Source organism: Rana temporaria, chromosome 9 (genome assembly GCF_905171775.1).
Source record: "Rana temporaria chromosome 9, aRanTem1.1, whole genome shotgun sequence".
Lineage (NCBI taxonomy): Eukaryota > Metazoa > Chordata > Amphibia > Anura > Ranidae > Rana > Rana temporaria.
The window spans coordinates 75088618-75160706 of NC_053497.1; positions in this window are offsets into that span (position 1 = coordinate 75088618).

Here is a 72089-nt window from a genome sequence, read left to right on the forward strand (position 1 = left end):
GGCAGAATCAACGTCCTAAAAATGTCCATCCTACCCAGATTACTTTATCATTTTGAGACGCTACCGGTTGCTATACCGTCTTCCCAGCTGAAAGCGCTTCGTCAGAATTTCTTGAGGTTCATATGGGGTGGCGGGGCTCATCGTATAGCAAGCTTGTGGTATTTGCTCCTAGATATAGGGGTGGTTTGGGAGCTCCGGATATTGTTAAATATTATTATGCCTCACACTTGAGAGCGGTTGTTTCCTGGTCCTCCCTACACGCTCCGAATCAATGGGCCGCCATTGAGAGGGGGGTGTTATACCCGGCTCACCCTTGCTCATTGGTTTGGGGCGCCCCTGTATCCCTAGATCCCATTTTAAAACGTCAATGCACGGCCCCAATGGCTTTTACTCTAGCCATATGGCATACATGTCTCAAAAGTTTCTCCCTTGCCTCACCATGTCCTCCACTGGCGAATGTTTTGTTTAACCCAGCCATACCAGATTGTATCTCATTGGGAAGGATATCTCCATGGCTCGGCGCGCCTCTATTTCAACTCCGAAATGTAGTCCATCCTGTCACGCGAAGATTATATAGCTTTGATATTTTACATAAAAATTCGATATACCCAACCACCTTTTTTATTTTTACCTGCAGGTTAGACATTTTTTTCAATCCAAATCTTCTACCCTGACTCACGATAAACCAACAGCTTTTGAGTTTCTGTGTGCCCAGGGCCCTCACCAATTACACCTAATATCTTCTATTCATCGTATCCTCCATGAGTCGACCCCTCTTACTGAAACCACACACCTTTACATGAGAAAGTGGTCTCACTTGTTAGGTAAGCCTATAACGGTCCAAACCTGGGATAGGATTTGGTCTTCTATCTTTAAATCCTCTAAATGTGTGATTCATCGAGAAACGTCTATTAAAATTCTCATGTTTTGGTATAAAACCCCTGATGTCATTCACACATATGTCCCCTAAGTTCTACCGCAATGTTGGCGTTGTGGAAATGACATTGGCTCTCTGTTTCATATCTTCTGGAAATGTTCCCTGGTTCAACCCTTTTGGCAGGAGGTGAGGCTGCTGGCACAGGAGGTGATAGAAGTGTCCCTTCCATTTGATCCATTGATCTTTCTTTTGGGCCTCCCATTCCCGGGTCTAACCAAAAATGCTAACCGATTGGTCGTCTATATTTTATTGGCCGCCAGGAGGCTCATACCGTTGTGTTGGTTGTCTGGTGCTCCTCCTCCATGGTCCAGATTTCTTCACCTGGTTGCTGAAATTCGGAGGATGGAATATTTAACGGCCTCTGTTCACGATTCCATACCATAATTTGATAAAGTCTGGGAACCTTGGGATCACTCGAGACCCCTGTGCCGGTGTCCTCACCTTAGTATATCTTTCCCTCTTTCCCTGTATGTACCTCCAACGTATACCTGAGAGTTGTTTGTTTTATTTGATCTTGTAGAATTATGCAGATCACTCCTGTGTTCTGCGTCCTTGGACACTATGTACATGTCATTTACCTTCATGTTCTTCTTTGTATAATCTTTGTTTTTGTCGCTACTCTGTTGATCTTTTCAATACTCTGTACCTTATGATACAGTTATGTCTTACCTGTTTATATAACCCAATAAAAATACAATTTTGCAAAAAAAGGAAAAGGGTATTTAACCACTTAAGCCCGGACCATTTTGTTGCTAAAGGACCACCAATATAGCTTTCTTTTGGTGGTATTTGATAACCTCTGCGTTTTTTATTTTTTGCTCTATAAACAAAAATAGAGCGACAATTTTGAAAAAAAATGCAATCTTTTTTACTTTTTGCTATAATAAATATCCCCCAAAAATATATATAAAAAAAGTTTTTTTCCTCAGTTTACATATTCTTCTACATATTTTTGGTAATAAAAAAATTGCAATAAGCATTTGTTGATTGGTTTGCACAAAAGTTATAGCGTCTACAAAATAGGGGACTGTTTTATGACATTTTTATTAATAATTTGTTTTTTACTAGTAATTGCAGTGATTAGCGATTTTTATTGTGACTGCGACATTATGACGGACACTTTTGACACTATTTTGGGACCATTGTAATTTTTACAGCCATCAGTGATATAAAAATTGACTGTTTACTGTGAAAATTACTCAGGGAGTGATTCTTACTGTGTGAGGGTGTGACTTGGCGTGTGATGTCACTGATCGTCGTTCCCTATGACAGGAAACAGATGATCAGTGACACTCTCACTAGGAAGAACGGGGAAAGATTTGTTTACACTTGCCTCTCCCCGTTCTTCAGCTCTGTGACCTGATCGCGCAACACCGGTGGCGATTGGCTCCGTGGGTCCCGTGGGTGCGGTCACGGAGCTCATGAGTGGGTCAAGAGCACGACCCATGCCGATGTATATCGTCATTAGGCGGTCCTTAAGCGGTTAAGGGATAAAGTAGAATTCGGGATCAGACTAAAATATATTTTACAGTTAGGCTTATGGGGATAAGAGCTAGTATTATTATAGGGAAGTACTTGGAAGGTGTACGTGAGGGGATCATACCAACAAAAGCTAAGCAGTAAAAGAAGACAGAGGTTTGACTTCTAACTTTTTCCTACATTGTCCTTAAGTGCCCATATGTAAAATATTATAAGAAAAAATATGTATATCTGCAATAATAAAATATTTAGCCTTTAATTTAATGATTACTAGTATTAACAAATATTATTGTGACTTGTTTTATATTGGAGTATACTTAGTTTATAAACTCAAGCTACATTAACCCTTCCATTCAGATTCTATTCTTTTTTCAGTAGCATTCAGTGACACAACATGTAACTATGTTAATACAACAAATAAATATAGTATAAAATATATTATTTTACTATAATAAATGAAGACAGTATTTTGGAATTCATTTGTAACACATATGATAAGTAAATGAAGTCTCTAGGAATAAGCTAATTACAGATATAAATTTGTTGTGATTATTTTAATCTGAAGGCAGTTGTAGAAATGTCATCTAATAAAAAATAATAGTCTGAATATAGATTAAATAGTTCTTGAGATATAATTTGAATACAGTATGTTCTCCATTTTGATGATTTATTTAATTCATAGGAGCATTATTAATATAAATGTCATCTCCCCTAAGGGAGCAACCTTGGACTTAGTTGGGTGTGCTCCTATGTTTGCTGCCAGATGATCAGTCATAGTTACCTGTAGGGATGAGCCGAACATACCCGCGTTCGGTTTGCACCAGAACTTTCGAACGGACCGATCGTTCGCGCGAACATTTAGAACCCCATTGAAGTCTATGGGACTCGAACGTTCGAATTCAAAAGTGCTCATTTTAAAGACCAATATTCAAGTTATTGTTGGAAAACGTCTTTGAGAACCCGGGTCTTGCCCCAGGGAACATGTATCAATGGAAAAAAAAGTTTTAAAAACTGTAGTTTTTTCTGGAGCAGTGATTTTAATGATGCTTAAAGTGAAAAAAAAATCAAAAATTCCTTTAAATATCGTACCTGCTGGGTGTCTATAGTAGTGGCACGTGTTTAGAAATGTCCCTGCACAACATGAGATTACTCTCAGAAAAAAGTAATTTAATACTGCTTGCGGCTTTAAAGGGTCACTAAAGGAAAAAAAATGTTTTGCTGAAATGACTATTTACAGGGTATAGAGACATAAAAGTTAACTGATTCCTTTTAAAAATGATTAAAAATACATAAAAATCAATCATATAATGTGCCTCTAGTTTCACTTTTGTTTTTAAACTGGTTTCATATTTCTGTGAAGTAGAGAGAGACACAGAACAAAAACAAACAAATCCAGGGCAGTAAAATTAAAATTAATCTGATTGGTTCTGAGGAGTTTTAGACACACAGCTTGGACCACAGTGAAAAGCTGCCATGAGATTTTTCATAAGGAGCCAGACAAGCAGGAAGTGTGGAGATCAGAGCAGAATTACAGCTACTTCAAAGCAAAAATGAACAATGAGGACATGAAACCAGGACTGCAGTAAGGTAAAGGAAGCTATTTAGCTAAAAAAATATTTTCCTTTAGTGATCCTTTAACTGCTTGCCGACCGCGCACTGCCATTCTACGTCGGCAAGCTGGCTCTCCTGGGCGAGAGCACGTCATACTACGTCGGCTCTTTCAGCCGCCACTAGGGGTGCGCACGCGCCCCCCGCTCGCCCCCGACTCCCGTGCGTGTGCCCGGCGGGCGTGATTGCCGCCGGGCACACGAGATCGCTCGTTACAGAGCGGGGACCGGGAGCTGTGTGTGTAAACACACAGCTCCCGGTCCTGTCAGCGGGGGAAACGCTGATTTTCTGTTCATACAATGTATGAACACCGGATCAGTGTTTCCCCTAGTGAATCCACCCCCCCCCCCCCCCACAGTAAGAACACACAAGGGACATACTTAACCCCTTCCCCGCCCCCTAGTGTTAACCCCTTCACTGCCAGTGGCATTTTTATAGTAATCCAATAAATTTTTATAGCACTGATCGCTATAAAAATGCCAATGGTCCCAAAAATTTGTCAAAAGTGTCCGAAGTGTCCGCCATAATGTCGCAATACCGAAAAAAATCGCTGATCGCCGCCATTACTAGTAAAAAAAATATATTAATAAAAATGACATAAAAAATACCCCCTATTTTGTAAACGCTATAACTTTTGCGCAAACCAATCAATAAACGCTTATTGCGATTTTTTTTTACGAAAAATAGGTAGAAGAATACGTATCGGCCTAAACTGAGGAAAAAAAAGTTTTTTTATATATTTTTGGGGGACATTTATTATGGCAAAAAGTAAAAAATATAATTTTTTTTCAAAATTGTCGCTCTATTTTTGTTTATAGCGCAAAAAATAAAAACTGCAGAGGTGATCAAATACCACCAAAAGAAAGCTCTATTTGTGGGAAAAAAAGGACGCCAATTTTGTTTGGGAGCCACATCGCACGACCGCGCAATTGTCTGTTAAAGCGACACAGTCCCGAATCGCAAAAAGTACTCTGGTCTTTGGGCAGCAATATGGTCCGGGGGTTAAGTGGTTAATGTAATGTTTGGTCCCTGCAATATGGATAAAAATCATTGAAAAAAATAGCATGAGTTTCCCTGCCACCACTCATTACAAGACCCAGTGCCGATCCTGACCTCCCTGGGGCCCTAAGCAAAATGACATGGCACATTAAAAATGAGAAGCCCACGTGCAGTAACAGCAACTGCGTTTATGTGCAATTAAATAGCCCACATGCAGTAACAGCTAATGCGTTTATGGGCAAAAAAACAGCACACGTGCAGTAATAGTGGTGTGTATAGTGGTGTGTGCACTTTCATTTCATTAGCGCTGTGTTTTGTTCATTTTATTTTATGAAACTATTTTCTTCCTAATGGCACATTTAAAACAAAATATGAAACAATGTACATAATGTTTTTTTTCCCCATTATTTTAAGTTATAATTAAATTTGTGTCTGTCATATACAATACATTTCTTTATGGGTATGTAAACTTCTACATTGCTTTTGTTAGCTTTTTCACGTGTATTCAAGATTTTATTGGCCCTCTAATTATCAGGAAATGCAGAATTATAATATGTAAATGGCGGGACTAATTATTTAATCAGTGAGTTCGGAAGTAGGTTTGCATCTATTTAAGATTTTATTTGCCAGATTTCCTTATTAAAAAGCAAGAAAATAATTCAGCGACCAGTTTTAACAAATCCTCAATGGAGATTTCTATTTATCAACGGCTTTGTAACCAGACAGGTGTATATACGCAGGAAGCAGATTGTGAAACTGACATGGTCATGTTGCCATAGGGAGAAACTTGACATTAAATTAAATAGTTGGCTAAACAGATGTACACTGTCACCTTTACATTTAGGTGATGGCAAATGTTCTACGGAAAACTTTTAGCTTGAAGGTAGAAAAAAAACACTGTGCGCAGCACAGATAAACTTCATAACAAGGTCTGCCAAGGAATGATACTAAAATTATAGAACATTATGAATATTTGTGGAACATTATTATAATGTTTTTCATTATTTTTAAGACTTTTGTAGGTTTTCGTACAAGTCTGCAGAATATTAAAATGTAAATAAACTGCAAATTGACAAATGCAAACATTTATATGATTTTTTGTCCAGAACATTATTTACATAAACATTCATACATGTTACAAACTTTAAAACAGGAAATTAATCAGAAAAACAGGATGCATCTTTTTGCTTGTTTATTTTTTATTAACTACTTTAAACTAGCCTAATTTTATTTTATGACTTATGTTTAGGCAGATATAAAAACAAGCCAACTTCAATTAGGTACAGTATGTATTGAAAACCATTACATGCATTTTTTATTGAAAATCAATAAATTCATTTTTAAATGCAACTTGTAGGAACTTACATTTTCAGTCTCTTGCACGCCTCTGTGAGGGGGGAAACTGGGGTTGGTAGATGTCTAGAGATGAATGGGGAGAGTGGCAAGCATTTTCTTACTTCCCTCCAGGCTATGGCTGTATCATGCAGATGGAGGTTATGTTGCAGGTCTGAAAGTATGGATTTCCATTTGCAGTGTAGGAGAGCCACCAAAGTGTAGGGTGGGCCATTAATAATTCAATAGGGTAGTTTGGATAGTGTGAAGCTTGCGATATCCGGTCCAGACATATTCTGAGAAGACCGGCTAAATTAAATGCCCTGACATTGGGGAGACTGATACACCCTTCGCCCTTGGGAAGATATTGTTTTGTGCAATGCGTGGTCACTTTTTCTGCCAGATAAATTGTATAATGGCTCTATTCAAAAGCTGAATATCTCTGTACTTTAGGCGTAATGGTATAGTTTGAAGTGGATATAGTAGGTGGGCAAAACTGACCATTTTTACTGTATTACATCTCCCCAAAAGCAAAAGAGGCAGATCCATCTACTTTTTCAGTTCTTGAATAATTTTTGGGACTAAAGGGGGAATAGTTTAGGGTGTATAGCAGGGGTGCCCAACCAGTGGCCCGCAGAGCCCTCTGATGTGGCCCGCAACCTCCTGCACTGGGATGGAATAGAATACTGTTATAAAAGGTAAGTTTATTAATAAAATCACAGGTTATATACTGTATGTGTTCTGCAGTGGTTACAGGGCTGCTTTCAAACTGATCTGCAGGTGCAGAGCAGTGCATCTGTGGGTTACCAGCACTGATCGAGCTATAGACTTCTATTACCTACGAGTTTGGTGAGCTTTCTGAAAGTGCACCACACCTACAGGATATAATAGAAGTCTATGGCAAAGTGCAGCTAACCTGAAGAAAAGCCACAGGTGAAATGTGCTGCACCCGCAGTGTGGGTAAACAACAGTCCGGTTACAAACGCCTACCTCCAATCCGATCCACTAAAAAAAAAAAAGTGGGCTCTATGGAGTAGAGTGGGCTGCCAACCACCCGCTTTGCTTATTGTGGCCCGCGACCGGTTACCAAGTCGCTTAAGTGGCCCTCGCTCTTCAAAAGGTTGGGCACCCCTGGTGTATAGGGAAGAAGGCAATTTGCCTATCTTGATGCCTAAGTAGGTTATATGTCATTTGGCTACGGTGAAGGGTGAGTGGGAAGTCTAGAGGAGGTTTGGAGCCTTGCCTCATACCTTTTGTAGAGGTTAAATTCTTCAATGAGGAGACCTGCCCCCACCAGTCTGACCGCGGGAGATGTGTATATAGAGTTTACCAGATGATTGAAGGAATCAGTAAAGCCCATTTTAGTTAGAACCATTGAAAGCCAGTCAAAGCTGACATAAAGCTTTCTCTGTGTCCAGAGTGATAATAGCATGTAACATGCGCTCTGTTCGCCTGTTCTCTTCTGTTATGCATTTCACGCTGGAGCGCATTACGATGTCTGCGCGATGATGTCATTGTGCAGCGCCCTGTGCGTTCCACCGTTGAATGCGGAAGTGTGCCACATTATACAGCGCTTCATTCAAATTACTGTCAATGCACTTCAGCTGTCTGGTACCTGTTTCCTGCCTATAAAGGCATTCACCTGATACACAGACAGCGTTCTATTTTTGTCAGCCGTAGCTCAACCACACTACTCCTATTGGTGCCATCGCTCCCCATGCTGCAACACCGCTCCACGCTTCTACTACTCCTTTAGTGCTGTTACATCTACTGCAACACAGAGCCATTGCTGGGGACAACCTTGAGGCCTTCCTTGCTGAACACCTTACACCATGGAATTCCTGATTACTACACTGAAGCCTGCAAATGGGTAAGTAGCTGTTGTGTCACTTGTAGTGCCATAGGAAGATCTGCTGATTTATCCCTTTCAATACTACTGTTATTACTTATAATGCTTTGTGGATATCAACATACTAATTGGGATAAATTATTGTGTTAAGGACTGTTTGCTAAGGAATACCTTAAAGGGACATTTACATTTACATATAGGCCTATAGGAGCCCAGCTCACAGGGATCTTTTCCCTTTTTTGAAAGTTGTTTGATGACGGCTTGATTCCATGTGGGTAGGTAAGGGCCCCCTATCCATATGCCTGTATACAAATTAAAGAGGGAAGGCTTCACTATTTTTTGTAGAGTTTTGTACAATTCACCTGTAAACCTATCAGGGCTGAGGGTGAATAGTTGTGGAGATTTTAGACATAGATACAGTATACAGTAGGTGCATTTAAGGTCTCGAGTTGAACAGGAGAAACCGTCAGTAAGTTTAGTTTATCTACACATTTTTGTGAGACATTTTTATCAATGGGGTCAGGAGCATATAGGGGGTATAGTATTGTAACATAATTTTTTTAATCTTCTGTGACATGGTTTTAATGGTGCCTGAGGTGTCTCGTAGGGAAGTGATATGTGTGGAACAGTCTGGGCCTTTGCAGAGCCTTGCCAACAGCTTGCCCACTTTGTTGCTGTATTTGTGTAGCATTGCATCCATGTGAGCCTGTTTCGTCAGCTCTAAAGTGTCTGCCCATGTGTCAAAAGCTCTCTTGGCTGCCAGGCATTCGGCTCTGTTTTCAAGGTATTCTAGGGTGGAAAGAGAACACTGGGCCAATTCAGTATTCAGCGAGACCCGTTAGGAAACTTTGTAGAGAAAAAAACAGTAGGATAAATACAGGCCTAGTGGCTAGTCAAGGCCATTAAAAGTAATAACAGTTGTAGCATACATTTACCCGTGTGGTATTTGAGAAGAGCTCCATGTATCCAGAGTCAGCGATGGGTGGAACAGTTATTTGAGACAGAATATTTGAGGAGCTTGGGTGAGTCCTCCGTGGGCTTCATTGATTTAGAGGACGGGGGATCATGGAAGCCCTAGAGGGGGAATTTGAGTGTGATTCTGAATGTAGTGAACACAGGAAGACCTCAGCCTCTGATAGGTCATGAAAGGAGAGCTGGTCCCCCTTGAGCTCCTTGAGATGGAGAATGGCAGGAAAGAATAGAGTAAACTTTACTTGTTGCTGGTGAAGTCCTGTGCAAATGTGTTGAAAAGCTTTCCCTTTCTTTGAGACTTCAATGGAGTAGTCCACAACTGAAGGGATCTGAACTGCCTGTATTTTTTCAGAATAGCGGCTTTGTCTGCGTGGTTTAAATACTTGGCTAAGATTGGGTGGGGGGATGCGCAGTCAGTGGCATATGTCGCCATGTGATGAGCCAGTTCCACTATGCAAGGAACTGGTAGACCTAGTGCTTCTGGAATGCACCAGACGCAGAATTCTGTGAGAGTTGATGCTTGCAAGGATTCTGGGATACCCACAAATCGCAGATTACTCAACCTATTTTCCAAGTCCCCCAATTTCTGGATTATATATTGGTTAGTTTTATCAGGTGTCTGTTCCATGGCTTGTGTCTGGTATAGTTCATGTTCTATATTTGAGAGCCAACGCTCAACTTCAATTAGCCTGGATGCATGTTTACCTAGCTCTTTTTAAATTTGCATCATCCCTGCATTTACAGCCTTTTCTACTGAGGCTGCTATTGTGGGAGTTAGAAGCACAGCCACAGCTTGGGCAATGCAATCTGTGTTGCTGTCTCCCTGTTGCTGGGAGGGAGGAGCAGGGCTGGCACTAACCTCAATTTCGGGTGCCTCCACCATATTAGAGGAGAGGGCCGAGACCACGGTGTCTGGTACAGACTGGGCCATTTATCTCAAGGAAGCGGTCCATGAGTGTGGGGGAGACACCTGGAGGATTTGCGGGCAACAATGGAGGTCCGGGCAGCATTTTTATGCTGATTGTTGGGTGGTGCTGTGGGAGCTGTTATGGACAAAAGCTATGCCATACGGCGCCAGAACCGGAAGCACATTTTAGCTTTTAATAAAACTGCACAAAGCTTTATTTTTTAATTGAGATTACTTAGATGTAGTGACGCAGGGACTGATTCCTTTTAAAGATCCATACTGTGGTTAGCAATTGATCCTTCCTCAGCCTACCAGACATCAAGGCAGGCTAGGGTTTTCTTAAGAGAAAAGGGATTTTAGATCCAGTTGGATATTCTCTCCTATTATCAAGAAGCTTCAAACCAATAACTATGGATTTACTGCTAAAGTAGGTCCTTTCTGGGATGTTCAGTAGCAGTGTTGTTGTCTTTATAATAAAGTTTTATAAAGCTACGCTTTTAAAAAAAAATAATCATGTCATTTTGATTTAGTATATTAAAATATACAATTCCAAATATTATATATATAATATATATATATGTACACACACACACACATTTTGCCATGATGTTTTTCCTTTTAATATGTTTACAGCTTAGAATTCAAAGACTGTAGTTGGATCAGCAGTGTATCACAGTGAAGCTGTTTCCATGGATACAGACACAGTTAACCCAAGTGCATTTTTCAAACCAGACAGGTGCACTTTGAAAATAGTTTTGATTTTAAATAATAACCCAATAAAAATATGTTATTTTCTGAAAAAATGCCATGCTTTTATAAATGTGGCATTGTATTAGATTCTATTTTTACTTAAACGATGCTTTTTCCAAAAGCTTTGGTATAACATTTTTCATAAACACATTAACGTTGGTATTTTTCTGACCTCTTTTAACTGTTTAACCACTTACTTACTGGGCACTTAAACCCCCCTCCTGCCCAGACCAATTTTCAGCTTTCAGCGCTGAAGCATTTTGAATGACAATTGCGCGGTCATACAACGCTGTACACAAATGACATTTTTATCATTTTTTTTCACACAAATAGAGATTTCTTTTGGTAGTATTTAATTACTGCTAAACAAACAAGAAAACATGGAACATTTTGAAAAAAAAATCATGTTTCATAGTTTGCTATAAAATGTAGCAAACGTCATTTTTCTCCTTCGTTGATATGCACTGATGAGACGGCAGTGGTGGGTACTAATAGGCTGCACTGGTGGACACTGATAGGCACAGATAAGGCGGCACTGATGGCCACAGATAAGGCGTCACTGATGGGGACAGATAAGGCGGCACTGATGGGCACAGATAAGGTGGCACTGATGGCCACAGATAAGATGACACTGATGGGTGGCACTGATAGGTGACACTGATAGGTGTCACTGATGGGCACTGGTAGTGAACACTGATGGGCGGCACTGGTAGGTGACACTGATTTGTGACACTTATGGGTGGCACTGTGGACACTAATGGGTAGCGCTGGTGGGCACTGGTAGGCAGCACTGTTATTCACTGGCAGGTCGCACAGATGAGCAGGCAGCTACTCTCCTTCATCGGGACCGAAGTCCCTCTGATAGCCGCCAATAATGAGCTATTTTTTTCTCCTCGCTCTGTTATCAGCCGAGTCTCATTGACTCACTGATCACAGAGCATGCTGCACGTGCCCTGCAGGGCACACGCAGGCCGCTCGAGAATGGGAGGACGTCCATAGATGCCCTCCCGGAAAATTAGGTCTGCGCTGTAGCCGTCTTTCGGGTATAGGGCGGATCTGAAGTAGTTAAATGATGATTTTGTAATGTCGAATGAAAATGGTTTTGATCCATGTTATTAATAACAATAAATAAGCAGTTTAATTAAGTTCAGTATTTAAGTCAAGCATATGTATATTTCAGGTGTTAAATGGACTGGACAGTTCATAAATCTGCACCAAGTGTCCCATGTTAACTATTTGGAATCAATGACCTTTACGTTACCAATGATAAGCAAAAATCAGACATTCCTCTTGCTTTGCAGCTAAATAAAGCACAAGATGAAAACTGCCTAGCCCGAGGAATATTTTTTATCTGACTAGCCAAGGAGTATGAGGGTGATACTAGGAAAATGTTCCCCATCCCTGTGATTTAAGTACTTAAACAAGTAAGTTCTATGTGTTCCCATGTGGTTCTGTCCCAAAACAGTAGCACTTCCTTATTTGGTGTGTGGGAATTTTATTATCTTGCATTTCATGTGACAACTAACTCCTACTTACTTGCTGACAATTGATTGTATTGATTTTCTCAGCATTTTCTCTTAGTGGTAATCCAGTTCAGATGAATCAGTAAGGTCATCAATATTCACAGCATAGAATGATGTTCTGTTGAATGACAGAAGGGAGAAGATTAACTAAAACTAAAGCACACATAATCTGGTGCAGACGTGCATTGTAACCAACCAGCTTCTAACTTCAGCCTGTTCCATTAAGCTTTGACAATAAGACACCATTCACATTGGTGTGGCTTTTCATGTGATTTGACAGGTCCAAATTGCATGGCAAGTCACACCCTATTGTAGGAAATGGAACTGTTCAAATAAATGCAACGTCGACTTTGCGGTGTCACACCCATTTGAAAAAGAGGTTCCTGCAATATGTATGGTGATTTCAGGTGCCACTTGCATAGACATATGTGCATGAAGCCCCACAGATGTCAGCCAAGTCGCACATGAAGTAGCACTGACATGAAGCTTTAAAATTGTGTGATTTCAAGTGTGGCAAAAACCTAGAAACTGATTGGTTACTATGCACAGGTGCACTAGAGTCTCTGTGCTTCAGTTTTAGTAACATAAAGTTTGTATGGATTTACACTGTATTTATGGTGATAGCTAGTTTAGTTATCTGCTGTCCGTGGTCCTGAAATACTCATCCAATGTTGTATTTCCTTGGTTTTATCTAACACTGTTCATTTTAAAAAATGTTGTTCATCTACTTTTAGGATTAAAATATATTGCTCCAAGAGATACAGACCAAGCACACTAAGTGCACATACTGGTGGTGTCCATACAAAAAGAGGGCTACATTGATATTGACCTATACAAACTTCAGAATTTAACGCTTCAATATGAGACAAACTACCAATGACCAATGTTTATTCATCAGCGGTTCCCCAAGAAGTAATGCAAAAGTAAAGAGGTTACAGTATATGTAACTTACTTGCTACTCCAAAGTAATTAGTTGCTATAGTTCCATTTTGAACTGTTAATTTAGTGATCTCCTTGGACTGCTTACCAATGCACCATTGTTCAATAATTTGTAAACTTGAGGGGCGTGTCTAGTTGTTGAGGAAGATGGCAATGTTAGGGTTCCACTCTGCACCATCACAACAAGCCATAGCAGAAAGCAGGAGTGACGATCGCTCAGCAGTGGCAATTTGACCCCTCCTTCAGCACAAGAAACCTGGGGAATGTCTTGAAAAATAAAAGGTATTGGGGGGATACAGAGAAGACAAACAGTTTACTGGGCATTAAAGGCTCTACATCAACCAAATTGATTCCGACCATGCGTAGGATTTTTGTGTGTTGGAATTGCATACAGACGATCAGAATTTCTGACAAGAATTCTTGTTGTTGGAAAACTTGAGAACCAGCTCTCAAACATTTGTTGTTGGAAATTCCAACAGCAAATGTCCAATGGAGCATACACACGGTCGGAATATCCGACCAAAAGCTCACATCAAACATTTGTTGTCGGAAATTCCGACCGTGTGTACGCGACATAAGATTTTTTCAATTCGTTCAGTCATTTTTCATTTATATAGCAAAAAATAAAAACCCTAGTAATAATTGAATACAATCCAAAGAAAGCTCTGTCTGTCTAAAAAAAATATAAAAAAAAAGAATTTGGGTATAGCGTCACATGCAAGAGTAACTGTCATTCAAAATGTGACATTGCTGAAAACTGAGAATTGCCTTGGCAGGAAATTGGTGAAACAGTCTGGTCTTGAGGTGTTTTTTTTTTATAAATCTCTTTATTAATTTTCCATTTTCCATACAAAATACAAAAAAAAACATACATATACATACACATTTCACATTACAAGGCAACATACATATACATGCACATTTCACCTTTACAATAACCTTTATCTTATCTTCCTTAAACCTCCAAACAATTCAACTAACATTCATTTAATCTAACACAATTAGCTTTACATTCACTTCCTTCCCCTTTTTTTTATGGTGTGTTTAACCTCCCTCTTATACCCTATCTATCTTGATGCTGTCATAGGATTTTCTATCCAACTTGTCCATACCCTCTCATATTTCTCTCCATGTCCTCTATTGTAGTACGTCTCCCTGTATAATGGCAGATTGTCATTTACCAGATTTTTCCAGTGTGCTACCAAAGGGGCTTCTACCTTTCTCCAGTTTACAATTATTGTTTTCCTGGCATAAAACAATAGAAGGCCCACCTGTATTCTTCTTCCTGTCGGGTTGATCTCCTTCCCTACCAGTCCCAGTAGGCAGATCTCTGCCCTCTGTTCCAAGGTTATTGATGTTACTATAGGGAATATTCTCAGGACTTCGCTACAGAATGCCACTATCTTTGGGCATAACCAAAATATGTGCATAAAATTTCCTGGAATTTCTGCACATCTCCAGCAGTTCTGAGGGTTTGATGGAGAAATCTTATATTGCTTATATGGCGTATAATGACTATTATTTAAAATTGTATTAATTTGTCTCGAAGTGATACCAATATCTGAAATGGAGACCAAGGCCCGGATTCAGATAGAATGGCGTAACTATATGCGGGCGTAGCGTATCTCATATACGCTACGCCTCCATAACTTAGAGAGGCGAGTACCATATTCACAAAGAACTTGCGCCCTAAGTTACAGCGGCGTAGCGTAAATGGGCCGGCGTAAGCCCGCCTAATTCAAACTAGGCTGGTAGGGGGCATGTTGTATGGTAATGAATCGTGACCCCACGAAAATGACGCACCTAACAAATGGCGCATGCGCGTGCATGCTCAGTATCACGTCAAATTTTCTCCCTAAGTTACGCTGGCTCAATGTTTAGTTGATGTGAATGTAACCTACGCCCATCCACATTCACGGACGACTTACGCAAACAACGTAAAATACGACGCTGTTCCGACGTTTCCGACATCCATACCTAACATGACTTACCCCTGCTTTATGAGGGGTAAAGTTACGCTGGTCGAACGCCTTACGGAAACAGCGTATTTTAATACGCCGGGCACAAATACCTTCGTGAATCGGCGTATCTAGCTAATTTACATATTCAACGTGGAAATATACGGAAGCGCCCCTAGCAGCCGGCGTAAATATGCACCTAAGATACGACGGCGTAAGAGACTTACGTCAGTCGTATCTTAGACAAATTCTGGCGTATCTGATTCTTTGAATCAGGCGCCGAGATACGACGCCTCACATTCGGACTTACGACGGCGTATCTGGAGATACGCCGTCGTAAATCTTTTGTGAATCCGGGCCCTGGTCTTGAGGTGGTTTAAGAAGAAATGCATGGGGGATGTGGCAACCGTGCAGCTGCATGGAAGTGTGATCGAGCAGTTCCTCCAGACCAGCAGGGATTAACAACACTAGAGGTGACCCGCTGCATTCAAACTCCCTTGCAGACCCACTGATAAGCCAATGCGCATTGAGAGATGGCCCGCAAGAAGCAGGACACATCACAGCCTAAAAAGCTCCAGCATTTCTTCCTTCCCATGGAATGGCCACATGCCAAAGATGACGCCGGTGGCAGCTCACCGGATTCTTCCAGCAGCTCCTCACAGTCAGCACAGAGCCCTTCACAAGCCGGAACCCCCAAGGCATAACAGCCTAGATCACCTGCAGCCTCCACTCCAATGTCCTAGAGCCCCGCCAAGAGTAAGCCTAGACTGTCAGCTGGGGCATCTTCCCTGGAGGTAAGCAATGGCAATCTTTCACTGAATACCACCCGAGACCTGGCTGACACTATTAACTCCTTCCCTACCAATGACAAACCCATATCAGATACCACCTTAACATGCTAGTGTCCCTACGTACCTCTTTGCATTTGGATATGATGAAATGTGTGCAGAATTTTAAAACTGAGGTTCAAGAGCTTGGAGGGAGCGTAAACCATATAGAGCTGAAAATGAGTGAATTTGCCTCCGCTCATAATACACTTAGGCCCCATACACACCATAGAATCCATCCGCAGATAAATCCCAGCAAATGGGTTTCAGCGGATAGATCCTATGGTGTGTACACGCCAGCGGATCTTTATCCGTGGATAAATCTCCCCTGGGATGGATTTTCAGCAGATGAATATTTGCTGACATGCTCAACAAATCCATCTGCTGAAGTCCATCCCAACGGATGGATCCGCTCGTCTGTACAGACTCACCGGATCCATCCGTCCAAAGGGATTCCCCGCACGCGTCGTAATGATTTGACGCATGCGTGGAATTCCTTATATGACAGCGTCGCGCCCGTCGCCGCGTCATAATCGCGGCGACGGCACGACACGTCATCGCCAGAGGATTTCGGCGCGGATTTCAATGCGATGGTGTGTACACGCCATCGCATAGAAATCTGCTGAAATCCTCGAGAGGATTTATCCGCGGATACGGTCAGTGTAGCTTTTTATTTATTTTTCAATTTTTTCGCCGAAAAACAGCACTTTGAATGCAAATTTTGGGTGTCTTAGAAAAAAGCCAATAAACTCCAAAGCTCATTAACACTAAAAAACGCCCATGTGTGCATGGGCACATAGGCTAACATAGATTTCAGTTTATGGGCTTTAAAAAAAAAAAGCCAAAACGCCAATAAACTACAGTTCATCAGCTTCTGTGTGCATGGAGCCTTATTGATGCACACAATGAACAGAAAGATGAACTTGAAAATCTCAAGGCTAGGGATGAGCTTTACGTTCAAGTCCATAAAGAGTTTGGCTCGAACATTGGCTGTTCGCCCGTTCGACGAACAGCGAACAATTTGGGCTGTTTGCCGCAAATTCGAAAAGCCGCGGAACACCTTTTAAAAGTCTATGGGAGAAATCAAAATTTTAAAGGTATGCAAGTTATTGTCATAAAAAGTGTTTGGGGACCTGGGTCCTGCCCCAGGGGACATGTATCAATGCAAAAAAAAAGTTTTAAAAAAGGACATTTTTACTAATAAAAAAATGAAAAAAATAAAAATGCCATAAAAATTCCAGAAATCTTTACCATAATTTGTAGACGCTATAAATTTTGCGCAGACCAATCAATATACACTTCTTGTACAGTACAATAAAGGAAAAATCTGATCACAATTACCAAAGCCACTAAATTCCTTATCGATGAGTAGGGATGAGCTTCGAGTTCGAGTTGAACAACGAACAATTAGGGGTGTTCGCGGCAAATTCGAAAAGCCGCGGAACACCCTGTTAAAGTCTATGGGAGAAATCTAAAGTGTTAATTTTAAAGGCTAATATGCAATTTATTGTCCTAAAAAGATTTTGGGGACCTTGGTCCTGTCCCAGGAAACATGTATCAATGCAAAAAAAAGTTTTAAAAATGGACGTTTTTCCAGGAGCAGTGCATTTAATAATGCTAAAAGTGAAACAATAAAAGTGTAATATTACTTTAAATTTCGTACCTAGGGGGGGGTGTAAAGTCAGCATGTGAAAAAGCGCATGTTTCCCGTACTTAGAACTGTCCCTGCACAAAGTGTCATTTTTGAAAGAAAAAAAGCCATTTAAAACCGGCTTTGCGGCTCTAATGAATTGTCGGCTCTTTCAATTACAGAGATGATTCATTCATAAAGGGAAACAAAATGTGTGGGGGTCCCCCAAATTAAATTACCAGGCCCTTCAGGTCTGGAATGGATATTAAGGGGAACCCCGCCGTAAAAAAAAAAATGACGTAGGGTTCCCCGAAAATATCCATACCAGGCCCTTCAGGTCTGGTGTGGATTTTAAGGGGAGCTCCACCCCAAATTAAAAAAAATGGCATGGAGTCCCCCTAAAAATCCACACCAGACCCTTATCCGAGCACGTTAACCTGGCCGGCCGCAGAAAAGAGTGGGGGCGGAGTGCGGCCCCCCTCTCCTGAACCGCACCAGGCCACATGCCCTCAACATGGGGGGGCCTCATCCCCACAACCATTGCCCGGTGGTTGTGGGGGTCTGCGGGCGGGGGGCTTATCAGAATCTGGAAGACCCCTTTAACAAAGGGGACCCCCAGATCCTGCCCCCCCCCTATGTGAATTGGTAATGGGGTACACTGTACCTCTACCATTTCACGAAGGAAGTGTAAATAGTTTAAAAAAAAACACACAGGGCCAGATTCATCAATAGATACGCCGGCGGATCTCCTGATCCGCCGTTGTATCTGTGAGAGCCGGCAGTCAGATCTGTGAGATCCCACGGTCGGATCTATGCGATTGATTCATAAGAATCAGTTCCGCATAGATCTCCCTTAGATCCGACTGGTGTAAGTGACTTACACCAGTCGAATCTTAGGCTGTAATCTCCCGCCGGCCGCTAGGTGTCGTCGCTATTTTTTACCCGTCGCATATGCAAATGAGGAAAACCGCCGATTCATGTCCGTACGCCCGCCCGTCGCTCGTTTTCTACGTCGTTTGCATTCGGCTTTTTCCGGCGGATAGCTACCCCTGCTTCTATGAGGGGTAGCTAATGTTAAGTATGGCCGACGTTCCCGCGCCGAGTTTTACATTTTTTACGTCGTTTGCGTAACGCGATCGGGAATACCGATGGCCGCAATCGACGTACCAGCCGCAAACAATGACGTCCTAGCGACGTCATTTGGAGCATGCGCACTGGGCTTTTTCGCGGCCGCGCATGCACAGTTAAATCGGCGCGGGGACGCGCCTGATTTAAATTGTACACTCCCCCTAGCCGCGGAATTTGCATTCCGCCGGGGGGAGTTACGATCCAACTGTGCAGTTTGCGAGGTAAGTGCTTTATGAATCATGCACTTGCCTCGCTAAATTGCACCGGCGGATCGTAAACCAGGTAGATCTAGTGGATCTAAAGATCTGCAGAGCTACATGAATCCGGCCCACAGACACCGTAGAAAAAAATCCTTTATTAAAAAAAAAATCCAGCGATGTGAATCCACTGTCTCCTATCCAGCGATGGATGATCTCTCTCCAGCGATGGATGATCAGCGGTCCGGTCCAACGATGCAGAAGATCCATCCGTCCAGAGCGCAGCAGGGGAGCTCCACTCTCCACTGGACACAGCTCCAGCGCGTCATTCCGCTGGGCTGTGTCCAGCGGAGAGTGGTGCTCCCCTGCTGTGCTCTGGAGTCCAGAACGCAGCAGGGGAGCTCCACTGACGCGCTGGAGCTGTGACAATACTTATATAGGGGAAGCGCCGGCCACCCGTCACGTGACCCCGCCCCCTCTGACGCACCCTCGTACGTCACTGGGAAAGACCCTGAAAGACAGGGCTTTCCCAGTGACGTACGAGGGTGCGTCAGAGGGGGCGGGGTCACGTGACGGGTGGCCGGCACTTCCCCTATATAAGAAATGTCACAGCCCAGCGGAATGACGCGCTGGAGCTGTGACATTTCTTATATAGGGGAAGCGGCCACCCGTCACGTGACCCCGCCCCCTCTGACGCACCCTCGTACGTCACTGGGAAAGACCCTGAAAGACAGGGCTTTCCCAGTGACGTACGAGGGTGCGTCAGAGGGGGCGGGGTCACGTGACGGGTGGCCGGCGCTTCCCCTATATAAGTATTGTCACAGCTCCAGTGCGTCATTCCGCTGGGCTGTGTCCAGCGGAGAGTGGAGCTCCCCTGCTGTGCTCTGGACTCCAGAGCACAGCAGGGGAGCACCACTCTCCGCTGGACACAGCCCAGCGGAATGACGCGCTGGAGCTGTGTCCAGCGGAGAGTGGAGCTCCCCTGCTGCGCTCTGGACGGATGGATCTTCTGCATCGCTGGACCGGACCGGACCGCTGATCATCCATCGCTGGAGAGAGATCATCCATCGCTGGATAGGAGACAGTGGATTCACATCGCTGGATTTTTATTTATTTTTTTATTAATAAAGGATTTTTTTCTACGGTGTCTGTGTGTTTTTTTTTAACTATTTACACTTCCTTCGTGAAATGGTAGAGGTACAGTGTACCCCATTACCAATTCACATAGGGGGGGGCAGGATCTGGGGGTCCCCTTTGTTAAAGGGGTCTTCCAGATTCTGATAAGCCCCCCGCCCGCAGACCCCCACAACCACCGGGCAAGGGTTGTGGGGATGACGCCCCCCATGTTGAGGGCATGTGGCCTGGTGCGGTTCAGGAGAGGGGGGGGCACACTCTGCCCCCCCTCTTTTCTGCGGCCGGCCAGGTTAACGTGCTCGGATAAGGGTCTGGTGTGGATTTTTAGGGGGACTCCATGCCATTTTTTTTTAATTTGGGGTGGAGTTCCCCTTAAAATCCACACCAGACCTGAAGGGCCTGGTATGGATATTTGCGGGAAACCCTACGTATTTTTTTTTTTTTTTTTACGGTGGGGTTCCCATTAATATCCATTCCAGACCTAAAGGGCCTGGTAATTTAATTTGGGGGACCCCCACACATTTTTTTTTCCATTATGAATGAATCATCTCTGTAATTGAAAGAGCCGACAATTCATTAGAGCCGCAAAGCCGGTTTTAAATGGCTTTTTTTCTTTCAGAAATGACACTTTGTGCAGGGACAGTTCTATGTATGGGAAACATGCGCTATTTCACATGCTGACTTTACACCCCCCCTAGATAGATAGAATTTAAAGTAATATTACACTTTTATTGTTTTACTTTTAGCATTATTAAATTCACTGCTCCTGAAAAAACGGCCGTTTTTTTTTTAAAATGTTGCATTGATACATGTTTACTGGGACAGGACCCAGGTCCCCAAACACTTTTTAGGACAATAACTTGCATATTAGCCTTTAAAATTAACACTTTAGATTTCAAATGTCGAGTCCCATAGACTTTAACGGGGTTCTAATGTTCACACGAACATTTAGTGTGTTCGCAAGTTCTGATGCGAACCGAACAGGGGGGTGTTCGGCTCATCCTTATCGATGAGGATAATCAGTGAACCTGCTCATTACACAAGAAGGGAAAATATATGTAGTTAAATCATTGGATGAAGGACTCTTGCTGTTGAAATAATGGCAGATTATAGAACCAGAGCAAGTCTCATAAAGAATCACCTTCTGCAAAGCAGATGACTGCAGAGTGGAATACAACCAGTGGAAATTGATGGTATTGAATGACCATGCATCCCCTATTTCTCAGTTTAAACCAAAAGATATGCTCTGGCCAGCTTACTTGAGCATTGAACTTTCTCCATAAACCTTTCCCTCTATACACCACCCAGATCTTCTTACTGAACTTTACTAAATTTTACTTATGTAAACAGTGATTCATGCCTTTTTTATGTAGCAGTTACCTGTTGTTTGTAAAGTATTTTTTTTTTTAAAGCGCTAGTAAAGTGCTCTTTTTTTTAATCCTGCAAAACAATGTCATAATTAGGGATGGGCCGAACATCCCCGGTTCAGCTTGCACCAGAAGTTGAAAGTGACTTCTGTACTAATTCAGCCTAGTGTTGTAGAAAATGTTTTAATAGAATTTACAAACACTGGTTGAAACAGTTACACCTGCAGCAAAAAAAGTGTTACTGGTGTGCACGTATCTTCCTGGCAATCTATATCCCTGCCCAATCTATGAATAGTGCTGAAAAATTGTGCTGTGACTGGAAATCTCCATGTAATAATTTGCTGATTTAATCAATTAAACATTAAAAGGGTTTTTAGAATCACAGAGAAATAATGGAAAATTGTATACTCACCTTTCTGTAATTTTCCTTTCCTGTTGCATCTTCATGGCAGCATACACCTTTGGGTTGTGGCTCCGCCCCCACAACCTAATAGGACCGTTTAACTATTAAGCCCAGAGAGGGTCCCCGCCCAGGTATTCTCAGTATATATATATATATATATATACCTCACCTCAGATGGGTGGGCATCTGTATGCTGCCATGAAGATGCGACAGGAAAGAAAAATTGCAGAAAAGGTGAGTATACAATTTTCCGTTTTCCTGTCGCATCATGGAAGCATACACCTTTAGGTGAATAACTCACAAGCTGGTTGGGTCTGAGCATAAAGATATTTTTTTATTTACAAGGAATAGAGGTGTTGGACTAAATAACTGTTCGTCCAAACTCTGCCATAGACAATCTGGCAGAGTCCACCTTATAATGAGAAATAAAGGTGTTTTTGGATGACCAAGTCGCTGCTTGGCAAATAGTTTCCGAGGACACTCTGCAATAGGCTGCCCAGGAGGTTGCCCTTGTGGACTGTGCCTTCAAGCCCTCAGATCTTTGTGCTTGTGCAAGGCGAGTAGGCCTTTTTGATGGTTTTACCAGCCAAGCCGAGATGGTGCGAGAGGTTGCTGCTTGCTCTCTTCTAAATCCACGTGGGATGACCAGGAGGTTTTCTGATTTCCTAAGATCATTGGTTGCCGAGAGGTAGGCTAGGAAGTTGGTTCTTACATCCAATGGATCCCCTTGATCGGTGGAGAGAGCAGGAAGGTTGATCTCCGGGTTAAATTGGAAGGAGGATGATACCTTTTGGATGAACCGATCGGATGGTCTTAAGACTACTTTGTCTGGAAAGATGATCGTAAACAAAAAAAGTTGCGCTAACAAATTCAAACTTTAAAATATATAATACCATGTGAGGCAACAACATCCATGATATACGTGCATGTACATGAACTACCGACACAAATATAGGTAGCCCAAATGGTGCTAAATATAAAGAAAAACGTTGCAAAGTCTATATCTTAACATTGAATGGACATCAATTGAATAATTGGTGCAGGAAGACAGGTGGGCTGATATCCAATGATTGGGATACAACAGGTATTCAGGTTGTCTGTAGAAATCTATGGGGATCACAATCGCATCAAGGTATGGAGTGGATATAAACACGCTTACCAGATGAGTTGGACTCTAATACTGTACAGCAAAGAGTCAGCCAGACATTGTGGTCTTTGGAAACCGGGACCACTGCAACCAGATTAGGACCGTTGAAGAGACTGGAACTCCAAATGGCGTGGACAACAGGAACCAGCAGTGCTTGGATGGTGTACTGCATCAATACCACGAGCTCCGAGTGCAAACCTTGGACCGTCAATCAAGACGTGCAGGACGTAGCTGAAGCTCCAATGGAACCATGGGATGGATAATATAAAGGATAGAAAAAGGAACTCCAATAGTGCAGGTCAATTAAAACCAATAAAGGTTTATTTATAAAAGTCATAAACAAAATATGACATGGATAAAATTGATCATGTACAAAAATAGCAATATGGGGTGCTCAATAGCAATACCCGACGCGTTTCGGCCACATAAGCCTTCAACAGAGGCAGATGGAAAGATGATCAAATATGGTTCTTTTGCCAGTAAGGCTTGCATCTCTGAGACTCTCTTTGCAGATGTTATTTTGATCAAGAAGGTGACCTTGAGCGTTAGGTCCCACAGGGAGATGTTGTCCAATGGAGAGAATGGTTCATGCGCTAGAGCTTCCAGTATGATCAAACGATCCCAGGTTGGGAAGGAAGGTTTTCTGGGAGGCCTTATCTTTAGGCAGGTCCTCTGGAACTGGATGATGAGAGGTTCTTGTGCCCATTTGACTCCTGTCATGGCCAATAAAGCTAATACGTGAACCCTTAGAGTGCTTGACCCAAGCCCTTTATCTAGGCCTAACTGGAGAAACTCAAGGATTTGAGCAGCTGTTGGAGATGATGGGTTCCAGTCTTGTTGTGCGACTGAAACTTCTCCCAGATCTTCTTGTAGGTATTGTTGGGGGTGCATTTTATGGCTTGAAGAAGCATCTCTACCACTTTCTGGGAGCAACCTTGGTTTAGGAACCTAGAGGTTGTCAGATGCATCCTTTCCAGGGATGGATGAAGAAGTTGCCCCTGGGAGAGTAGGTCTGCTGCTGGTGGAAGCGGTAACGGTCTCGCTGTGTTGAGCTGAAGGAGAGTGGTGAACCATGGCCGTCTCAGCCAAAAGGGAAGGACTGCTATTATCGTGGATGACGACCTCTTGAGTCTGAGAAGAAATCTCGGTATGAGAGGTGTCGGGGGAAAGATGTACCCCAGACGGAAGTTCCACTCATGCTGCAGGCAATCTGTCCCCTTCGCTAATGGGCAGGGGAATCTCGTCAGGTAGCTCCGGCACTTCGCATTGTCTGGAGTTGCTGCCAGGTCTACATCCGGCATGCCCCAAGTTTTTGTTATGAGGGAGAAAGCTTGGTAATTTAGAGCCCACTCATTGTGGGAAATGAGGCTCCTGCTTAGGGTGTCAGCCAGCTGATTCTGGGGCCCCGGCACATACATCGCTCTTAGCCCCGACAGATTCACTTGCGCCCATTCGAGAACTGGGCGGACTTCCTGCATCATGGAACGACTTCTGTTGCCTCCTTGCCTGTTGATATAGGCAAATGACAACCTGTTGTCCATCTTCAGCAGGACTTCTTTCCCTTTCAGGAGAGGACTGAAAGCCAAGAGAGCTTGGAACGCTTCTTTCAGCTCTAGGACGTTCGATACTACGTCCAGTGTCTCGAAAGACCAATGGCCTTGGACTGCCAGTTGCTGGTAGTGTGCTCCCCAGCCCTCCTGGCTGGCGTCCGAAGTGATCACCTCCTGAGGGGGGTGACTATACGTTTGTACCTCTTTAGGTTGTACAACCGGGTCCACCACCAAAGAGACTGTTTGATTTCGGATGATGATTCGTTGAGACATCGATACGCTGTTCCATTGTTTCAAGATTGATGTCTGGAGAGGTCTTGTGTTCCACTGGGCCAGTTGCTGATAGTGACCTCAGAATGCTGAGACATTCTCTGGCTGGAAGCGTGGTGGATAAGAGTAACCTCTTTGCCTTTTGTACTATGACAGGAATCTTCTCTTGAGGAAGCTCTATGGCATTGAGCCGGGTATCTAGTTCTTCTCCCAGGAAAACCATTCTTTGGGTAGGTTGGATATTGCTTTTCCTCCAGTTTATCAGCCACCCAAATTTTTGAAGGCTGGATGTTAGGGTATCTCGATGAAGTAGAAGAGACTCTTGGTTGTCTGCGAGCAGTAGATCGTCGTCCAGATAATGGTGGACTCTCAACCCTTGCTCCCTTAGTAAAGCTATTTCTGGTAGCAGAACCTTGGTGAAGGTTCTGGGAGCAGTGGAAATCCCGAACGGAAGGCTTTGAAATTGAAAGTGTTGATGATTCACAGAGAAACAAGGAAACTTTTGGAACGTGGTGTGAATAGGAACGTGTAAGCATCCTTCAAATCCACGGAGAGCGCCCAGTTTCCAATGTTTATGGCATAGAGGATTGATTGTAGGCTTTCCATCTTGAATGTCTCCACTAGGATTGAACGATTGATATTTTTCAGATCTAGGACGGGGCGCAAATCCCCGGTCTTTTTCTTTACCAGAAACAGAGGCGAGTAGAAGCCTTTTCCCCTTTGTGGAGGTGGTACTTCCACTATGGCCTGTTTTTGGATTAAGTCTTGAACATATTCTGTCAGAACCAGCTTATTTTCCCGAGAAGTTGGGATTCTGGTTGAGACGAACTGGTCTCTGGGAGGATGATTCTTGAACCTCCATTTGTGTCCTTCTTGGACGGTAGCTACTGTCCATGGATCTTTTATTAACTCCACCCAAACTTGCCTGAAGTCCTTCAGTCTGTCTTCTACTATGGCTGGTTTGGCGGGTGTACCTTCAAAAAGACTTCTGGTCCCCCGTGGCAGGGGTCTTAGATTTTTGGAGTTTTAGGAATATGCTGAGAGGGAGAGGATTGTCTGCGTAAAAGAGACCTCCTATGATAGGAGTGTCTGTGCCTTGAATAGGATTTTGAGCGGCTCCTCCTGCGACTTGAGCGACTTCCCCTGCTGCGTGAACGACTTCTGCCAAGGTCCGAGTGGCTTTGCCGGTGGTGGGAGTGGCTTCTTCTAGATGACTCATTTCGTCTTGAAACTGACGATCTGGACGACCTGATAGGGCTGTCCAATTAGACAGCATTAGTGACAGGCTCTCTTTTTCGATCTTCCCTACTTACCAATCTTCCCCCCTCTTACCTATTAGGCTGGTGATGGTCTACCAGGGGAGCGACCTCCATGAGGAGTGATAGTTTTTTTTCCCCCTATAGAGATAGTAGGAAGTGAGCATGTAAGCAGCAGTAAGGTGGGATCAGAAAGGAAGAGAAAACCCCAGGGGCTTACCTGAAGGAGAAACAGCAATGCAAACTATCCCACTGAAAAACGCTGGCAGGAACAGTGTTTTTTGCAGAGAAAAACAGCAGAGAAAGCTGTGATTTTTTAATTTGTCGCTCGTGATGACGTCACGGCCGCACATGCTCAGTAGTGCCGTTAGCAGACAGGCGCCATCTTGGAAACTGGAATCCCCATAGAAGTCAGCATTGTGAGCCTGTAGGGGATGTTTTCAGCCTGTCTGCACATGCATGAAAGTCACTGGACGCTCAGCGACATGCCTGGAGGCTACAGAGGAACTATAGGGCGCAGAAAGCACGTTTTTTGTGAAAAGGTTTTTTTTTTATACTGGAAAGCTGGAGGCCACTGTAGAGATCTATTTAAGGTCTGTGAGGAGCTGGCACGATCGCTGGAGGACTACAAGGCTCAGTAAGTGTTAAAAGAGATGCTCAGAAGAGCTGGAGGGGGCTGCAGTATAAACCTATTTAAGGTTTGTGTAGGGCTGGTATCATACCCCTGAGACCATCAGAGTGGGGTTCCTTCCATAAAGCTCATTTAGAGGCTGTACAGGAGAGGACTTCCACCCAGGAGAGGCTAGAACCTGGCTGGGGCGAAAGCGGTAAGGGGTTCTTCATCTTGTCCTTCTCAGGTGAGGAAAAAAAGGAGAATACCTGGGTGGAGGTCCTCTCTGGGCTTAATAGTTAAATGGTCCTATCAGGTAGTTGGGGCGGAGCCACAACCCAAAGGTGTATCCTGCCATGAAGATGCGACAGGAAATTTGTTTTAAAAATATGTTCTTTTCTCATAAATATATTATTTTTGTAGTTCAGTTTTTTTAAGGGATATTTAGAAGGAAAGAGGTTCACTTGAAGCTCTAGCTCATGGGTGCTCAACCTGTGGCTCTCCAGCTGTTGCAAAACTACAATTCCCATAATGCCTCAGCCTTTGGGAGACATGCTTGTACCTGTCAGCGACTTGCAATGCCTCATGGGAATTGTAGTTCCGCAACAGCTGGAGAGCCACAGGTTGAGCACCCATGCTCTAGCTGAACCTTTGCCTAGCAAAGATCAGATTCACATGCATTTATATTTATTTTTTTCTCTTATGCCCTGTACACACGATCGGATATCTGATGGAATCTAATCCGATGGATTTTTTCGTCGGATATCCGATGAAACTGACTTTCATCAGTCTTGCCTACACACCATCAGTCAAAAATCCGACCGTGTCCAACACGGTGACGTAAAACACTATGATGTGCTAAGATAAATGAAGTTTAATGCTTTCGAGCATGCGTCGACTTGATTCTGAGCATGCGTGGATTTTTCTCCGATGGAGTTCCACACAGACGATCGTTTTTTTCTATCAGTCTTTTTATCCATAGGAAAATTTTAAAACATGTTCTATTTTTTTTTTCACCGATGGTAAACAAACCGATGGGGCCCACACACGATCAGTTTGTCTGATGAAAACAGTCCATCGGTCCGTTTTCATCAGACAAACAGATCGTGTGTACAGGGCTTTACAGTAAAAAATGAAGAAAAATAAAACTTTACACCAAAGGATCAAAGAGTGTGAAATAATCCCTTTGTAAAATTATCTTTCATTTAGTAAACAATAGACATGTGCATTAGTTTTCGTTAGAATGCATTTTTGTCTGAAAATCGTGTTTTTTCGTTATCGTTTTAAAAAACGATAACGAAAGTGCAAGAAACGAAAACCGAAAGATCCGACATAAAAAATGCTTTATTTTCGTTTTCGTTGCGGTAAAAATTTGATATAGAGAGATTCGACATTATAGGGGAAAGATTCGACATCATAGAGAAAAGATTCGACACTATAGAAATAATAGATTCGACATTACATAGAATAGATTTCGATTTATGAGAAAATAGATTCGACATTATAGAGAATAGATTCAACATTATTACTAGTCATACAACATTAGAATTCTTGTAGGCGGAATATTCGAACGGAAATGTACGATTCGACGTTCCGTCGAATATTCGTTTGACCATTTGACAGAAACCAAAAAGATTCGATGTTCCGGCGAATATTCTTTTGACCATTCGACAGAAACCAAGTATTATTGGATTTTCGGACGAAAGCTATTCCCCAACGAAGAACAAAATAAATCAAAACGATTTTCGGGAGTAACTAAATAAATTTATTTTCCAAACGAAAACGAAAAAACGAAACAAAATATTCCAGTCTGCACATGTCTAGTAAACACTGGGGTAGATTCAGGTAGATTTGCCCATTTATTACACATGCGCAGCGCAGCTCAATTGCGCTGCGCCGGCGCAATCGTGCGAGATTGCCATCTGATTCAGGATGCCTTTGTTTGTAAATTTGCACCTGCGTAAGATAAATTTGAGGGCGCAAGCCTGCGCAAGTGAAAGTGGGTGTGCCCCTATGCAAATGATGGTCTGTCCCTTCAGCAGTGGCTTGCGCCCGGCGCATCCTCGACGGAGCATGCGCAGATCAAACGCTTCCGTGTGCGCATGCATGCAACTGCGCCTGTCCTACTTCCTGGGCTACGCCGGCCCACCTGCTTGCACTGAGCAAATAAATAGGGGCAGACATGCGCAGGTCCTGTGCAAAATTACTTCCTGCTTTTTTCACCCCCCCTGAGCAAGGTAATTGTGCCCCTTATTTGCAATGGCACCTCCTCAGAGGGTAAAGAAGAGGAAAAATAACTTTAATTCTTCTGAGATGAAGATTATGCTGGCGGCACTCACTAGACATAGTGTGTGGCAAGTGTGTGGCTCCAGCAACATGTGTTTTTTTGTGTCATCCACAGATGTTGAGGATGAAGCTGGGCCGTCGTCGGCTGCAGGGCGACCCACGCCATCCCCACAACATCATGGGGTCCAGTCAACCCCCATGCAGATACTGGCCATGTTGGTGGAGGAGGAGAGCACCCATAGGCCATCTATGGAGGAGGAAGTGTTGGAGGAGTCGATTGACCTCCACCTGGAGGACTCCATATACCTCCAGGAGGATCCCACCATCCCTGACCAAGCCACCACCCCCCCGACCATCACGTCATCCCCCTCCAGTGTCCCTCCCACCATTGTCGCCCCCTCCAGTGACCCTCCCACCATTGTCGCCCCCTCCAGTGTCGCCCCCTCCAGTGTGGCCCCCTCCCCTTATTCTCCCTCAGTCCGTGCCCCAGCCTCTCCTCCCAGAAAGCCTCTCTCGAAAACGAGGAGTGTCCCCTCAGGCCTCCGAGAAGGGCTGCAGGAGGAACAGGGCTGGCAGACACACCATATAGGGGCCATGGTGGGAGATTTGAGGCGGGTGGCGGACAGCCTGGCCTCCTCCTCCTCAGTGCAGCAGGCCCTCACCCTGCATGCGGATCTGGGGAAAAAAGACTCTGAGAGCTTGCAGGAAGTGAGCTCCAACTGTCTGGCCATGGTCACCTGCATGGTGGAGCAGCATGGCGCCACCGCTTTGCTGACAGCGGAGGTGAGCAGGTTGGCAGGGGCGGTTGAGGCCAACACTGCCGCTGTGCGGGAGGAGGGGAGACATACCCGCCAGCAACAGCAGCAGAACACCGTCCGGCAGCTGCGGATGCTGGCACAAACCAACTGTGTGCTCACCCGCCTGGCCAACGCCATGGAGGGCAGGCAGGCACCACCTGCCAGAAGTGAGGAAGTAGGGGATGCTGCTCCTCCCCCCCTTCATCCCCACCCCAGGCTCCATCCTCAGACCAGGCTCCATCCTCAGCCCAGGCTCCACCACGCCGACTGAGGAGATAGAGCCGGGGTACCCTTGGCACCAGGATGTCCAAAAGAAAAAAATAATAATTTTCATGCAGATCTTTTTTTTTTTTTTAAATAGCGATTTGTGCTCAGATTATGAGCTTTTTTTTTAAATTTGTATAATGCTCAGATTATGAGCTTTTTTTTAATTTGTATAATGCTCAGATTATGAGCTTTTTTGTTAATTTGTATAATGCTCAGATTATGAGCTTTTTTTTATTTATTTTATGCTCAAAGTTTGAGCTTTTTTTTTATTTTGTAGTCCCTACACACGGTGAGGAGTGTATACTACAGCGTGCCTGGTGTGTGAATGGGGGGGTGTCACTCCTGCTGGAAAAGGGGTGTCACCCTCTGCCATATGAAAGGTGTATGAATGGACAGCAACATAATTGGAGCCTTGGCGCGGCGTTGCTGCTCCCTAATACCATCCTTGGGTCTAATCCAATTTTGTGTGCACACGTGCATTCTACTTGTGACATGATTAAGGTGTGTGTTTAACGTGCAAAGATACGTTCCACGAGACCACTCCTGATTGCTCTTCCCTCAGTAGACCGGGTAGAGTTTCTTGGGGGGGGATTGTGTGGTTCGGGGGTCAGGTCATCACGTATGTCAATCTGCAGGCCCTTTCTCTCGGCAAAGTTGTGCAGAATGCAACCGATGATCTTGCATACAAAGTTTGGGGAATACAACAGGGTACCCCCAGACTTATCCAGGCATCGGAAACGGGACTTCAGGAGGCCAAAGGTGCGTTCCACCACTGCACGGGTACGTGCGTGTGCAGCATTGTATCTCTCTTCTCCTGGGGTTTGGGGGTTCCGGAATGGAGTCAAAAGATGGGGTCCCAGTGCATATGCAGAGTCACCTGGAAGGCAAAAGACAGGAGGATGTTAGTCATGCATGTGCCCCTCGTGATGTTTGCATCATGGGGGGGACAGTCATACCTGACACCCATGTCACTCACCAACCAGCCAGCTGTCCCCATACACGTTCTGTTCAAATTCTGTTGGGATGGGGCTCTGACGGAATATGAAGCTGTCATGACAGGACCCTGGGTGTTTGGCACGGACGTGCCATATGAGGCCTTGGGCATCCACTATCACCTGGACATTGATGGAATGCCAATGCTTCCTATTGCAGTATATATGCTCTATGTCATGGGGGGGCCGTAGTGCCACATGTGTGCAATCAATGGCCCCCACGGTGTGTGGAAATCTGGCTATTTGATAGAAATCTGTCACTGCCTTCTGCCGCAGGTCATCCTGGGTGGGTTTGATGAAGTGGTGGGACATGCGTCTCAGGATTGCGGGGACAACCTGGTGCACACATCTGCTCATGGAGGATTGTGACATCCCAGCCACAATTCCACCTGTGCGCTGAAAAGATCCACTTGCCAGAAAATGCAGTGTTGCCACTACCTTGACCAGTGGCTCCACTGCATGTCCACGATGTGTCTGGCTGGTCATGTCATCATGCAGGATTGTGGCTAATTCCAGGATGACTTCAGGGCTGAATCTAAACATGCGATACACCTCCGATTCCCCCATGTCAAAGATGTTCCTGCGCACTCGGTATATCCTCTCCCGTGCCCTCCTACGAGTCGGTTCACTCAGTAGTATTGCTAGAACCATGGCTGCCCCTGGCATGTTGGCACACAGATGTGAGGTCCTGCAAGTGTGGGTGCTCTGCTTGCTCAGCTCGTCCGTATTGGTGCTGCTGTAGTTGCTCTCCAGCTGACCTGTGGACGTCTGTTGCTAACTTGCCCCTGCTTTTATAAGGAGCAAGTTTGCCCTGGCCGACGGGCGCAGCGTACGTTCGTGAATCGATGTATCTAGGTCATTTGCATATTCAACGCGTAAATTTACGGAAGCGCCCCTAGCGGCCAGCGTAAATATGCACCCAAGATACGACGGCGTAAGAGACTCATGTTGGTCGTATCTTGGACAAATTCAGGCGTATCTGATTCTTTGAATCAGACGCATACATACGACGGCTCACATTTGGACTTACGACGGCACATCAGTAGATACGTCGGTGTAGTCCTTTGTGAATCTAGCTCTTAACTGTTAGTAAACATACCTGCTGATCCAACGCCTCTCTCCTGTTCATATCAGCAGAACAATTAATGCCGCATACACAGGATCTGTCCATCCGATGAAAACAGTCTGATGGATTTTTCCATTGGTTAACCGATGAAGCTGACTGATGATCAGTCGTGCCTACACACCATCGGTTAAAAAACGATCGTGTCAGAAAGCGGTGACGTAAAACACAACGACAAGCTGAAAAAAACGAAGTTCAATGCTTCCAAACATGCGTTGACTTGATTCTGAGCATGCATGGATTTTTAACCGATGGACGTGCCTACAAACGATCGTTTTTGTTTTCTATCGGTTAGGTATCCATTGGTTAAATTTAAAACAAGATTGATTTTTTTTAACCGATGGATAAATAACCGATGGGGCCCGCACACGATCGGTTTGGTCTAAAGAAAACGGTCCATCAGACCGTTCTCATCGGTTTGATCGATCGTGTGTACGCGGCATAACTGGTGAGAATCTGTATAATGCTTTCTCTGTGACTAACTGTGCTTATACATTGCTTGTATTGTAAAACTTTGAATAAGCATTTTTCTTGTGGAAAAAAAAAACATACCTGCTGATCCTAAACCTTGAGATTCATTTTTGCCATTTTTTACCATTTGTCTGATGAGGACTGTTTCACAGACTTTTATTAAATTATTTTATTTGAGGTTGAAAATGGTATGTGTCATATAACCTACAATCCTCAGGTGTGCTTTTCTGTCTTCTTTTTCCAAATGATCTTTTCTTTGTACTTTGTAGAAGACCATCTTTAGAGTAAAAGTCCCCATACTGATGTTCCCTGCAAGTACTTGAAATATGATTCTTATCATGACAGAAACACAGATGATTCATTTGTTCCATGTGACTCCATTGTCAAAACTAAAAAGCTGCTTTCATTTCATTGTACACTGTTATTTGAAAGTCAATTGACTCACATCTTATACAATGTTAGCATTGCTCAAACTGATTCCAAACAAGATCTGAAGATTTTAATGAAGACAGATTGTGCTGCAGAGCCACTTAAGTCATCAAAGCCCTTTGTGCCAATTAGTGCTGATTACTAATGATTCATCAGTAAAACACATTGACAGCTATGATCCAAAAAGTTTATAGCCTATTATATGAAAATGAATAAGTAACTACCATTGACCACACCATATAATGCTAAGCTTTCAATGTGATGAACTTGTTTTATGTTCTATCAGTCAATACATTTAAAAATTATTAGAGTATTTTTTTTGTGAAAAGTAATACTACTACTATTACTGCCACTGCAACTACAATGATGACTATGAATATTAAAGGTTTGGACAAATTATAAACATGAGCTTAATATGTTTAAATAGTGCACACAGTAATCTATAAAAAAATCACAATAATAGGTTCAATAAAAAATAAACATTGATATCCCAAACTGCCGATTTTCGGATCATTAGTATTGAGCTTTCGTCAGTTCAGTTTTTTCGCCAGACAAATGCAGGATGTGCAAATTTTAACATTTTTGTTGTACGTGAGATCAATGTCCAATTTTTATTCAAGGAGAATGGTTTTCCCAAGAAAAAGATCGTAAGAGCAACACTACATATGCTCAGAAACAAAAGAATACATACAAAACTATTCAACACATTACGTCACTTTTGAAGTTGAATTCTGTCATATGAGAATTTTTGTATGGCGAGTAACCTCTTCACTTTCGACATGAGACTAGCATGCAACAAAATAATGGACGAATGGTTGTCCGAAAGTCTATAATATGAAACTTATTCACGGAGACGTATGATAATACAAAATTGCTAATTTATTGGTAGACAAAATATGAATATTTACATGAAATTAAAATACCAATTGCGTTACATGAACGACTTGAAAATCAATATAATACCCCCAAAATGGGCATGCAATACCTTTGATCTGTGTGTCATGCTAAGTTCTCAAAATAACTTTATATAAATGACATGAAACAAAAGCTTCTATTTCACATGCCCAACCATTACTATGCTGCAGGTAAGTAAGTGGTTAACAATATGAAATATATTGGACGTTTGTTTTGTCAGTAAAATTAGAACTATGTAAAAATATAATAAAAATACCAATTGTACTCTTTAAGGAAAAATTTTCCAATTATTGATTATGAGAACAAACCATAACTACAAGATATACAATACTTCAATATTTCAACATTTCTAGGGAACAGCAATAGATTTCAGATAAAATAAAAAATGGCATAATTACCGATTCCAAAATGACTATTTCCTACTGGCAAGTGACCAGAGCTAAAATGGTTGCAGTCTTCATGCATTGTCCTAGCGTGCCCCTCCCCATCGGAGTCAGTCCTCCCTGCATCATACTTCAGTCATTGCTTCATTCCTGCTCTCATGGGGTGCTCCTATTGATGGGGTCTTCCTCTCGGAGTCTTCTCCATTGATCCCTTCTATCTAATTTTCTCCCTCTTTTATATTCGTCATAACAATAAGACTATACAAATTATACTAAGTTCTACCCATCTGACATCTGTCCTTAACTCATAGGTCCCTGGCCCATATGGAAGTTCCTGTCAAGACGTGTCTGGTTTCTATTGGCTGACAATTTAATGATTAACTGTTCCCAAGACTCTGAGAAGTAATATCACTTTCAACCACCAGGTGTCTCACATTTATTGTGAGATTATATATATGTATCTATATATATATCTATATATATATCTATATATATATATATATCTATATATATATATATATATATATATATATATATATATATATATATATATATATATATATATATATATATATATATATATATATATATATATATATATATATATATATATATATATATATATATATATATATATACACACACACACACATATACACACACTGGTAACTTTATATTATATATGATACAATTAGTATATTTGGATTATAACATTAACATAACATGTTTCTATATTCCTTTATAAATGTATATTTCCCTAAAACATTCTTTCCAATCAATGCAAAATAATTATTAATGTGGATACATGAATCATTTTGATATGTGCTACAGGTTAATTCACATTTTTATAATCACAATTTGATATCTTTCATAATGTTGGTTAGCTTCTTTAAAACACTTCTATTTAAAATTACATTCATATATATTTAAATATTTATTTCTTCTAACAAAGTCTCCTAAATCAACAGATGCAATGGTCATATTTTCCCTCTGTCCTAGGATGTCATTAATAATCTAACCATTATTTTTCATTTATTTCATGTCACATATATTCTTTTAATATCATGTGTATTTTTAATGCAAGTCAAATTCGTATATTGGTTTGTGAGGACCGGACTTTAAACTGTCTCTTAATGAAGGCAGGATGATAGCTCAGCTGTGTAAACACTTTCTTCTCAGGGACCCTCGTTGGTCAACATTGTCCATTGTTTTAGGACGGCTAAAGTCAACGTTCTTGTCCATGAAAGCTACCCTACAATAGGTATATCTCCTCACTTGAAACCAGTTCAAACATCTTGTTTGGTGAGAAAGCTGTTATCATTGTTCCAGACTTTTAAGAGCTCAAAACACCACTCTCCTATTTTAATACCATTGTTCAGATCATTCTGAGTACATATCAGGCCTGGCCTTTTGTTTCCAAAAGGGGCTCATAAAAATTAGAAGATGGCTAATCCCCTGACCATTTGGAAAGCATGTTTTTTTTTTCTTTTTGAACGGTCCCTAAAAGGACTCATAGTTCATCTAAGCGAATCTCACAAATATGTTCTAGTAAATATAAAATTCTTATTTTTCTGGGAAAATCTACGACAGTACTAAAGCTAATTATCACCACAATGTACAACACAATAATTTAAAGAAAGCAGTAAAAATGAATACAAATATCAATAAATAATATATAAGTAAATATGTGATAAAAACGATAAAAGTGTAATTTGTGCATACATATAATATCCCCTTAGGGCCAAGCGTACACATATGTGCGACCTCGGGTTTAGGGGGTTATACCGGGATGATGCCTGCAGCTGCAGGCAATATCCCGCTACGTTTTTTTAGAGTGGGTGGTCGTCTTTCCAGGGATAACAACTGATGCGGCTAATAGCAGCTAGGTTGTTATCCCAAAGGAGTGGGGGCGACATCCCCCCTCCCGCTGCTTTCCGGCGCTCTTACTGGGTCTCCCCTCCCACCGGTAGACCCAATCCGAGATTCGCCACTTCCGATGTCTAGAGACAGACTGTCACAAAGCTGGAAATGGCTTTGTTTCAGTCTCCTAATTGTTGTCATGGAAAAATTGGTTGTATGCAGAGCACACAGCCATTTTGCCTTGTGCTATAAGCACACACTTCATCTTAGTGAAATAATCCATCTTTAACCTAAAAGGTTCACTCACCATTCATTCAGTCTGCCATTCATTCAAGTCAAGAGACATCAACACCAGGCTGTTCTCATCTCAGCATCACAGCAAGACTCCCTTGCTGACGCCCATACAGCGTCCTTTTATTATAACAAAAGCTTTCACAAACCACAGTTGATTGGAGGAGATCACAGCATGTGACCATAGGAAGTGATGTCACAGCATGTGACCTCCTCCATGGGAAGTCAGGACACAGCATGGGGGCTTCACACAGCAAATGCCCATATATGGATGTGACAATATATTATACCCCTTCCGACAGGGATATGTAAATACATACAATACATGAATACAATATAATACAACAACATGATACAATACAATAATGATACAGTAATAATTCAATAACCAATGAACACAGTTCCTGATGAGAGGAGCTTATCTGCAGGTGTATGCTCATGTCACAATATAGTGTTGATCAGGCACTGAGAGATGACAAGAACATATATCCACTAAACCGACAATGCGTTTGCAGAGTGGACGCATTCCACAAGCGAATATCTGTGCATGACACAGGGGCCCTTTTGCTGGCCGACACCCCCACTCCACAAACACCCTTCTCCAAATCAGGAAGTTTATCTCAACCAGTCTCAGTCTGCCCCAGTCAGCTCTTTAGAGCGGGTTGAGGGAGAACCAACAATGGGTGACACTATGACAATACTTATTAAATACATATTCATAAAATTTCCACAACAACTCCTCCCTTTTTGTCATATTGCTCCCACTTGTCCTTCGAATCTGTTTTTTGTTTCAATATTTTTTATTGAAGTTTACATATAAAACAATATACAAAACAAAAAGGGTAATTCAATATACATTTAAATCAATGTAAATTTAAATCAATGTAAAGGTACGTAGCTAAGTGAAACACAGTAAACCTGTATAATTTTTTAGGCCAAATAGACCAACTATTGTCAAACCGAGTGCATTGTAAAGAGTTAATTGCAATTAAACGTTCAAACGTGTAGTTTCTATGGACTGCTCTGGTCACATCAGAGAGGTTCGTAGACGCATTGGTTTTCCAAGTGCGTAAAATGAGCGCTCGTGATTCCAGTAAGATATGGCTTACGACTGGTCTATGTTCTAGGGGAAACTGTTCCATGCCTAGATGTAGAATTGCTAATGCTGGGGAGGGTTGAGTGAGTATGCCCGTCAGGGAGGAAATTAGCGAGAAAATTTGGTTCCATAAACTCCTTATGTTCGGGCATTGCCAGAATATGTGAAAAAGGTTACCTATTTGCCCACATCCCCTCCAGCATTGTGGTGATAATGCTGGGTAGTAATTTGATAATCTAAAAGGGGTATAATGCCATCTATTTGCTACTTTTATCGTCATTTCCCAATGTTGAACACAATGCGAATACTTATGAACCTCTCTGAATGAGTTCTGCCACTGGTCATTGGAGAAGGAGGTACTCAGATCCTTTTCCCAATTACTCATTGCTATAGTTTTATGAAAGGTTAGTTTGTCTCGAAGTAGGTTGTAAAACATTGCTGTACCCTTCTTAGGTTAGAAGTTCCATAGTTTGGGTGGAAGAAGTATCTCTGGGTTAGGGCACTGTTTAAGGAAGTGCAAAATGCGTAAGCATGTGAACATCTTGTTACTAAGCAACTGATAGTGTGTTATTATTTGTGCTAGGGATTTGGGCTTGGGTCCGTTATAGAAATCCGATATATGGGAGATACCATGACTCACTAAGTCTTTAACGAACAGTAGTGGAATTTTTGCTTCTAGCAACGACAACGGTAGTCTATACAGTGCCTGCCGCCGAGAATGTGTTTTTAGCACGTCAGCATCGCGCTGATTCTCGGCGACATGGTGCCGACGTCTCGCACTCACTGGAATAGTAAAAGCACATTCCAGCGAGCGCGTCATAGAAGCGACGGGGATCCCGCCAATTCTACACGTGTGCAGCGTTTAGTATGCATTCCCGAGAGGGAGAACTCCCTGCCGGATTTTAAATAAAAATCTGGCATGGGTTCCCCCCTCAGGAGCATACCAGGCCCTTGGGTCTGGTATGGGATGTAAGGAGACCCCCCTATGCCGAAAAAACAGCGTAGGGGTCCCCCTACAATCCATACCAGACCCGTATCCAAAGCACGCTACCCGGCCGGCCAGGAATGGAGTGGGGACGAGCGAGCTCCCCCCCTCCTGAGCCGTACCAGGCTGCATGCCCTCAACATGGGGGGGTCGGGTGCTCTGGGGCAGGGGGGCGCACTGCGGGCCCCCCCACCCCAGAGCACCCTGTCCCCATGTCGATAAGGACAGGGCCTCTTCCCGACAACCCTGGCCATTGGTTGTCGGGGTCTGCGGGCGGGGGGCTTATCGGAATCTGGGAGCCCCCTCAAATAAGGGGGCCCCCAGATACCGGCCCCCCACCCTAAGTGAATGAGTATGGGGTACATCGTGGGTAGGTAACGGAGCATGATGGGACTGTGAGGCCTATATAAGTCGGATGCAAGCCGCGCACCCGTCATTGCAGCGAGAAGAGCCAGCGTGTCAACATCGGGAGAAGGCTGAAGAAGAGAAGTGAAGAAGATGACGTCACAGAATAGCGGGCTGGCCGTCTGTTAGTATAGCGGCGGCCAGCCCTGAAGGAGAAGGCACCGGACAGCGGGAGGAAGAACCGGGGTGCGCCGAGTCAACAGCGGAGAGCGGCGAAAATAGAAGAAGACTCCTGGAGAGCGGAGAAGACCCCCGGAGAGCAGAAGGAGAGCGGAGGAGACCCCCGGACAGCGGAAGAAGAAGAAGCCCCCCCCGGAGAGCGGAAGAGAACCAGACGGCGGTGAAGAAGAAGCCCCCCCTGCAAAAAGAGCTAAAGAAGACAGGGGGAGCCTCCGGAGCAGACTAATAAAATATTTTAATACCCTGTGTTGTTTTTTATTTGTGTTAACATTTTTCTTGCAGGTGAATGGGTAGGGGTACGATGTACCCCATACTCATTCACTTAGGGTGGGGGGCCGGTATCTGGGGGCCCCCTTATTTGAGGGGGCTCCCAGATTCCGATAAGCCCCCCGCCCGCAGACCCCAACAACCAACGGCCAGGGTTGTCGGGAAGAGGCCCTGTCCTTATCGACATGGGGACAGGGTGCTCTGGGTGGGGGGGCCCGCAGTGCGCCCCCCTGCCCCAGAGCACCTGACCCCCCCATGTTGAGGGCATGCAGCCTGGTACGGCTCAGGAGGGGGGGCGCTCGCTTGTCCCCACTCCTTTCCTGGCCGGCCGGGTAGCGTGCTTTGGATACGGGTCTGGTATGGATTGTAGGGGGACCCCTACGCCGTTTTTTCGGCGTAGGGGGGGTCTCCTTACATCCCATACCAGACCCAAGGGCCTGGTATGCTCCTGAGGGGGGAACCCATGCTGGATTTTTATTTAAAATCCGGCGGGGAGTTCTCCCTCTCGGGAATGCATACCAAATGCCGACACTAGAATTGGCGGGAATCCAAGTCGGATCTCCCGTCGCTTCTATGACGGCTTTGTCTTCGGCGCTGGCTCCCGCGATGGGGCTCGTAGATGCTCAATCTCGCCGAGAAAGGGAACGAGATTGACACAATATCACGGTCACCCACTGTAGGTTATTTTTTGGGCGTCCTCACTATGTAATTTAATACACAACCTCCATTCCTGCAACGAGGTCTGTAACAGTGGGGCTAGTGTTGAACTGTCCCAAGGAGACCACCCATCACTGAGAAGAAGTAATTGTAGATCAGTCGTGGGTGATGTTGACCTTTCTATGTCCACCCAAAGTGGCATTTCTTGGGTACCTAGCCAGTATTTTAGGTGGTCTAGTCTGATTGCCCATAAGTAGTTGTGCATATCTACTAGTCCTGCCCCAGCCGCTTTTCTATGAGAGATGAGATTATTACGTGGACACCTAGCTTTTTTACTTCCCCAAATGTATTTCCATCCAATACTCGACAGTCGATTAAGGAATTTTTTGGGTATGTGAACTGGTAACGTACGGAATATATACAGGATTTGCGTCAATATCATAATTTTATAGGCTGTTATCCTCCCCATCCATGAGATTTCTTTACTTGACATGTCCTTCAGTTGGGATTCCAGTTTGGCAATCAGTTTGTTCATATTACCGTATTTTTCGCTCTATAAGACGCACCTGACCATAAGACGCACCTAGGTTTTAGAGGAGGAAAACAAGAAAAAAATATTCTGAACCAAATGGTGTACTAAAATATTTATGGACATGGACAGGGGCTGCGCTGCGGACATGGACAGGGTCTGCGGACATGGACAGGGACTGCGAACATGGACAGGAACAGGGACTGCGGACATGGAAAGGGGTGGCAGACATGGACAGGGACAGGGGCTGCGGACATAGTGAGCATCCTTCTTCTAATACATTTGCCGGTCAGTGCTTACATGTTATGTGAGCATACAGTGAATGTCCTGGGCGGTCCCCATTTACCTGGGCTCAGCTTTCCTCGGGCGGGAGGGGTGAGTCCCTGCACAGCTGGGCTCGGATATGCTGCACAGGAAGAGGAAGTATTCCAGGGGAAGTATTTTATAATTGAATGATATTAGACATTACCTTTCAATACCATTTGGCTGCTAGTTATGGTTTTCTAAACATTCTATAATCATTTTCCCATAGGTCTGTGCAAAGCTTGAGGTACAACTTCAGGCTTGGCAAGGGGGCGGTCCCTGCTCAGCTGGGCTCGGCCATACTCGGGGGGGGGGGGGGGCTGTCCGCGCTCAGTTCACTTTGGCTGTGCTCTTCCGTGCTCAGCTCACTTCGGCTGTTCTCGGCTGTTCTCGGCTATCAAGACCGACCGTCCAAGCATAGCCGAGAACAGCCAAAGTAAGCTGAGCAGGGAAGAGCACAGCCGAAGTGAACTGAGCGGGGACCGCCCCCTTCCCCCCCAGTAAGGCCGAGCCCAGCTGAGCAGGGACCGCCCCTCTTCCTGTGCAGCATATCCGAGCCCAGCTGAGCCGGGACCACCCCTCCCCCCTTCCGCCCGAGGAAAATAAGCCGAGCCCAGGTAAATGGGGACCACCCAGGACATTCACTGTATGTGGCATAATGGGGGACTATGTGCAACCGTCGGAACACGTGTTTTTTTTTTTTAGTGCGGGGGGTGACTTTCTTGCAGTGGCCGGGGGGGAGTTACCAGCAGGGGCGGGGGGTGGTGTCAGCAGTGACAGGGGGGTGTTGCCAGCGGCGGCAGGGGGCAGTGCCTGATGTATATTCGGACTATAAGACGCAGACACATTTTCACCCATATTTTTTGGAGAAAAAAGTGCGTCTTATAGTCCGAAAAATACGGTAGTTTTAACTAGGGTTCAGATGGAGTTAGTTATGGTGATGCCGAGATAGGTGATACTTTTGTCACTCCACGTGTATGGCAATTGACTCTGCAATAGATTACGCGTTTTGGGAGAAACTCCTAGATCTAGTATAAGGGATTTGCTGTAGTAAGAGAGTTTCCCAAATTCCGTTAGGATGGTGTGTGCCTGGTGTAGGGATTGGTGCAAATTGGTCAATAGCAGGACAACATCGTCCGCAAAGAGATTGATAGTGTGGAAGCTAGAACCAAACTGGAATCCCGTGATAGAAGGATGAGATGTGATCATTTCAGCCAGTGGTTCAATCATGAGATTAAAGATAGTTGGCGATAGAGGGCATCCTTGCCTGGTCCCATTAGTTATTTGAAAGGTCCTGGATAGGAAGCCAGCTGAGTGCACCTGTGCAGATGGGCATGAGTATAGCGCTAACATAGCTGATAAGATATGACCTCCAAAGCCAAACTTAGATAGAACCATCTGCATATAAGTCTTATGGACCCTGTCAAACGCCTTCTCTGCATCAATGGATAACAACAGAGAAGGCGTTCGATCTTTCACAGCAGAGTGCAATACATTTAAAATTCTTCTAGTAGCACCAGAAGTTTGTCTCCCCCTCACAAAACCCATCTGGTCGCGTTGTATAAGCGATGGAATGACATACATTAGACGTTTGGCCAGCATTTTAGCATACACTTTGATATCTGAATTTAATAGGGAAATCGGTCTAAAGTTAGCTGGTGTTGTAGGGTTTTTTCCCAGGTTTGGGCAATGTAACTATGTGGGCTTTTAACATCTCCTGAGGAAAGGATGCAGACTCTGCCACTTTGGAAAAAAACTGGCTGCATGTGCTGTGCTAATATGTGTTTAAACGATTTGAGGTATTCATTAGAGAAGCCGTCCGGCCCTGGTGACTTACCATTTGGAAGCGTATCTATGACCTGCCCTATTTCTTGTATCGAGAAGGTGGTGTTAAGTTGGTCTATTTGTTGTAGTGTTGAGCAGAATATGCCATATTCGATTTCGCGATATATCTCGAATATATATTCGAATATTCGAGATATATTCGCTAAATTCGAATATTCGTGATATTTTATCGAAATTAAATTATTGCGATTTTTCGCTATTGCGAATGCGAAAATAATTGCGATTTTTTGATAACTGCGGTAGGAGCACTCTGATTGGCTCAGAATATTCGTGATATTTTATCGAAATATCGCAACATGCGAATGCGATATTTACTGCGCAATTTCGACAAATGCTGTAGGAGCACTCTGATTGGCTCAGAATATTCTTGATATTTTACAATACAAAATAATTGCGAATATTCGGCAAATGCGGAAGGAGCACTCTGATTGGCTCAGAATATTCTTGATATTTTACAATACAAAATAATTGCGAATATTCGGCAAATGCGGAAGGAGCACTCTGATTGGCTCAGAATATTCTTGATATTTTACAATACAAAATAATTGCGAATATTCGGCAAATGCAGAAGGAGCACTCTGATTGGCTCAGAATATTCTTGATATTTTACAATAGAAAATAATTGCGAATATTCGGCAAATGCGGAAGGAGCACTCTGATTGGCTCAGAATATTCGTGATATTTTACAATAGAAAATAAAAAGTGTTTTGCATTGGTGGTGATTCTTTACTCTATCCATCTGTCACAGCCGTTTGTCAATCAAACACCTTGAAGATTGAACACGTTCATGCTGCATGCTTTGGACTTTTTTTCACTTCACATATCAAAGACATTTTTATGAAAGATTCTTTTTCTATTATTGGGACTATATTTCTTTATATATTTGTTTTTACTGTGTATTTCACAAGTTATTTGCGCTTGCTTATTTTATAATTTGCCCACATGTCTTGTCACTAGACATATTTTTTATTCTTGTAGAGCGACTCCATTTTCTGTCTTGTATTAATTTATGTTGTATAACATTTTTGAGTTGCTGCTGTATTCTCCCCTTTTTTTAAGGTATGTGCAATTTTTTCCTTCTTACAAAAAAAAAATAATATCAAACATACAAATATTCATAACAGAAACATACACAAAGCCCCCCCCCCCTTTTGCATCAGAGACAATCAGAGTTCTCCTACCACAGTTATCGAAAATTCGCAATCATTTTCGCATTCGCAATAGCGAAAAATCGCAATTTTTTTTTTTTCAATTTGGCAACATAAAAGGATCGCCTCAGCTTAGCTACTCGGCCCAGGGTCTCTAATCATACCAGCAATGCTTTTAGACGTCGATAGGATGTGATCTGTTTTAAAAATCAAATTGAAAAAATGCGAATATTCGGAATTGCGAATATTCACCGCGAAATTCGAAATATATCGCGAATACTCGAATATGCCATATTCGAGCCGAATATTCGCAATACGAATATTCGTGAGCAACACTAATTTGTTGCCCTGACAGGGATGGGAGATATAATTTATGTAAAAAAGATTGGATTTTGTCCGTGGACGGTTGAGGCGTATCAGGGTCTGTGTTTAAGTTATATAATGAACTATAGTAATCAGCAAATTGGTTTGCTATATCTTGTGGATCAAGGATCTTGTGTTGTGTTGTGGGATGGTGGAGAAAAGGTATTCTGGCTTTCGTGCGTGCCGCTTTCAGCCTATTCGCTAAGTATTTTCCAGCACTATTAGCGTTAGCGTAGAGTTGTAATTGGCGCAAATGTTTGTCATATTGCTGGGAGAGATGCTCTATGTGTAGTCTCTCTCATTGGCGTGGTGGCATCTCCACGTTTCAAACAGTTCTTCCTTGTGAAGTAGTGCTTGGAGTGACACCTTACCCTTAGACGATTTTGTGGTAGTATCCATTGACAGATCTGATACCAAGTTAAAGTCCCCGCATATTAAGATGTTGCCATATTTCATGGATGCTATTTTCTTGAGCACTTTTTTTTATAAAACAGAGCTGATGGGAGTTAGGAGAATAAAGTGTAACCAGTGTATAAGGTTTGGCATTGATATCACCGGTGACAATAATATATCTCCCTTCTTCGTCCAGAAAGGACTCTTTTAGCTGGCACGATACGGAATTACTAACAGGCCATTAGGACTCTCCCTTTTATATGGTTGGGTGTACAAGCCGTGAAGACATGTGGGTAATTTTTGTGTGAGCATTGTGGCCTTTTGTCCTGTTGAAAGTGGGTTTCCTGGACACACAGTAAGTCTGCTTTACGTTTGCATGATTCAGTCCATAAGGAGAACCTTTTTGCTGGGTGATTTAGACCCCGAGCGTTAATAGACAAACATGTAATCGTCACCGGCAGAGTAAGGTGTGGGATATTGTGTTTGTGCGGCGTATTTACTTACTGCGTGTCCCTGATTCCTGACGGTAGGCTCAGACTGAGGTGTGCAATGTGTCTCAGGGGAAGCGGGTTCAGTGCTGGAGGACCAGATGATTCCTGAAGCTTCATGTATATCGAATGGAGAATAAGAAACGAGAACCAAAAAAAACATGAGAATCTTAAGAAAAGGATCTGTAAACTGATCCGAGTGCAGATGAACTGCTATGTATCGTTAAGGAGGGTGTAGGAGAAAAGAGAAAAATAAACAGGTACTTATCTCCTGTCCCCGGAGAATTGGAAACACATGGTAAAGGTTGTTTCACAAGTTTCCGCCATTTGCTTTTTTCTTATTTGTGCGTTTGTGCGTTTGTGGGACACCACTTGCCAATCACTATGCATGTATTGCGGACTTTCAGATGGCATTTGATCTACAGCTCGGTCTGGTATGATGTTCCACTTCTTCAAGGTAGCTATTCCCTCCTCCAGTGTAGAAATCACCACCGTGATCCCGTTATGTGTGATGGAGAGAGTCGCTGGGTATTTCCATTTGTGGATGATGCTGTGGTTTATCAGTGCTTTGGTAATGGTCACTAGGTTCCGGCGCTTTTGCAGTGTGTGTCTGGAGAGGTCTGGAAGCAGCCCTATGCCAGCATATTGTGGGGGTATGTTATCAGGTGTACGGGATGCCAGCAAGATTTTTTCTTTTACGCGATAGTAATGCACTCTCAGGAGGATATCTCTTGGTATTTCATCAGGGAGAAAAGAAGGCTTGTGGACCCTGTGGATTCTGTCCATAATAAGATCCTGTACTGTCAGTTCTGGTGCCAATGTAGAGAACATGGCCTGGGCAAATTGCAGGAGTTGGTTAGGAGGGATAGATTTTGGGACACCTCACAGTTTGAGGTTATTCCTCCTGGACCTGTCCTCGAGGTCTGCTATTTTGTCCTCCATCCATTGTATGTCTTCCCCCTGTGCTTTGTGGGCTTCCACCATTACATTGTAGGATGAGGTGTAATCCTCCATCTTGTGTTCCACTCTGTATATCCTGGTGCCCAGAACCTGTACTTCCTTGTGGCAGTTGTTAATCCCCCTCACTAGATCAGCCTGTAGTGAAGCCCGCAGTGACAGCAGCATTTCTTTTAATGTTGTGTCAGAGATGGGTTTATCTGCGGTCGGGAATTCAGTGATGGGATCTCCCTCGGGTATCCCCATTGCAGCCGCAGGACAGTGTGGCCCGCTTACCTCCATCTGAGGGTCGATTAGCGGCCTAACAGGCAAGGTCCTCCGCGGCTTAGATTTCGCCGGGCTTCTCGTTGTGGGGCTGGGGGGCCCGGAGGACAGCTCGCTGTAGATGAGGGCAGCGTTAGATAGTCCGTGGGTCGGGCTTTGGGGCATCTCATCAAGGAAAATGTGGTCACCTGCTCGGGCTCTGGTCACGCATCCAATCAGGCAGCAGGAGCACTTATCACGACATAGAAAGAATAGAAATAAAAATGACAAGAGTATATATATTCCCACTTCCGTTAACCGCGATCCGCTGTAAAATAAAAATTAAATCCCCAAAGTTTCTCAGACCTTTCAAAGGACTCCCAACCTTCACTTAGCGTTAGCTCTGGCTTTGCCTCACAGGGATCTAAACCTTACCCAAATGGGCCTGAACTCTGTCACCAGTATCCCCGATCCAGGTATAACAATCTTTTTTTATGAATTCCCAGAAACCCCCCCTGGACTGTGGGAACTTCCTTGTAGCTTCAACAGTTACATGAAACATTCCATCCTCAATGGATGAGAATTGTTCAATCGTATCATAAGCTCAAGCCCCCACTTGTACATGTAGGAAATCATGCCCAGACCTGGTCGGGGTTGGTGAACAATTCCCTTTTAGCTGTCCCTGCCATTCTTAATTTCTCTTGCGCCATCAGATCATTGCGATCGTCCGCAACATAAGATGCTGGGACAGCTTCACCAGCACGCATGAACCTCTTGCATTGGGGGAATTACCTTATAAGCTTTAGATCAGCATAAACACCAAACTAAAGTTACACACTTGTGGGCTACCTAGTTGTCCCGATACCCAAACCGACAAGAGGCAGAGCTATAAAAACGATAATCAATTTTACCCTCTACAAATGTATCATTAAATTCCATTGACAAGTGTCTTTACTGGTTTGTCTATAATCCTCATACCAATAATAACATCATAAATAGCATGTACCGCTGTCATCGCTGGGGACTAAAGCTCAGTGGAGACTCAGAACAGACCCTGCAATCGGTCCTGTTTACTTTCTTAGTTAGTCAGAGAATACACTTTAAATAATAACTTGGGATGCTTTTCATCGTTACCCTTGCTAAAATTTACTAAACAAAAAAATACAAATAAACGAAGATACTACTCATTTCTTTGATGTGGTTGAGCCGCTTCTTGTAGTGGCTGGCATGGTCTCATCCCTCAAGCTTCTTTACAACGAACCAGTCACCTGGTTGGGAAGAATGAAAACCGATTACCATGTCAGGGTCCAGGAGGGACTCCTGAACCCTGTGAAGTTCATGTTACAGTGATTGCACCCACCCCATCACCTGAGAATGGAAGTGACAGCCGATGAGGAAAGTACGACCCTGGTTTTAGTTGACCTCCAAACAAACCTCATGACAATAACCCAGACATCGGGACTGTGGTCACTACATAACCTGTGCATGGCTTACCATCTCCTGTAATCGCTTACCATCGCCTGTAATACCTGGAACCATTTGACAGGTTCTTAGCATCTGAGATGGGAACCTACTTCACCAGACTGCTGCTTGTCGATTAAAAAAAAAAACAGTCTTGGCACAAACTTGGTTAGAATTGGAAAGGTTAGTGTTATTAGTTTGAAAAACTGTCATTCTTACATTTATATATCCCCCCCATTTTCTTCCTCATTACAGACTGAAGGAAGAAATGCGTGGTGCAGGAAAAAAGAAACAATGAAATAGCCTATGATACTTTCACCTCCTTAGACTCGTGTATTTATCCATGTGTACAGCTGTCTACATACACCTGCTCTCTATGTACAAACACTTTCAGAAACTCCTTGGACCTTAAAAATACTTATAAGCAAAAATCATTACTCTATCCTTCATATTTAACCTGCAAAGAATGGCAAACAAAAATGACATTCCTGTACATTGCTAAATTGTCAATGACATTCTTTCAAAACCGATTCAAACAAAACCCTCTGTAACCCTTACTTTTCCCGTTCCTACAAAAATACAACAGCCACAACGTGTCGGAGGATCGCCGCGGTAAGGTCGAACATATTCTCGTTTCTTCATACAAACATTCCGATACAAATGTGGGGGAGATACTTCTTGTTTTCAAAACAAAAATGAAAAAAAAAAAAAAAACATCCGGAATTCTACCTTCACTCTTTCAGCAATAGAATAAAATACAATGGGAAAAACATGAGAGCAGCTCGAGAACCTTGCATGGACCAGCCATACAAAGTTCAATCAAACGGGCATGAGAATTTTAAACCACAAAAAGCGTGTATTACACCTCCATCAACACACTCATCATTACAGATTTCTGAAGCCGCAGCTGAACTACATCCACTCCAGAGGTATACCCAAATAGTATCCTTGGACCACCCATGTCAATCTTTTAAGGGGTCTAAAGGCCTTTGCCCCCAAAACTAGGCTTTGTGCACCGTGTAACTATCTGACTGTGGAAAACCTCCATTCCTTCCCTTGCATAGACCTCTGTGTCCATGGCGATTTGAATTGGCTTATCGTTTTAATCCTGCGTCCAGGATAAACCGTTGTACCCATTTCGGGGAGCAACGCCCAGTGCCTTCTTCTACGGTGGATTGACGGACTACAACAACTATCTGGTCCAGCCCCCCAACTAGAAACTCTAACCCAGGCATCAACTCTATGGCTTGTTGTCCCAACACTCTTGGCACAGAACTACAGAGTAACCATGCCAAATGATTCATCAATAACCACAGATCAACCCTCAAATTAGGCCTCTACCCCTCACAGTGTATGTATACACAAGTGTTTTCCGCTATACACACATACACTGTGTCGTCAGACTAAACTACACATAAGGCCTCGTACACACGACCGAACATGTCTGCTGAAACTGGTCCGCAGACCAGTTTCAGCAGACATGTTCGGTCGTCTGTACGGCCGACCGGACCGGATTCCCGACCTAGCGGACAGGTTTCCAGCGGAAAAATGTTTCATAGCATGCTATGAAACATGTCTGCTGGAAGCCTGTCCGTTGGACATGTTCGGTTGTCTGTACGACTCACCGGACATGTCCACTCGGCCGAAAGCCCTCGCATGCGTCAAAGTGATTCGACGCATGCGTGGAAGCATTGACCTTCCAGGGTCGCGCACGTCGCCGCATCATCGTCGCGGCGACAGTACGGCCACGTCACCGTGTTCGCTGTCCGCGGGAAATTTGGTCTGATGGTGTGTACAGCCATCAGACCAAAATCCGGCAGCGGACATGTGTACGAGGCCTAACACTTACACCTGTTTACCACCTGCAGAACAATGTGGCTTCTCTCTGCATCTAGATGTTACAACAATAATGGTGATGCCCTCCTGTACTACTCTCTACCCAAACCTGTATTTACAGTATAAAACTTCACACAAAAACAACTGAAATTAAACTTTAAAACACTCTTTTAACTGCCAAAGTGTTCTCCATTGTCCTTTCAAAACACAAATCTCATTGCTCATCTTTCAAAAGACCCCAAACTCCTCCCACCAACTTGTTGATACATAAATGCTGCAAAGTACTTCCTGTTGTATGCTCAGCTCTCAAAACCCCAAAATGGGTTTATTTACATAACAACAGGAAGAGGGAGGGGGAAGCCTAGTGTTATGTACTGGAACGTACCTTGTAGCCAGAGCCTAGTGTGCAGGAGGAGGCCTCTCTTACAGCCCCGGATCTGGAGCTGCTGGAGTGGGGACAGCAAGCTCGGGAGCGTGGCGAGGTAGGAGTGCCCGGTGATGACAGCAGTCCGGCACGGTTGGTGGTCCTTCAGGACGGTAGGTGCAGGAGACAGTGTCTCTGGAGCCGGCACAGGTACTGAATAGAGATAGCAGGAGCTGGTGAAGCAAGCCGGGTTAGATGCAGAACAATAGCTGATATCAGGGTTAACAAGCCGGGTCAAGCAGGTAATCAGGTGGTTAATCTTGTAAGTGCAAGCGTGGTCAGATTTCAAGCGCAGGGTCTGGTAATGGTGGGCAGGAGAGCAGAGCAGAGTCAGAGCAAGCCAGGGGTCAGATTGGAGAGGTTCGGATGGTCAGACAGAGCCGGGTCGGTTTGGGTAACAGGTTCAACAGGTCACAGGTTTTCAGTTACAACGCTGCAGATCAGACAGAAAAGTGTCACTGCAGCTGCTGGCTTTTTAAAGGCAGAGTGGCGCCAATCGCGTGTTAACGAGCACGCGCGCATTCCGCCGCACGTGCACTTGTCGCGCATGTGGGCGTGTACTTGGCGCATGCACGCATTTGGCGCACAGATGCGTGCATTTGCTGCGTGCTTGCACACAGGCACAGATGACTGCTGCTGGTTCTGGGCATTTGTATGCATGCGCATGCGCATGCGCGCCGGAGCCTATTGGCAGGTCCCTGGCACCTAGCTTCATCTTCTTGTCTTATCAACACATCAAAAAAATCCATGGCTAAACATCATATATATTTCAACAATTTCCCCAGGGAAGTCAAACCACAAGTTTTGAGACCTAAATATTACACAGCAGTAAACAAAGAGCCAAAACTGAATCACCTGCGTTTTTTTGTTTGTTAAAAAAACAAAAACAAAATACCTTTAGTTCAGGAAAGTGAAAATAATCCCCCCCATACTGCAAAATGGGAGTTGATCCTCACTGACCCAAACATCCCCTTTTGCAGGCTACACAATACCAGCTTCAAAAACAATGATTTGCCCTCTGAAAAACTCCCAAATATTTAAACATAAAAACAACACTCCACTGTGCACAAAAACGCAGTCAAAGCCAGTCCCACAATCCATCAAAATTCAGTGCAAAGCAGAGTCTTTCACCCAAAAAACGAAATTCTACACAAAAATCTCCACTCTTACACTGCAAAGTCAGCTGGCAGGCCAAATTGGCCCCAGCATGTGCATGTGTCCGCAAGCACATCGAGACCCCTCGGGACAAGACCGCGCCACATCAAGATACCGCTCTACGCAACTCAAAAGGCGAAGCTTAGAATACGCCGGCGTAATTTCAAAAATCCTGCGTTGTGTCTTTGTTTTGAATCCTCAAAACAAGATACGACGGCATCTCGGCTGGATCCAACAGGCGTACGAAGCCGTTGGATCTTAGATGCAATTTTTCGGTGGACGCTAGGTGGCGTTTCCGTCGAAATCCGCGTCGAGTATGCAAATGAGCTATTTACGGTGATCCACGAACGTACGTCGGCCCATCGCTTTTGTTTACGTCATTTGCGTTCGGCTTTTTCCGGCGTATAGTTAAAGCTGCTATACTGAGGCGTACTCAATGTTAAGTATGGCCGTCCTTCCCGGGTACAATTTTGAATTTTTAACGTTGTTTGCGTAAGTCGTTCGCGAATAGGAATTTGCGTAGAATGACGTCACCGTCGTAAGTTTTGGCGGATTCCGGTTTAATTTCGAGCATGCGCACTGGGATACCCCCAGGGACGGCGCATTCGCAGTTCCAAAAAAACGTAGTTTACGTCGGGTCACAACGTATTAACATAAAACACTCCCCCATTAGATCCATTTGAATTCCGCGCCCTTACGCCGCGAGAGATACGCTACGCCGCCTTAACCTATGGCGCGGATTCGTTGAGGATTCAAACTAAAAAAGATAAGTTACGGCGGCGTAGCGTATCTTACATACGCTGCGCCTGGCGCAGATGTCTGTGGATCTGCCCCTTATTGTTTTGTCTCTGGACTTAATCCCCTTTTCAATGCATGCCAATATTCTGTTGGCTTTGCTTGCAGCAGCTTTTCCATCCTAGATTCCCCCAGAGGTTCTCCCCCTAGTGAGCAGATTGTATTCATATTTTTTGACACCCATTTGCATTATTTTAAAGTTTTCTACATTAAGCCTCATTTTCCATGTAGTTTCCCACCCAAACAATTTGTTTAGTTCTTCTTGTAAGATTACCAAATCCTGCGGAGAAGTTGTTGCCCTGCTTGGCTTAGTATCATCTGCAAATACTGATATTGAGCTGTTTGTCCCATCCTCCAGGTCATTTATGAATACGAAATAAGAGCCTCTGGGGTAAGGTATGTAAATACTATCATGAAAGGTACCATCATCCTTTAGAGATTTAAATATAGAAATGTTGGATCTAAGGTCCCCGAACCAAAGAACCAAAATGAAGAAAGGGGGGCCAATAGGACTATTACGGTACAGATACACAAATATAAGAATGAAAATGTAAATTTAAAACAAGAAATAAAGTTGTATTCAAACACAAATACAAGAGGGGTACAGAAATTAAAATGGTGATAACCAAATACAACACCAATATAGAGGTCCCCGAGGGGGGAACAGTGCAATGGGTTGGAGGTTATAACAGTCTCAACTAGTTTTGCGGTGTATACCGCTGTTATGACCCTGTGAGAATATTCTGGGTTTAGTAAATATGGTTTTGGATCTCAACTGCGGAGGCTTCTCAGGGTTCAATCACTGGTTCACTCTCAATGAACAATAAGAGTTTGGGGTTTACTCATCACAACCTCCAGTGAGAAACAGAACTTATAAGTATGATAGCTTATTACCTCATAAGCTTAATTAGACAGCAAGCTATGAAACAGTCCCTTGTTATAGCTACTGGCAGCTCAGTAATAAACAGACAGGTTGGCTGCGGTAGAATGCAAATGGTTCTACTAATGATTCAGTGGTCTTACTGTGGTGTGTGCAGGGAATAGACTTGAGCTGAGATAATTAACCCAGTAGTATAGCAAATACAGAGAATAAGAACACTGTCCCTTTAACAGCAGAGATGATATACACTGTAGTAACAACTATTTGTCATAAGGGTACTTGCGGTTAGCTTGTAGCTTCAAGTGGAGGTTTCCAACAGAAAGGTTGCTGACATCCAGATAACAGGGTTCAGGGAAGAGGTGCTGTGGAGCTGGTTCTGGGATGCTGGGTTGGAGTCAGGGCTGCTGGGCAGACTTGGTCCGAGAAGGAGAGGCTACAGAGGGGTCCCAATACACAGGTGGCGGCAGGCGTCCAACTGCAATATCCGAACACCCTGCCGCCGAACCTGGGGGTTTAAATAGCCCGGGCTCGTGAGAGGAGCCCAGTCGCCGTACGCTGGAACGCACTTCCGCGTTCCAGCGTGAACCGCAGATGTCCGCACCGGAAGTGACGCGGACGTCTCATTGAATAGAGCGCAGCTGTTAGGGAAAGATACAGCTGCGCTCGTACACACTGAATTAACGCTGATAGCGTTACAACCGCTTCATCAGGAGCAAATCTAAAAATAATTAAACAGTCAATTAATAATTAAGTTAAAAACAGCAACAATATACAACAGGGTATAAGTGGGGAACACTGGGCTGAGCCGCTTACCTAAAAAGATCCCGCTAGATGGAAACAGCGGGCGCAACCAGACAGGGTCCCATGTGGTAGCCATGGGGGACACACATGTAGGAGAGCCTACTTGTCTATTGAATGGAATGTAAGAATATATTGATTAACATCTTGGGGGCCATACCTGGAGCAATGGGGGGGGTGTGACACACGTGGACACTACATAATAGTGATAAAAAGGATTGGGAACGTGAATGTGGGGGTGTTAATAAAACAATGAGGGGGAAAAAAGGAGGGCATAGAAAGGAGGGGAAGGGAAAAAGGGGAAGGGGGGGTAAAGAGGGGGGGGGGAGAAAAAAGGGAGGGGCCAAGTGGGGGATGGGTACGGGGAAAAAGGGGGGGGGGAGGGGGATAAGGGCTGGAAAAGCAGGAAGGGAAGGAGGGATGAGGGAAGGGAAAAAGGGGGAAGATGGAAAAGATCAAATTAATAATAAGGATGATGAAATGGAGAGGAAAAAGGGATAAAAAAGTACCTGGATGGCAGGAATGGCGGTAATAAGGGGAGGGTCCCGGGAGCAGGAGCCCAAGTAAAACACAAATTGAAATACATGTGAACTCAGCAAAGAAGTATAAGGTAAGTATGTGTAGAGCGGGGGACCACTTATGGTCCCAGGGTGGCATCAGGGTAATGATGCTAACCATTGATACCTAGTGAAGGAACAAAAAGAAGGAAAAGGAGGGGGTGTGTCAATGGTAAAGGAATGTATCGGCCAAAGATCAAGGTAGGCTGAAGATGGAGAGATGGAGCGAGAGGAGAACTTACTGTGGGCTGGGTAGAGCCACAACAGACCCGGAATCCAGCGTTGATAGCGCTGTGAGTAGGGAGGTCCTATTTATGCATCCTATGCCCGGCACTGCTGACTCACACAGGCATGCGCCATGCGCCAGTGTCACGGACGTAAGGGTGGAAACCCACGCTGGGACACTTGACAGGTGAGGAACAGCTCCAGAGGTGGAGCTGTAGACTTCACCGAGGCAGACCCTAAGTCACCACTAGGGGAGTGTCTGGAAACGTCAATCTAGCTCAAAAAAGAGCAGGGGATGGTAAGCAGCTGAGCCCAGGCGATGAATACATGGAAAGGCAAGTTAAAGGGGCCGGAAAAGTGGAACTTCGCATTTTGAGTACATTTAACTGAGAGCAGAACTGAAATTGATCATGTAGTTGCCAACTTGAAGAAATTGGTTATGAATAAATGTAAAGTTTTATCAGTCTGGATAATATATATGAGAAAAATATCCAGCATATAGTAATAAACCAAACTAAACAATTTTTCTGCTGGATAATCAAGGTTATATAAGTTGATCTAAAACTGATTTTGAAGTGCTGGGCAGAATTCTCATTTTCTATTATACACAAGTTCAAGAAAAAAGAATAAGAACATATAGCCAGGTGATTGGCTAGAGACAGAGGGAGATTATGGACACTGTGTTGCAGTGATTTCCATGTTCCCAATGGACTTTAGCTGAATGGGTTATAACTATGTCGCCTCCATCCACCAGTGGAGGATGACACGCAGAAGAACACAAGAGACTTGATGGTTGGCAGCATTGCATCATGAGAGATGAAGTTCAGGAAATAAACTTGATGATGGCAGTCTATGTACAGCCAGGTATAGGGTTAAGAGAGTTGTATTTTCTCAGGCTTAATAGGTCTGCACATCACTGCTCCTATGTGCACATAAACCCACCACAAGCCTGTAGCCGTGTACTGAGAACCAGATTTGCTATAGGCAGACCCTGAAGTGAGCTGACATCTGAGCAACGGGACCCCTGTTGCTGTAGTACTGGTGAGAGGACACTTCTGCCATTAACCTGTTGCTGCTAGCAAGTGAGCACATATGAACTGGCCATCTAACTAGCAACATTGTTTACTGCATGCGTACTTTACTGGGACTGTATTCTTGTGCACCACCATAAAGACCCCAATACTAGCTGGCTGAAGAATTAGGGCTAAAGACTATTCACTCAGATAGCTGCTTCAAAAGAATTTTGCATTAGGGGGCGTGGCTACCGTGCGGCTGTATGGACGTGTGAACACGCAGCTCCGTCCAAGGGAACCTGCAACCTAGCTACAGCGGCGGTTTTTCCGCCCATCACTTGCCCCATTCTCGCCGGGAGGTCCAGAGACACGGGAGGCATGACCCGCAAAAGAAAAGAGGGGTCCCAGCCCCGGAAATTAGAGGAGTTTTATCCTCCAAAAGGCCGCGGCCTGAAACAAGATGGCGCCGGCGCCGGACTGAGGAACGCATCTCCTACCTCTCCCTGCAGCTCCCGTTCATCAGCCTCGAGCCAGGAGATGCATCCAGGCACCACACATCAGTCCCCAGGAGGATCGACCCCGGTGGATAGGAGCCCTGCCAAATCCAAACCTCGCCTGGAGGCGAACTGCAGTCAGGTGAGCGGGGGGGCTGAGGCCCTGGAGGACACGAGGGAGCTGATTGACCCCTTCACTGCCTTCCCCACCTCAGGGAAGGCAGTGTCTGACACAACTTTAAAAGACATGCTTGTCTCCCTCAGGAGCTCCATGCATGCTGACATGCTCCAGTGTATGAGAAACTTTAAAGCAGATGTAGGTGAGCTGGGGGAAAGAATCACCCATGTGGAAGAAAAAATGGGAGAGTTTGCCTCATCCCATAACTCATTGATTGATGCCCACTCTGAACATGATACTGAAATAGCCTGGCTGAGGGCAAAAGTCGCTGACCTCGAGGACAGGTCAAGGCGCAACAATGTTAAGCTAAGGGGGGTTCCTGAAACAGTGCTCCCCACCCAACTACAGAAATTTGCCAAAGACCTGCTCCAGCAGATCCTCCCTGATGTCTCCGAGTCGGAGCTACAGATTGACAGAATTCACAGGCTGCCCAAACCAGGTTTTTTGCCTGAAAATGTACCCTGAGACGTCCTGATGAGAATACACTTTTACCAAGTTAAAGAGCAGTTAATGATCTCATTCAGGAAAGTCCAATAACTTCCGGAACAGTTTGCCGGGCTCCAGCTGTTTGCAGACTTATCGCAATTCACTATGCAGAAGCGACGGTCATTGGTGACGATTACCAAAGCCCTGCGTAATCACAACGTTCCCTACAGATGGGGTTTTCCAGTGAAGCTTACTGTCACCCTTGATGGGAAAGACACAACCATCGCAAGTCTGGAGGAGGGTCTTGCATTGCTCCGGTCCCTAGATATCCTCCCAGCTCAGGCACCTACAGGTCCCACGCCACCTGCCAAAATTGATCAGCGCTACCAATGGCAAACAGTGTCCAGAAGGAAAGGCGGCAAGAAGCGTACTGCGTGATCCCTTCCCTCTACAGAATGAAGTGGCTCATTACTCACTTTGAGGTTCCCACTCCATCCGGAGTATTCAGTTGGATTCGTTCCCTTTGATCCCCCTTGATTATGGGTAGATGTTCTGCCCTCTGGTTCTTGCTTTTTCAAGCTTTTTTAGAGAACTCCATGTTGCTTATTTTTGCTTTGACTTTGTCTTTTTTTGTTTTATTTTCCTTCCTTCTGGTCGATGTACCCTGTTCTACACCATAAAGATCTGTCTGTTTTCCCTACGCTCCCCGCAGTCCTGGGAAGGCTGTCTCTACTCTCCATTGGAAGCTGGCTACACCGCAAGAAGAACTGCTCTCCACAGATGAAACCAAGGTACTATTTCCAATCTCATTTTCTAGCCCTAAATGGCGATCAAGATTGTCTCCTTTAATGTGAATGGGCTCAACCACCCCGCCAAACGGGCCTCGGTCTGGAGAGAGGCTCTGGCCCTCCAGGCTGATGTCCTCTGTCTGCAGGAGACCCATTTCTCCACTGTCAACCCGCCCCGTTTCTCACACAAACGTTTCCCGCACATTTTCCTGGCCTCAACCCCAGCTAAGAACAAGGGTGTTTTGGTAGCCATAAAGGACTCGGTGACTTTCAGCTTACAGCAAGTTCTTACAGATCCTGAGGGGAGATATCTGGTTGTGGTGGGTGAAATAAACAACAAACCCTTTACTATTGCGAATGTTTACGCGCCTAACTCCCATCAACTCCGATTTTTGAAAAGGACCTATGCTAAAATTGCCTCGGTGAAAAGAGGGTCCCTGGTGATATGCGGTGATCACAACCTGACAGTTGACTATGCCCTGGACTCCTCCTCCACCTTAGGGAGATCCCCTCCCCAACTCCAGCAACTGTTGCACTCGGAGGACGTCTTTGATGTCTGGAGGTGCCACCATCCGACAGAACGGGACTATTCTTTCCACTCAGCCAGGCACAATTCCTATTCTAGAATTGACCTCATACTAGTCGATAAGATGCTTCTGCAGGCAGTGTCCTCCTCCGCCATCCACAACATAACATGGTCTGACCACGCCCCAGTCTCTATAACGGTGGCGGAGGGGCACACTCCCAGTACTGCATATATTTGGAGGGCTAATTCAAGAGTGTTTCAAATGCCTACTCATGCTGCCACGATTGCTAAATGTCTGTCGGAATTCTTTGCAAATAATGTGGGGTCTGTTTCTGACACAACTACTTTGTGGTGTGCCCATAAGGCGGTGGTTAGAGGGGTGATCCTTCAGATCTGTGCGAGGGAGAAAAGGCAGAGGACACTAAAAATGAATCAGCTTTTGGATGACATCAAAAAGCTTGAAGCCCAAAACAAATCTAACACGAATACGGCACTAGGAAAGACCCTTTCACAGTGTCGGGCAGAGCTCAGGTCCCTTCTTATTGAGCAGTATGATAAACATTTACAACGGCTGAAATTGAATCACTACTCGTCGGGTAATCGTGCAGGAAAATTTTTAGCCCAAAGGCTCCAAGCAGCCCGAACTAAAGCTAAGATCCCCTTTCTGATCCATCCGACTAACAAGCATAAAATTATTAACCCTAAAGACATAGCGAACTCCTTCGCCGACTACTATTCATCCCTGTACAATCTTAGAGATGACCCTGACACTCCACAACCCTCCGATGATAAGATCCAGGCATTTCTAGCCAGTGTTAACCTCCCATCCCTTTCTCAATCACAACTAGAATCCCTAAATGCCCCTATCTCAGAGCTTGAAATTCGAAAGTCTATTAACTCACTCCCTCTAGGTAAATCCCCGGGACCCGACGGTCTTCCGAACGACTATTATAGAACGTTCCAAGACGATCTGGTTCCAGCTTTACAGACCTTATATGCCCGAGCGGTGTCCTCTGCCTCCTTCCCTCCTGAGATGCTCAAGGCGTATGTGGTTACTATCCCAAAACCGTGTAAAGATCCCACCACCCCTGCCAACTTCAGGCCAATCTCCTTATTAAATTCCGATGTAAAATTATATGCAAAGATAGTGGCTCGTAGAATTTTATCTGTCCTTCCTTTTCTTGTTAAGTCTGACCAATCTGGCTTCACTCCAGGAAGACAGGCGTCGGATGCTACAAGGAGGGTGCTGGGGGTTATGCAGCATGCTAGATCCTGTCGGACGCCTTCTCTGCTACTCTCTTTGGATGCGGAGAAGGCGTTCGACAGGATACATTGGGGATATATGAAAAACACCCTGGGAAAATTTGGGTTCTCGGGGCCTATACTCTCGGCCGTGCTCGCTCTTTACTCCTCCCCGTGCGCCCAGGTGTATACCTCCAATCTACTGTCAGACACCTTTTCAATATCAAATGGCACCCGCCAGGGCTGCCCTCTGTCCCCCTCGATCTTCAATCTTCTGATGGAGCCATTGGCGGAAAGGATCAGGTCCCACCCAGGTATCGAAGGATTTCAGATACGCCATAGGTCACACGTTATTAATCTGTTTGCGGATGACATCATCCTTTTTTTAACTTCCCCCCTAGTGTCCCTACGCCATGCTCATGATACCCTACAAGTGTTTAGTGAGATCTCATTCTATAAAGTCAATTTCACCAAGTCAGTTATCCTTGGACTAGGAATCCCCTCCCCTTTACAATCAAGACTTCAATTAACTTTCCCCTACTCCTGGGCAAAATCCCATATCTCCTATCTAGGCCTAAAGCTGACCCCTGACCCGGCTGACTTGGCCGGTGCCAACTACCCACCCCTAATTGACAAATTAACTAAAGAAGTTTGCAGACTTGCTAATGTAGAACTGTCCTGGTCTGGAAGACTGTCGGCATTTAAAATGCTACTTCTTCCGCAGATACTCTAAGTGTTTAGGACTCTCCCCGTCCCTCTACCAGCCCCATATCTTAAAGCCTTGAACACACTCCTCTCCAGATTCATTTGGCGATCCAGTCGTCCCAGATGCTCTAAGCCCCTACTGACTAAGCATAGGAGGGCCGGAGGTATGGGTCTGGTAGACATTAGGGACTATTACAGAGCGTCCATTTTGACGCAACTTACGACTTGGATGATCCCCCAGGAAGACTCAGTCTGGGGGTCCATCGAACGGGCCCTGGGTCCGTCCGCCAGCCTCGATCTCCTCCTCCTTGCGGATGTTTGGAGACCATTTAGTCTGCTGGACCTCCCGATTACTCTTCGGGCCTCCTTGGTGGCCTGGAGGGCTCTGAAGGAGGTTCAGTTTCCCACTTCTGAGTTAATAGAAGTCCCCATCCCGTTGGAGACACTCTCTCTGGTAATTCCGGATCTCCCCCTATCCAGCTGGAGGGCGGGGGGGATAAATGTGGTTCAGGACTTGTTCCTGGGCGACGCTCTTCTCTCCTTCAAATCCCTAGAGGAAAAGTTTAGTTTAGGCCCCCCAGATCACTATGCCTATGTTCGCATCTCCCACTTCCTGAACTCAATTGGACCCTATCGTATATTCATGGCTAGGGAGGTGTGGAAGTTTTATCATACCTCCCCAACACCCCGTAAAGGTATTTCATTTTTCTACAACCTTTTCCAAAGCAAGTTGCGCTTTGTTAAGTCCCAACCCTTCAGGAAGTGGGAGTCCGACTTAGGAATAACAATCACGGAAGCTCAATGGACTAAAGCGTTCAGCTCAATCTATTCCTCCTCCAGATGCAGCAACCACTGGGAGTTATCCCAGAAAATAGCACTTCGGTGGTACCTCACCCCCTATAGAATTTCTAAATTTGGGAATCAAAGTTCCCCACTATGCTGGAGAAATTGTGGTGGGATAGGTAATCTGTTCCATATGTTGTGGTCCTGCAGGCACTTAACTAGTTTTTGGCACTCGATTTTCCAATACATATCCAGGATCACTGGTATTCTAACCCGGCCTAGTCCTAGCTTGGGGATCCTACATGTGGGGATAGAAATCTTCCCTGTGGATTGCAGGGCGGTGGTGACCCATATCCTCTTGGCAGCTAGATCACTGCTCGCACAGCAGTGGAAGGCTGACAGGGCCCCAAACGCGTCAGAGGTTCTCCTTACGACACAGACGCATTATGTTTTCGAGTCTCTTTTGGCCAGAAGGAGAGGGGTGGGACGTACATTTGATGCCCTATGGAAGATATGGACCACATGGTATATGGCCAAAGACTGAAATTCTCTCTTATGTATTCGATTTAACTCCCGTAAAAGCGGAATCAGACTTTCTTCTTATTACTAACCTACTCCTCCACACCTCAGCCTTCCCTCCCTTCCCTTCCCTTCCCTTCTCTTCTTTTCTCCTCCTATATTTCCCATCTTTTCTTTCTTCTTCTCTTGTCTTATTTCCTGTTTTCGGTACCTTCGCTTTTATCGCTCCTATCTCATCTCAATAGAGGACTGATACATTGAAGGTTCTAACAATTTATCTTAAGTGTTCATAGTGGTATCCTTGGATGCATATAATGGATATTTGTTGTATTGTACAGGAGTATAGTGGACAATCTGGGTGCGGTCGCACTGGTGGCGCCGTTCCCTTGATGCCGTATTATGTATGTATCTCTGTTCCCTTGGTACCAAGTATATGTTTGATGAAAAATTTTCAAATAAAAACGAATTTAAAAAAAAAAAAAAGAATTTTGCATATTGTCCATAGTAAGAGCTATTTAGGGAGTTTTATTTTATTTTATTGCTGCCATTCACAGGGAGTGCACTCCAAAGTGGGTATAACCAACTGTTTAAAAAATAAGTTTGTCAAGAAAGGCTTACCAGAGAAAGAACTGTTTCCTGCAGGCTAACTCCTGTCCCCCAAACTTGTCTTGGGGAAGCTGCATTAGTGCATGCTAATGTACGTTCTGTGACAGATAAGGGTGCCAAATCGCCTATTTAAACCAGATCAATACACAGATCTGAACACAGTGTTCCCATGAGTGTCCTGTTTCCTGCTTATCTGCATCTGACTCCAGTTACCTACCCGGCTTGCTTTGACTATTCCTGCTCTCCACCTGCATCAACACCAGCTTGAACTTTAACACCTCTAGTGTCCGCACCTGTACCTTATCTGACCGCACTGTGTATGACCCGACTTGTCCAACCTTTCTCCAGTCTTCTGCTTCCAGCCTGTGTACCGCTGACCTGAATCCTCAGCATACCTACATTTGCTGTCCTGCATCCACAGCTTACCTTCAACCGCTGTCCTGCATCTATAATAGGTGTGCCAAACAACAAGTGAATAAAGTGCATGTGCAATTTATAAACAGGTAGAAATGAGTGCATGAACCTTAAATGTAAACAACACAGAAAAAACTTTTACATATGTGCACTGAACAATAAATATGTTAAATTAACATATGTGTGTACTGAGTGCCCCAAGAAGGAAGGGGGGAAAGCTCAGCATAAAAATGAATGGGATTAAAAAAAAAAAAAGAAAAATCCCAACCAATAATAGTGATTATGGAAATTTCACAAAAATGTAAACCGGTGAGGAGTCACAAGGAAAAAAAGTCCAAAATCATAAATGGTATGTGTCCATAAATTTCTTATTCTTTACTACTGATGTGGTAAGTTGCAGAGAAGTAGGAATTACACCTTCACCAATCCTATCACCCAATTGTGCATAAAGGATGGCCCCTTACCGCATGGAGTTGACCTTTTTAACTAAAAAAAGATCAAATAAGCTTTGCTGTCACCCTGGACAGATAGTGGATGGTCTGAGATTCCTACGGGTCAGCTTAGTAGAACATCATAAAAAATATAAAACAGAGAGATGCCGCCATAGCATATTATCATTTATTAAAATAATTTAAAACAAAGCAGGTGACGAGTGGAGGCTTACTTTACAAGTGCCCACATCCCGGCACTGAGGCTTTGGGCTTTGATCAGAAGGTAACGATCCTGAGGACCTGTTCCGTGGAGAGGGATGTCCGCGCTTGGGTATCCTACGGCGTGCGTTCCACCTTGCAGAAGCCGGGAACCAGCTGGACAGGAAGCTGTGCGTGATCTGCGTGTCGCCTCGACGTACGTTTCAGTAATCCGTCATCAGGAAGCGCGCAGGACCACGCACAAGACCAGATTAAATAGGTCTGTCAATCAGCGATAGATAGTAACATGCCGTTGAAAGCCTCAGTCTCGGTTGCTTGGCAACCAAAAAACAGTGTACAAAAATGCACTGGCAAGGAATATTCAAACAATTAATACAATACCCAGACTAAATAGTCCATAAATACTCCGGTAATGACAATTGAATAAATCTTTAAATACAATGGCAGTAAGAGTTACATAGTAAGCAACAGGCAGTTTGTGAAATGTGTATAATACCTATCGCAGGGAAAGGCATTAAACGTAAAACTAAACCAAAGGGATGATCCATAATACATACAAAAATTATACACAAATAAATACCCATATATAAAAAATCCATATATAAAAATCTATATATAAAAACCATACCCATAAAAAAGTAATAATCTTTGCAATAAATGCAAGTACGCACCGAAATGCAAAAAAAGGAGAGCAAAACTGCAAAAGATGCAAGAAAATGCAAAAAATGTATATTGTCTAAGAATACAAAAAATGAAAAATAAAATTAGATGGTTACAGAAAAAATTACAGAAAAGATTAAATTATCTAGCAAAGGACTCCTAATTGATCAATCGTTGTTCAAAAAACAATTGAGATCAAGTTCAATATTGAGACCCAGTGGCCGCATGGTCCTCAGACGGTGCAGCCACTGGGTTTCATTTTGGGACACCGCTCGGGTAAGATGCGTACCCCTCCAATGACTACTAATTCTATCTATGCCATAGAATGTCATTTTGCTAGGGTCTCTATTATGGAATAGGTCGAAGTGTTTTGATACACTATGATTAGGGTAGCCTTTCACAATATTGGCTACGTGCTCGTTTATCCTTATTTTGAGCTCTCTGGTGGTTCTGCCCACATATTGAAAAGTGCACGGGCACTCCAAAACGTATGTTACGTACCTAGAGTGGCACGTTATAAAGGGTTTTATAGTGTACTCTAGCTTGGTCACACTAGAGCTAAATTTGGTGACCTTACTACCTTTTCTGGTAGTTGTCCTACATGATCTGCAACGAGTGCAGTAATGAAACCCTGTGGTGTCCAAGAAGGTAAGAGGTCTTTCCGGAGGGTCGGGAACGTTGCCTGCTATTTGGATTCTAAGGCCAGGAGCCTTACGGTAAATAAAATTAGGTTTAGAAGGTAACAATTTAGACAAATCATTGTCTTTCAGAAGAATGGGCCAAAATTGTTTGAATATTTTTTCCACATGCTTATATTGTCTACAGACAATATAAGCATGTGGAAAAAATATTTAAAGATTTATTCAATTGTCATTACCGGAGTATTTATGGACTATTTAGTCTGGGTATTGTATTAATTGTTTGAATATTCCTTGCCAGTGCATTTTTGTACAATGTTTTTTGGTTGCCAAGCAACCGAGACTGAGGCTTTCAACGGCATGTTACTATCTATCGCTGATTGACAGACCTATTTAATCTGGTCTTGTGCGTGGTCCTGCGCGCTTCCTGATGACGGATTACTGAAACGTACGTCGAGGCGACACGCAGACCACGCACAGCTTCCTGTCCAGCTGGTTCCCGGCTTCTGCAAGGTGGAACGCACGCCGTAGGATACCCCAGCGCGGACATCCCTCTCCACGGAACAGGTCCTCAGGATCGTTACCTTCTGATCAAAGCCCAAAGCCTCAGTGCCGGGATGTGGGCACTTGTAAAGTAAGCCTCCACTCGTCACCTGCTTTGTTTTAAATTATTTTAATAAATGATAATATGCTATGGCGGCATCTCTCTGTTTTATATTTTTTATGATGTTCTACTAAGCTGACCCGTAGGAATCTCAGACCATCCACTATCTGTCCAGGGTGACAGCAAAGCTTATTTGATCTTTTTTTAGTTAAAAAGGTCAACTCCATGCGGTAAGGGGCCATCCTTTATGCACAATTGGGTGATAGGATTGGTGAAGGTGTAATTCCTACTTCTCTGCAACTTACCACATCAGTAGTAAAGAATAAGAAATTTATGGACACATACCATTTATGATTTTGGACTTTTTTTCCTTGTGACTCCTCACCGGTTTACATTTTTGTGAAATTTCCATAATCACTATTATTGGTTGGGATTTTTCTGTTTTGTTTTTAATCCCATTCATTTTTATGCTGAGCTTTCCCCCCTTCCTTCTTGGGGCACTCAGTACACACATATGTTAATTTAACATATTTATTGTTCAGTGCACATATGTAAAAGTTTTTTCTGTGTTGTTTACATTTAAGGTTCATGCACTCATTTCTACCTGTTTATAAATTGCACATGCACTTTATTCACTTGTTGTTTGGCACACCTATTATAGGTATTTATACCCATATTTATTATCAATTTACGTTTTCACAGGTTTTTCAAAATACCTTTTGTATTGTTTGCACAGGCACTTTACTGCCACTTCTTATTGATTTTTTTACCAATGCCAGCGCCCCCTATTTATTAATTTCCTTCATATGTCCATTCTTATTTGAATTTATTCTTATTTGAATTGTTTTGGGGAGCAGCTATTTTATATACACTTATCTTGTTTTATTTATATTTACATATTTTTTGGCGCGAGATTCTTTATTCTGCTGTCCTGCATCCACAGCATACCTGCATTCGCTGTCATCTGGCACACCACTCAACCGGATGCCCAGCAGCTAGCACGACTACAATACCTCATGTGACTCTGCACTCCTGCGCCACCTGTCTGCTCTACCAGGGGCCCCCGAGTCAGAGGAGTAAGAGAAGCCTTTCTCTGCATACCAGGCTCTTCCTACCAGGTACGTGACAGAGTTGTTTCAATATTGTTTATCATTGCTGTTACTGTTTTCTAATGCCATAACTTATTGCTGATTTTGTGGAATATCAGGTTTATTGTAATTGCAAAGAACTCCATTCTACTCCTACTGAACCTACAGTCTAGGGAACTGTGATTGACCTCATCTTTTACTTACTCATTTATGTGCATACAGTTACTGTATTTACTGTAACCAATTACAACATATTGGGTTAATTTATCGCTAACCAATCTGATGTTTGCTTTTTAAAAGTAAACTTTAGTTGTGTGCAGGCAATCTATATCTGTGCTCTCAGTAGCAGTGTACTATCCATTTAATTAACTGGATGTGTCAGTGGGGCTAAGTCAAGACAGAAGAACAGAGAACTCAATCTACCATGCAGCTCCTGTGTGGGTAACGCTACAAACATATAACACAATTAGAAACTCCTGAGCCACATCATAGATAACAAAATTACTCTAAAAGTTTTCAAATTATGAAAAAAACCACTAGATTATGGGGCGTGGCCTTCAGCAGAGCCGAATGGACGTGTAGTTCAGAGCTCCGACTTCCACCGGGACATAGCGGCTTGAAACGGCACACAAATACCTCCGATTTCACCTTTTACTAAGGCAAACCATCTTGGGAGCATGCCAAGCAAGCGAAAAGGAGTGCCCAAGCCACAGAGGCTGATCGATTTCTTCACAGCGCCGCATGGTGAAGGTAGGCAAGATGGCGCTGGTTCTTCCTCTACTCCCAGGTCTAACAACCAAGCCAGAGACCGCGCTGATACCGCACCGCAGCACAACACACAGCCCCGCACCAGCCATCATTCCCTGCCTTTGTCCTCCCCATCAGGGAGTACATAAAAGACCAGAATGAAGCTGGATGGCGCTGGATGCAGCCCGGTGATGAGCCCACTGAGTGACTCTGGGGATGATACAAGAGAGTTGCCAGACTCTATTGCCACATTCCCCACTAACAATCAACCTGTACTGGACACGGTGCTTAAAAATATGCTAGTATCGCTACGAAGTTCTTTGCAATCTGATATGATGAAGTGCATGTCCAGGTTCAGTGGGGAATTAAGAGAAGTGGAATCTAGGGTGGACCACATTGAAAATAAAATGGGGGAGTTTGCGACCACCATAAACGATCCCATGGACGCTAATGAATCGCACGAAGGCGACTCTGAATGGATTAAAAGCAAACTAGCAGACATTGAGGACAGGTCCAGACGAAACAACTTAAAGATAAGGGGGATCCCCGAGTCGGTGCAATGTCTGAGCTCAGATCCTATGTGACTGCCTTATTTTCCTCTCGGGTACCTGTCTAATATCGAAATGACCATAGACAGAATTCATCGTCTGCCAAAACCCTCACTTCTCCCTGACAAGATACCCAGGGACGTGATCTTGTGCATGAACTTTTTCCATGTGAAGGAGAACCTTCTGCACGCAATGCGCAATAAAGATGACATTCCGCCCCAATACCACAATTTTCAATTCTATCCAGATCTCTCCCAGTATACTTTGCAAAAAAGGAGAAACCTAAACACGATTACTAAAGCACTCAGGAATCACAGTGTCTCCTACAAATGGTGTTTCCCCACCAAGCTGATCATTACAAAACAAGATCGGGAGTATACTGTGGATTCCTTGGACAAATGCATCTCCTTGCTGACAGAATGGGGAATCCTTCCAGACCCCAGTGAAGACAACAACGCCGTCGTTAACAAATGCACCTCGGTCCCTGATTGGAAGACAGTCACCCAAAGGAACGTCAAATCGCACAAATAATCACAATCTTTAGTCTGGAGTTATCCTGTGTCCTGCTGTGGAGACCAGGATTGGTCTTAGGCTTGAACTTTTCCCCCATCCTTCTTGAGCAGTATTCAGCTGCACCCGGGTTCTACCCACTACAATTTCTTGTCAGTGTTCCTTCCTGGGTTGTCGTGACTGACAGGAAGATGCACTTCCTTGTGTTTAACTTTGTTTTTTGCTTTTGTTTTTTTGTTTTTTTCTCTTTTTCTTTTTTGATTTGCACAGATGATCACATTACAACTAATCTGTTCCACCACCATGTCTACATGCTGATGCAACATGGCACCCTCAGGATACCGGGTCCGGGAAGCATACTTGTCCCTGGACCAGTTGCTAGGTCTACAGTGAGTATGGTTATGTTCACATGTATCTCACCTCACACACCTTACCACTGCAATGGCTATTAACTTTTTGTCTATAAATGTTAATGGTCTCAATCACCCAATGAAGAGGAGATCATTGTGGAGGGAAGCCTTACTTAATAAGAGCAACATTCTGTGTGCACAAGAGACGCACTTTCAGGAGTCATGCCCTCCATTGTGCACTCATAGAAGCTTCCCCCACATTTTCACTGCTAACGCAGATTCGAAAAACTAAAGGAGTGCTGACAGCTATAAGAGACACAGTAGCATTCGTTCTTCACACAGAATTTAAGGATCCTGATGGCAGATACCATATCCTAATATGTGATATAAACTCGGTACAGTATACTATTGTTAACGTTTACGCACCGAATGCTCACCAAGTTCAGTTTTTCAATAGACTCATGAAAAAAGTTAATCTTATTAAGAGGGGCCTATTGGTATTGTGCGGAGACTTTAACCTGGTGCCTGATCCTACCATAGACTCCACATCACAGTCTATGAGGTTGGCGGCCTCTCTTCAGGGGCCTCTCCATACTGTGGATTTATACAATGTGTGGAGTTGTTTTCACTCAAGCGAGAGGGACTTTACATCCCCCCCCCCCGCATCGATCCTGCACGAGAATTGACTTGTTTCTAGTTGACCATCAAACCTTGTGTAAAGCGGTTTCCTCTACCATTAAAAAGATTACGTGGTCTGACCATGCTTCCATAACTCTTACTGTGGCAGATGCCTCAACTACCACCACGGCTCCAGTGTGGAGAGCAAATTAATTTCTCTTGCAGCAACCAGAAACTAGGCAAATTATTGAATCTAGTCTGAAGGAGTATTTTTCCATTAACGATTTGCCGGAACAGGACCAATTTAGTTTATGGAATGCACCTAAGGCTTTTATGAGGGGTGTTCTAATTCAGTTGGGGGCCAGGGCGAAGAGGCGGCATCAAAAAAAGATAAAAGATCTTACAGATGATATTGCTAAATTAGAATCTGCCAACAAGCAATATCTGATAAGCTCACCCGATTAAGAAGTGACCTCAGGCTCCTCCTTTTGGAGAAGTTTGAGAAACACTCCAAAAGATTAAAAATGACCCATTATGCTCAGAGAAATAGGGCAGGGAAGTTATTGGCACACAAACTTAAGGGGCATAGACTTAAGACTAAGATCCCCTATATTCTTCACCCCTTAAATAATTCTAAAATGCACCATCTGCAAGATATTGCTTATGCCTTTAGCCAATACTATGGCAATCTCTATAACTTGAAGGACAATGCAAATGTGTACAAATCCACCACAAAATTGATTAGCAGATTCCTTCAACAAATATCTTTACCAACGCTGTCATCGCAGCAAAGAGAATCCCTGAACCTTCCATTTAGCATTGCAGAAATCCATAAATCTATAGTATCCCTTCCTGCAAACAAATCTCCAGGCCCAAAAGGCTTCACGGGAGAATATTATCGATTACACAAGCTCATTTTGTCACCTTACCTGAGCAAGGTGTTTAACGCAGCTGCCGCCTCTTCGTCCTTTCCCCCAGAGATGCTTAGTGCTCTGATAGTGACTTTGCCGAAGCCAGGGAAAGATCCCACTACCCCTGCTAATTTCAGACCCATATCGTTACTCAACACAGATCTCAAGTTGTATGCTAAGATCATAGCTAATCGTTTAGTGGACATTATACCCCTCCTGGTTCACCCGGATCAGGCTGGGTTCACCAGGGGGGCGTCAAACCTCAAACGCGACCAGGAGGTGGGTTAACATTACTCATTTGGCTAAAATTCAGCAAAGGCCTTCTCTGCTGTTGGCTTTGGACGCAGAGAAAGCCTTTGATCGGGTACACTGGGGGTACCTGGCCCTTGTTCTTGAGAAGTTTGGGTTCTCTGGACCGATTTTTTTCTGCAGTGATGGCCCTGTACTCAAAGCCCTCAGCTAGGGTCTACACGTCGGGGGTGTTGTCCAGACCCTTTTCTATCTCCAACGGGACCCGACAGGGGTGCCCGCTTTCCCCTCTTATTTTTAATTTAATTTTAGAACCTCTGGCTGCATTTATTAGAGCACACAAGAATATTAAGGGATTCCCAACGCCTGGATTGGATCATATTATCAGTTTGTTTGCTGATGACATTATCTTAATGCTTACTGACCGTGAAACTTCCCTGGCTTCGGTACACGAAACGTTGCATATGTTTGGTAGCATTTCATACTACAAAGTGAATGAGACTAAATCCTTTATACTGAGTCTAGGTGTTAACGCCCAACTGAAGGCTGAACTCAGATCACGGTTTACATATCACGGTTTATGTACCCGGCAAATTATATTTTGTATATTACCTCTATGTCATCTAAACTCCACGACTTAGCTAAGACAGAACTTCTTTGGTCTGGCCGTCTTGTGGCATTTAAGATGGTCGTACTACCTCAGTTGATTTATATGTTCAGAACTCTTCCCATCCCGGTTCCCAACTCTTTTTTTTCACAAAGTACAATCCCTAATAAACAAATTTTTGTGGAAGGGGAAAAGGGCTAGATGGGCATTTAAATCATCAATAGCGTCAAAACAGGTGGGGGGGTGGGAATGTAGTGATCAGGGACTACTATTTTGCCACAATTTTGTCACAACTGAGGACCTGGTTCCCTGGTTCCCCTAGATCACGATGGCAGGAGTTGGAGGAACTTCAAGCCCTGCATGATAATCTGTATGACCTTTTGCTGTCAAGTACATGTCACCCCGAGATGACTGACACCCTGGCACCTCCGATGATAGCATCAATTAGGGCTTGGAGTAATTTGTTGGGTGCACAGCACTCAATGTTCCCTTTAACGGAACTCCCACTCCCAATTACTAGTCTCGCTGGAATTATCCCAGATCTACACATAACACAGTGGGTGAATAAAGGCATTAATCATGTGACAGACCTTATGATAGGACCTACTATGAAGACGTTTCGCTCGTTGCAAATATAATTGAATCTGGTGGACACTGATTACTATAAATATCTCCAAATTCACCACTTTCTTCAAACTAAACCCCCAGTCTCCTTCCATATACCGTGGACAATAGCATTATACCTCACCAAACAAGAAACTAATATCAAAGGCATTTCTTTATTCTATACTACTCTCAATAACAAATTAGTATTTACTAAATTCCCTAATATTTTGGCATGGGAAGTAGATTTGGGGACTTCTTATTCCCCTGTGCAATGGCAACACGCATTACAAACCACCTATGCTGCTACCAAGAGCATTAATCTTTGGGAACTCACCCACAAAATACTATCACAATGGTATTTGACCCCATTTAGGATATCTAAATTTGACTCCCATACCTTGCCTCTTTGTTGGAGGGCGTGTGGCTGTGTAGGGACCCTATACCACATTGTATGGGATTGTCCGCATATACGTAAATTATGGTCCGAGGTTTTCGATCTGGTGGCCCATGTCTTAGCATTTTACATCCCTAAAACCCCAGAGATGGCTATTTTTTCGTTAGGTATAGACTCTCTTCCCAAATCCTCTAGAGTGGAACTCACCCATATTTTACTAAGTACCAGATTGGTGATCATGCGCCATTGGAGAGACCCCTCTGCCCCCACGCTAAGTGAAGTAATCTTGTCAACTAATACACATATTACCTACGAGATGATGTTTGCATCGTCTCAGGGCAGACTTCCTTTGGTGCTCGGGCAGTGGAAACCGTGGAACGATTGGTATCAGTTAAAGCACCTTTGAGTAATGTTCTCCGGGTTTACTATCTTTACTTCTAGTGATGTATAAAATTGTGCAATTACCGCTTTTCCTATTTGGTTTACTTTTTTCCTTTTTAAATGTTTCTATATGTTATGTCTATGTTTTTCTTTCCGAGTTTCTTATCTGGTACTTTACCTTACAGGGTCCAGTTCTCTTCATTCTAAGAGTCTGAAAACAGGATCTAGCCTCCTAATAGCCTGGCAATTCAATTTTAG